The sequence below is a fragment of the Taurulus bubalis genome (assembly GCF_910589615.1).
Source record: "Taurulus bubalis genome assembly, chromosome: 11".
Classification (NCBI taxonomy): Eukaryota; Metazoa; Chordata; class Actinopteri; order Perciformes; family Cottidae; genus Taurulus; species Taurulus bubalis.
The window spans coordinates 7,787,512-7,859,600 of record NC_136599.1 but is presented as its reverse complement, the minus strand read 5'-3'; the positions used below and the strand labels follow the sequence as shown (position 1 = coordinate 7,859,600).

Below are 72,089 nucleotides of genomic sequence, written 5' to 3'. Positions count from 1 at the left end.
GCTTATTGCAAGGAGAGCCGTGGTGATAAAGCCGGATCGATATGCAGAGCTGGTAAAAACACAGCAAGTACAACAGCATGGCATAAAGACAAGAGAGGACAAGAGAGCGAGGGGAAGATGCCTGGTAAGCCGAGTTTAACGTCATCATCCTCAGCATAGTAATGAGAGGAGAGAAAGTGCGGTTTCGCCATCTTCTGGTATAGTTAAAGGAGGATGCATGAAATGTAGATATGACAAACAAATATATATATATATATAAATATATATATACACACACTCAATCATTGTGTAGCGTGTTTGCTTAACTTCTAAACCAGCTGTTTTCGAGGTACAAATATTCATTTTCAAGACAGCTTTAAAGCAAAACCTCCCTGCTTAAAATGCCAGAAGGCGTTTTGAAAAATACAGTTAACTCTTGAAGTACTGTATTTCTTTTTTTAATATCAACACAGAGCAAAAAGCTGTGATGCAGTTCATAGGTGCAAAGATTGTTTAACTGCAACAGCCTAGCTGTAATATAACTCGGGACACGTTGCCTTTAAACCTTTCTGACAGGTAAACCTGGGAAGGCATCAAAGATTGTCTCTTTGGCATATCTCAAAACTGCCACAGAGAATTGAGTGACAACTTTATTTCTCATCCGTTACATAAATCAAGAAAATGCTGTGAAAGTCAGCTCTACAAACTAAGAAATTCCCTGTGCTTTCTAAGCTTCGAAGGATTTCTTTAACAAAGTTCCACACAGAAGCGAGAGAAAAAGTAATTTCTTTGACAGGCAGACATTATGTGATAGAGGAGACTTTTCACTGCATTAAAGAATGGGGTTGCAAACAACAAAAAGAAGGTAGCTGTTTAAAAGGCCAATTTTCCAGTCCACATTGTCATTGTCACACTCTTAACTCCAAAGGCAGACATGCACTCTGGCATCAAAGGCCATTGATTTTTTAATCAAGAGCAAATGATGATTAAGGCATATCTGCCCCCTTATCTTTCCGTTTAAAATCCTCCTTTCTGGATTCAATTTGACTTTGGCTGTTTGCTGCTGAGGGGAATCAGGACAGTCAAAGACAAAGACACCTTGTAGAGACAACGGGCGGTGTCATGAATGATTACGGCGAGTGCAACAGAAAATGATCCCCTCCTCCTCCTCCCTCTCCCTGGGTCAGTGAGAGGCTCTGCATTGGTGCCGTGTCTTTCTATCAATAGACATGCAAGCCGACAATGTTATTCGATAAACTTCTCATTTCGACAAATACTAAACTGAAAGTTTATCGCGATTGATGGGTTAACGCGTAGTGCTGGTGGCGCGAGGCGCAGCTATTCCTCATTCCTGACTGGAGCGGCTTTACCAAAAATGTAAACATGGCGCTAAGCTAGTTCCCTCACTGGAGCTGTACAGCCTTCCACCTCAATACTCTCTTAAATTCCCAAGCTGGGTAGCAATAAACAATGTTTAAAAGGTTGGGCAATGAAACCATCTCTTTTACCTTGATAACATTAAGAAGTAATACCACAAAGCAGAGCCGACTCACCCTGAGGGTGCACACGATCATTTCTGAGCAGACTTCAATTATACAAACTTTCTCCCCTTGGTCTCCCTATGTATATGTTTAGCCTTTGTGATACACCTGCCTGAGGATGAGGGATTAACTTCCACCCTTCTCTCTGAGCTTGGTTCGGACTTTAGGTTTAACCGTCCTTCAGGACCAGCCTGGAGCTCAGCTTAACAATGACGGCCAAACATTTCATCTTTCATGCAGTCTCTCTTCTCACAAACCCTCCATTTCCTCATGCCAACTGACACCGTAAACATTTCTCCCGGGGGTGAGGGGGGATAAGAATCAAAAGACAGATGGACATCATCAGTCCCTGACCTTCAGGCGACGCCAATTCAACATGCAACGCAATGTGTCGCGTTGTTAAACGTATAGCACTGCCGGCGATGAAGTAAACAGATTCATACTAAACAGACAAATAGTATGGACAGATGGACGGATAGATACACATTAAAAAACATGCAGGTCCCAATATCTTTGATGAATACGGGTCATTGTGTTACAGCTGCTTGTGCTAATTATTCCAGTTTAAGGAGTTATTACTCCAGGTGCGATTCTCTCACACAGCCAAATAATAAGGAGGGCACTAATTGAAGATTCATTGTTTCCAACTAACAACTTCAAAGTGTTCATCAGAGCCACCATGTGTCCTTCAGGTGGATGTGGTTCAGAGCGCTCCAGTCCACCGTTAGCCCTCTTTCCACTACGTGACGTCACTTTACCTGAGCTGATTGAGAGCGCGGCATCGTGACGGAGGACAGAGAATTGTGGGGCATTTATTGTCGCACAGCAGGAGCCGACTTGGGAGAAAGAGAATCTAGCAGGCCGCTGCTGGGTGCACAAAGTCCTCTGCAGAGAGAGAGCTAGTTCTGTATCCCTACGCATTTCCCTCTCTTATGGATGTCGGCATATGCTCAATGAGTTATTTCCTCCCAGACACAGGAGGATCTCGCTGAGATTGCGTTTGCCATATTTGAATCCTGAGACCAGTAACTGGCAGTAAGACGCAGGTTGTACAGCCTTTCCAAAGCATTACAGCCGTCATCTGAATACACGGGGCACTCATTTTACAAGTATTCCGTGACTTAACGAACCGTCATTAAGTCAGACTCATGAGTCTTACATTTTGTCAGACAGCTTGAGCTTTAAGTTAGCCCAGTTAAATGATTCTGAAAGTATGTTCGGGCTGCTCGTCATGGTATTTAGCGAGAGAAAGGCAGAGATGTGTAGCTCTGTCATTCCCATCATCAGATTGCTGAGCTATTACCAGTCCCCCACGATTACCTCAACCTGTCCTTATCAGCCCAACGCTACGTAGCCATGTAACCTGCTATTTGCCGTGGCGAGATTTGTGTTTTCTTATGGAGAGGTTTCTGTAGATTTTAACCTTAATCCTATCAGCTAATGTGAAAGCACTGATCCACGTCTGACTTGAAGGTTATCTGTGCATGTTTCACACCCACAGGCGTTCATTATTTACATAGCTGCTCCCCCGAGGCATCCGCCGCCGCAGGAGGTGTAGATGGGAAATCTACCTCCCAATCTGCCAGCGACATATCCATATCTATACTGCATGGCTCACTGACTTAGGGAGGATGCAGTGTCAGGATTATCATCCGTTCCCTGGAAACTTCATCATCATCGGTACAAACAGCTGTGGCGGTGGCATCAGGCTGTTTGCCTTTTATATCAAGGGTTCCCCAACACTGGCGCCTTAAGGGAGCCACTTTCGGAGAACAACGAAGAAACTAATCGGAATGTGGCAATACTCATTAAAAAAAGGGCAGTTTTACGGCTAGCTACCAATCGGAAGGAGACTGTCCTCCAAAGAAAAACAGCATCACTTGTTTCAGCAAATCCCGAAAAATGACATAAGTGACAAAGCCCTCTAGCGGCAATAAGAGTTAAGCTTCTTGTCCATCAGGGAGCAAAGAAGGAAGTAGTGTGATGTTTTTATAGAGCCACAAATTCCGCAGAGAAAGGAGGTGGGGGTGGATGGATGGGTGGGACAACAAAACGCCACACAGGAGATCGCTGTTCATTCCCCATTTCTAACCAACCGGTTCCCTGACATTAACCAAGTGGTTAATACTGTAACCATGATTGACCTAAACCTTAATTATCATCCAAACCATGATCATTTCTAAAATATAAACAAACCTTAACCATAGTGTTGTCAGATCATAAAACAGTGATTTATAAGGGTTTTGTGCATTTATGAAATCAGTCCACTCACATGTGTTTTTACTTTATCACTTGGAGGTGGGCATTACTTAAAACTATTATTGAAGTAAAAAAAGGGAACAAAAAGTAAGCGTTATGTGTCGGCTCTAAATTCAAAACAGCATCATGCCTTTTATCTCCCGGAGAAAGGAACAGGATTTCAATGGCAGTGTTTTGAAAGGAATATGTGCTAATAGTGCTTGTTTGGTTAATCACTAAAATCAGTGATTCATCTCGCATCCACACAGCCATGTGGAGTATGATAAATGCAACAGCGATTGGATGCAGCAATTTCACAGCCTTATCCCATAACCCCCCTTGGATAATTAATTCTAATGATACTTTTTTTTTTATCTGCGACACCCATCACGATAAACATCAATGCGCAAACCTACTCATATGAATGTGCTATTGAGCGTAACACTGACCTTTTCAGACCCCCCGGACGTCTGAAGACGTGTGTGAAAAACACCCTGAACACTCACGCCAGCCCTTTAGTGTGCAGGGCTGATTTGATATAAGCGTGACAGGGGTATTTATAGAGCAGCATAAAGCCTCGCTCTCCCCTCCTTTCTTCACCAGGAGGCCATTCCAGCCCAGACACTATTGGCAGCCCTGCTCACTCACTGGAAAAGCTATCATGTCAGCACACTGACGGCAGATAGCATGTTGTGCTAACAGATTTGGGAGTCCACTAGCAGGAGCTTGATGTACTTCATTATGCAGTGACAATATACATCCCTTATTTGATGCCTTATTGCACAGCACCAAGACACAATCTGTATTAAATTGTCAGTGTTTTTTTGTTTTTTTAAATCAATGCAGGCATTAGATTTTGCCACTGTCTTAAGCTTCCATCAGCATGCCTGTGATTATTAGCGTATACAGAGTGATGCAATCTGGAGAAGGGATTTTATATTCATGCAGAATTTGTATTCAGACATATCTGTTTGGGCATTTATTATGGAGCTGGGCTTGATTTAAGAGGCTGTTCTGTGTTTTTATTATTAATCACAGCATGCAAGACTTTGAGACGCATAACATCACGACATTCAGATTAAGTTAGACTGATCTGAAAATGCACAGGGCCAAAATACAATAAAGATTCCTTTTTTTTACGACATACAAAGATTATATTGCACTGTATGCCAAAAAAATAATAATCAAAAGGACGTAAAAAGGATTTAATGTCCTCTAACATGTGGCAACCTGGTTAGAATTATTAATGGTTAGAGCCTTGGTATCATCTCAATGAGTAGAAATTAAGAATTTGACTGTCTCTCTCTAAAGAATGGTGACGCTGAGAGGGTCATTTATTACATTGCTTTTTAATAGACATATTTATCTAGCAAGCCTGAAGAAGAAGAAAAGAGTGGAAAAAGAATAGATAAGTTAGAGCCAAATTAATAAATGCAAATCATTGAATTTGTCTTCAATAATCCAGAAAACGATTAATAGAAAAACAGAATTTTTAGTGAGGAGGTGATCTAAGGCCATTTCAGCGCCCTCGACCATCAGTGATGTGGTTTATACAGCCACGCCCATCCAAATGCCGCATGTTTATTGTAACAAGCGTTCAAAAAGCCAAGGACAGCAGGAAACCAGTCTTCCCGTCTCTGGCCGTTAAGATCAGCACATTAACAGCCACCCCAGCAGGGAGAGAGCGAGGTAAATGAAATAAATAAGTTAAAACACCCCCGAGCAGATGTTTACATAAACATTGTATACAAATACATTATGTATTGCCCAGTACCCTCACCGCTACGACAGAATTCTCCATTAGGTTCCCAGGTGTTCCTTTATGGTACAGCGATACACCGCTTTGATCAGCCTATCAGAACAATTCCCTCTTTCATCTTGGGGAGTATGATTTGGTTAGAGGGAGATTTTGGATCAAGGTTCAGCCGGAGCTCGAGCATGTCCCTCCATCTTGTTTAGTATTCATGCGGAGTATGGTAATCTGGTGTGTTGCTTTACTAAAAGTCATCTGCAACATCAATTTCGTATTAATACAGAGGGCAAATATCCAAGAGGAGGGAGTTGAGCCAGAGCAAAATAGAAGTGTGTGTGTGGGGGGGCAAAGAAATAACACAGGGAGAAAAGGAAAATAGGAATTTAAACTTGATTGTCCTGCAATTTATAACAAAGTTTAGAGTTAATGCTATTTTATAATGCTCTTCTTTCCTTTGTGAAGGCACGTCTAATGATATTTTGCAAATTCATCTGAGAGTTTTGACAAACGAATGACTGCAGGGCTAACTTTAAGTATTACTCATAACATCGAAAGAAATTCAGCATTTCTAAAAACTGTCAGACACTGAAAGAGATTTTTTTATTTTTTCATAATTCAATTACTCCGATTTGAGATCTAAAGCAAGCTTTCGGGAGTTATACCTGCCACTTACAGTCTTATCAAAAATCCATAGCTTGCTCTTGTAAATGAAAGCAATCTCACTGTTGTTTTCTACCTCAGCCGGCAACAGTGGTTTCAGCTCCTATGTTGATTCAAGAGGCTACGACTGGAGGCCCTGTGGTACTACAAAAAGGTAAAGAACTGAGCAGGACAAACATAAATGTACAGTTTAGAAAAATCAGTCTAATATAAGACAAACTGCTGTCTGAGAGGGGTTCCTTATCTTCAAGCAGAGTGGGATATATTGTGTCTGTCTGAGAGCAGGAAGTTTGGTTCTGAGATAAGAAAAGGACAATCAGAAGCCAGAAGATGAAAGACTTGATTCTGGGTACAAGCAGGTTTTCCTGCTAGAAACTGCACAAGTGTTGTAACGTCTGCAGGTCGGACCACAAACATGCAAAGGGACTGACCTTGCAGTTGGACTTTTCCAATTAAATAAGGCCTGCGTGTGCATGCCGTTTGATTTTTTTGATTTTTATTTGCCGCGGGTGTTACGTGTAGAAAGGAGGTATGAAAAATTGAACTCTTCATAGTGTTAATAAAGTTATATTCCCCTCTGTTCTTTGCTTTCCGTGGAGCGCATCAATCTAACCTTGCAAGCCCAACTTGGTCTGGGCGCCACTGACTAAGTACGGTCTAAGCTCAAAAGCTAAATTATTTAGCCAGCAAGTCCAGTTGATAAATGTTGGCGGTGCAGGTCAATACATTACAGGGATGTGTGGACCAACTCTTTGGTAGGATTTATTATGCATTGGGGGAGATAAAGGCCATTGATCGTCTCCAACAAGGTCACTATAAGGTCTCTTTCTCCACTGAAAGGAGACTGTCTCTTGTGGCAACAACTTTAGGCCACCAATTGGCGATACCATGCAATAAGGTTAATCAAATCGGTTGGAAGAAACTATGAATTGTCTTACGTCTGCCAAGGATACTGAGCGATAATGGGCGGTATTTATTGAAGGGATATATAACTCTTGCATTATTCATGGGGTTGTGGAAAATGCAATGGCAGTGCTAATATAATATTGACCTAACCCCCAACACTACATGAATGGCAATAGAGGCACGGCTTCACACACACACACACACACACACACACACACACACACACACACACACACACACACACACACACACACACACACACGTGTATTACTGGAACATATCTCTTCCCCTTATGATCAATTCACATACTATACACGATACTTGGAAACTCAATACAGGAGATGGTCTTCTTAAAGGTCACAGGAGTGACTGGACACAAAGAGAGAGAGAGTTGTGTCCACAAAAAAACACACACATAAAAAACAACCTTTATCATCAGACATCAGAGCCGTATACGATGAGATTGTTTTCGGTCAAGAAATACTCAGGAGGGAGTTTTCTCTCTTTATTTGCTGTACTGTGTGGGCGGACAAGAATAGATGGAGATAAAACAACAGAGCCTGAATGGATTAACGGTTTATCAACCTGCGTTTAATGAAGATGTGTGTGCGGCTGACTTTATTGTAAAACACAATCATCTCTCAAAGTTTGCAGCAAAAGTGCGGAATTTAAAAAGAAAAGAAGCGATCGGATTTGCATTATAGGATTTTTTTTTCTTCAGTTTAAAGACATGTATAACGCATCAGGAGGGAGAAAAACAAACATAAACATCAATCACTCCACAGTCAACCAGCAGAGGAGACTGCCTTCCAATTTGAATAAGACCAATTTGTGGCAAAGGAAAAAACGCCTTTCAATGAAATATTGAAGTGATGAAAATGTGTTTTGTATCTTAGACAAATGCATTCAGCATTATACAACAGGCAAGTGAAAACATTCAGGCAATGACCACAAGCTGTGCGTCCTCATCCATCCATATCTCCTCTCTGCGACTTATTTTCTTTATTTTCTTTCTCTGTACAAGCCCTAAATCATACTGCAAAATAGTTACATGCAAACATCCTGCATTCGAGACACGCTTGCTCAAATAAACAACATCTTAGCTTTCTTTAACATTTGTTCCAGTGTGGTACGCATCATCCGTTACATATAATATAACCCCAGAGTCGCCACATGAAATGCACAAAAAAACAGTTGCTAGCATGTGACCATGTCATGGGGGTAAACACAGCCCAGCTGAAGCGTTCAAGCCTCCGGTCCAGAGGAGATCTCCAAGCGGTTTTATTGTTAGATACCATCAAAGGACTTCCACTCCCTTTCTACTTATACTATCTAAACATGACTTTGAAAAATATCCTGCAGTGGGAGAACAGCAGAGCCAACGAGGGTCCATGTTGCCTCATCAACAGAGATTTCAAAAGGCAGTGCTGAATTTCAATGGTATTTCAAGGTTCTGCTAAAGGACAGCTTAGGGGGGTGGAAGGAAGGGGAGGGAAGGAGGACAGGTATTTATGGACTCTGGAAAGAAACCGTGTTGACACCTCAACCTTTTAGGCTCAGGCTGGAGAGCAAACGCTGCCGTCTTCCACCCAAAAAAACAACGGCAACCAACATGAAGGCGTAAAAAGACGATCATCAATACGCCACTGTATGACGCTATTGATAGCAGGACATTCAATTATGCCAAATTAAATATTAAAAAGTAAATGTGGACGAAACAGACAACCCAAACTAATGTCACTGGTCCAAGAAGGTGCTAAAACCCAGAGCAAAGCGCATGGGAATCAGAAAGTGCTGTGTCGGACATATTGGCTATCTGTAATGTACATTCATTCAAGTAAGTTTCAGGTTCAGTGCTTTACAAGCTCTGAAATATAGGGGATTAAACAAGCGGCATATCTCGAGTTACTGCACTGGAAATATTTTTACGTAAAAATCATGTCAGAGTAATTCTTTAATTAAAAACTCTTTCATATCAATCGGGAAGTTTACGACATCTGTTTAATGCCGTTTCTGATTACGCGCCATTTTGCTCTCGGCGTAGCACAAGTAGCAGAGGAAACCAGACACGACAACTTGTACTGTTGCTCCACTTTGTGCTACCTGCTGCTGAGTAGCTCACAATCAGCTCCCCTGCAGCAACGCGCCTGTCAGAGATATTTTTCAAATAAGCTGCACAGATCACTCACTCAGAAAGAAAGAAATGCACTCGTACAAAATATAATCAAAAGGGGAGAGCTGGGCGAAAAAAAAATAAACACCTCAATCTGCCTATCATTTCAGTGTCCGCTTTCTTACAGGTTGAGTGTAATTCATTCTGCACAACTGTTTTGTCCTCAACCTTTTTTGTTCTGGAAATAATTTGGTTGACGGATTTGAGGGACTTCTGCAAAGGAGTTGACTTTTACACTTTCAGGAGACTAAAACAAAACACAGAACAGGAGCCAAAACGTAGATTCTGTCGTTTCTGTTCCGCGAATGACTTCAAGGAAGAAAGGAACAGAAAGAATGACCTCTCACTTTAAACAGCTATTAGAAGAGAAATCTACTGAGAGCTTCCTTATTCTGCAACTTTATCCGTACTAAAAAGGGTTTTAAGAACTTGCTCAGTCCCGGATCTGGGACCTGTGGGATGGATCACTATGTCCTTGTCAGCTTTATTTTTCAAATTCAGCCAGTTGTATTGATGTGTAAACATCTCGAAGAGAAAGGGGACTTCACATACCGCCCAGATGAACAAAGGGCTCAAGGACATCCAACCAAAAGGATGCCTGAATCCTGCCGGACCAGGAGCCTAGGAGCTGCCTGAATGGGCGGCTTTGATAAGAAAAAAAACAATGAACTTACGGGGAATAACCTTTGATACTGTGATTGAATGAAATACAACCCAAAAGGTCAGGCCGACCTACAGTGGATTATTGTTTCAAAGTAGCATATATATTGTAACCATACCATTGATACAATAAAATAGGTTATATTTACAAGGTTCAAATAGGAATTCTGTATTTGTAGCAGACACAAATATTTTATGAGCAGTTGTACATTTTTAAGGTTGTTGATTTTGCATTGCACTGTAAAAGAAAAGAACTGTGCTTTAAAATACTCTCCATTATGGTTCCTTGACTCATAAGCATATCTGATTTGATGCAAACACCTTGTTATTTAGTCACCCTTGCTTCTAGAGCGAACAGACGGGTGAAAAGAGAAAATGACAGCTCAGTCAGCTGTGCATCCACACAGTCATGTCAACCTGCCAAATGCTCCGGTTCTTCATCTGCAAATTGTATAAACTCTCTAACACAGGCAGCAGGAGAGCTAAAAATACTAAATATAAGAAGGACAGTAAGTGGCTCCATTACATACAGGTTTCCCAAAAACTGGGAGGAGCAGAGACTTTCATCTTAACAGCCTCTTTGGGTTAAGAAAAGATTCTTAAGACACTAAAGGATGCATAAATGCAAGAAAATACTATAGCCACCCCTGCTGCTTACAAACAAGGTCAATGATTGCCCTAGTTCTACCTCCCCGTCTTTGACAATGAGAGAGGGTTTAATCAGATGAAGGCCTAATGCAGCAGGGCTATAGAGGCACTACCATGCCTGGAGCTGTCCATCAGATAGAAAAGGGCATGATGGGCTGGGATCCAAACAGGCCCACAGAGGATCCCAGCCTGCTGTTGTTGCTGGCTCCTCATTCTCAAGGACCTTTAGAGATCAAAGACCAACACACAACAAGAGAGACAGCGAGCGAGAGATGATGATAGAGAGAGATGGACCAAAGAAAGGGAGTGGGGTATAAGCAGGAAGGATGCCGTGACTCAGAAGAACCCATGTGGCCCTCAGTGATTACCCAAACGCCAGGCCTCCTACTGAGTCAAAAGAACAATCAAAGGGATTTCCTAGAGAACGTCTGCGAATCATCCAGTCGGAGTCAGGGCTGCCTCCTCTATCCGGTGCCAGATGAAGTATCTTCCGACCTCAACTCCCTCCTAACACGATATAGCGTGGAAATGATGTGCTCCTTTGATACTCTACTTTCTTTTTATTTTTTAAGATCCCTCTGTCCTCTGAGGAATCGTTGAAGTAGCCTCTCTCCCTGCTTTCACTCTCGCAACAGAAATAAAAAGATACATGGTGTTCCTTCTGCTGGCCAGCGCTGTTGTTTAACCTTGGTGAAATACAAAATGGGACAAGCAGCAGAGCCGAACAAATACTGAGCTACATGAAGCGTTGCGAAACAACTTAGAACATCTAAAAATGGACAACAAAAACATAACTGAAAGGGCAGGCATCCCGAATATGAACTCAGCCCAAGCTCAGCCCGGCAGAGAAGCAATTTTAAGCGGAGATTTCCAAAAGGGGTTCAACTGAGATGGTGTTTATTATGACTCCAGAATCATCTGGATGTACAGGGGCTGGACACAATGCCAGGGACATCAAATATTATAGCTTTAAAATGAATACAGCCCAACCCAATGTAACCGGATAATGAAGTCAGGCAGCTTGATTCAAATCTTGCAATTTACAAAAACTGTGATATTGAGTCTGTTTATTCTCCAGGAAAAAGCAGGAACATTAATCATGCAAATATATATTCTTAACATCTATATAAGGTTAATAATGAGCTATCTTTTGCCACATCATAATATCAGGACAGTGACACCAGGGTTTGTATCCTGAGTCTCTTCCATTATTTCATAAATGAATGTGGAAACAGGCGTCACAGGTATTATGAAAAGGAAGAATTCAGGTGGATTGGCATTTAATCAGCCAACACACAATCCTTCCCGCTACACGGCACTATCTGTCGTTACTTTATTATCTATATTGTTGCCTCCTAACAATCTGGTGTTGGGGTATGACACTTTATTCCCTACAAAGGTTATTTTATCTGAGCTACAGAGCAGAGCATCAAACTGTGTCTTGCTCTTCTCTGGGTTTATTTTTAAGATGTGACGTCAACCTGAAAAACTCGATTGTACAGGCGGTGGTCCCAAAGCCTTAAGCACACTCGCTAAACAATATAGCACTGGTGATGAATAATAAGTTACCGAAAAAATATGCATAATTTAGAACAGAGTAATTTTATAGCTTACCAGTTGCAGCAGCAGCATTCTCGTGTGCCTCAATCTCCTGACACCCTTCTGACAGAATATCAAGCCACTTTTTTTTGTATTCTACAGGGTACATCGACAAGAGTAAAACTGGCATTAATTTTGTTTGCAATCTCTTTCCATGCATCTTTTTTTTCTACTCTTGTCAAAGTGGTACTACATTTCCCTTTTATTCGATGTTTTCTCCTCTGTGAGTAGCAGATTTCCCTCCAAGCTGTAATTTGGTTAGTTTTCTTTTTGTTTCCGTTTTGGTCAATTTCCAATAATTTATTCTCTTAGAAAGGGTTTGATGATGATTGTTGTTAATTTCATATCTGTTAATTGCTGCTCGAGACTTTTTTTTTTTAGCTAATTAAAATGATATTCTTTTCAAACAATTTTGTATCTTTTATCTAATATCATATTATCTGATAAATTGAAGGAACTCATTTTAAGAATGAACAGACTCTCCTAAAGAGTTTTACAAAGCAAATAAAAGGTACTCAAAGAATATGAGTCAGCATTATGTGCAAACCTCTGCCTGGTAAAGAGCTCAGACATGTTTATTAGCTCCAGTGCCGCCGGTGGAAAAACATGCAATTTATTGTATAGATTCAGTTTAAGAAAACAGATTAGCTTGCTTTTAAAAGTTCCAAGAGGCTACTTCGATTACAGAGTGGCTCATGGAAGTGAACACGATCATGTGGATTCCCGCCATTCAATCCCACTCATGGCTGGCAGAACAGAAGTCACTCGTACGAACGTCTACTCTATATGAAACAATATCACCGCTTATTGAAGCATAGACGCGCACATCAAAACGCAGAACTCATTTTCCTTTATCTAGTAAATAAAGTTAAACTCCATTACAAAAATGGTTCCGCACAGAGAAATCCTGACCCAGCAATTCGAAGGGGAAAAGGTAGAAATTGTTCCTGTCTACACCTGAACAGCTCTGCAGCTCAGTGAACACATGAGGATAGACGGGAAAGAGACAGAAGATAAGAGTAAGGGAGGGAGACCAAAGGAAGAGAGAGCTGGAACCAAATCAAAGGCACAAGCTGGGTTCAATTTAGAGGCTTCCCACAGGAGACAGAGTGACCTATATCTGCTACAATAGAGGTCATGCAATTTTGAGCGGATACCCCTGTCTTCAGAGAAATCTGAGGACCCCTGCCTTGATGTGCACATCCAGGGGAAAAAGCAAAGGGACCCCGTAGCCTGCAGGACCCCCGTCAACGACCCGAGCGGTGGGTTCCTATTACAACTGCCTGAGTACACCGGAGTCTCGCAATTGACACTTCACAGTAAGCTACAACACTAGCAATCAGTAAAGCTATCAAGCTCACGGGGAAGTTGCTATGAAGTCAGCCATCCAAAGAAACTCCACCCATTCCTTATCTTCCTGTCTCCTACTTTCACACAGCCAAATGATGTGAAAGAAGAAAAAAAAAAAAACACCACCAAATATATCTAGTAAACTGCAATTTGAGTGGAAACTACATTAGGATGAAAGTATATGATGACTACGAGCAACACGTAGACATAAATTAGCCCGGGCGCTCCCCATTAAAAAACCAGGATAAATCGCGCAGGCATTTTGCCATCGAAAACCTCAACCGAGCAGTTTGACGGAGAGCTGATGTGAAGACAGTTCTAACCTTCGTTAAGAAAAGACCCCGCGGAATCTGCTCCGACTCGCCCTCACTGCATTGTTCATGTACATCGCGTGCATTGGAGCCCGGAATATAAAGAAAGAGAAGCGACGGCAACAAAACGCACAGATAAACAAACTAACAAACAAACAGATGGATGGACAAACATGACCTTTCATTTCCGCTGATTGCCCCCGGAGAAGCTAATGAACATTTCTGTAAACATTTGCAATTGGTGGAGAGTCATTTTAATTACTCTCCACAGAGAAAGCCATGCATGGCAGCGAGCTCAAATAAACATTTAATCAAGGATGACCTTGTGTTCGATTAGGTGAACTCTCCGAGCGCCGACGTCCAGCAGTTCAGGTTTGGAAGCGTAATGACAGAAATGTATCAGAACTGGCAATGAAGAGTCCAAAACCTGGTAATTTGACCAAGGCAGCCAGATATTATTTATATATATCTATATATATAGATATATATATCTATATATATAGATATATATAAAAAATACGAGTCATTCTAAGCCGCAGAAGAAAGCTTTTATCCAGACAGCTTTAATGAGGTCAGGATACTCCATCAGGAATGATCCAGCTTTTTCACCAGGAGTGTCAAGCCAAAGTCTTAGGCCTGCAGTATACACAGCACACAAAATCAAATTTGTTTTGTTTGTGAAGGCTGAGCTGGTGTTGAATGCTGTGCTATTAATAAATGCAGGCATGCTCAGTACAACTTGAGGTCTGTCTATCTCTCCCCCCCACACACACACACACACTAACTGGAGGAGCTTGCACAGGGTTTCCCACAGTGTTTTGTAGTGGAGGCTCCCCGCCTTGCCTGAAATAAAGTGCATCCCAGCTAATGACAGAAGAAATTATATTTTAGGAAATATAACTTCAGGAAAACTTGGCAGCAAAAGGCCGTGTATTTAATGAGGGAGGCGATATTGACTGTCATCTAGCAACTCCACTTACAACAAGATTAGTCAGAATCGTACATTAATCAAAGCAGCTCTTTGCCGTTTAACTTAAAGTTCCTATTGACCAGCCGGACTCGTATCATTGGTGGATGTAATCAGACTGGGGGCAGCGCTTACCACCTCCTGTAATCAATTTCCTGGGCTGCACTCATTTGCCTGTCTCAGTTGGAGAAGACATGCTCAGAGAGGAGAACAAGTAGACCGGCGGCTCGAAGGACTCGCATTACATTTCGGTTCGAAATTCAACAAAGTCAAAAGTGAACTTTTTTTGCCACACTTTCCCGTGTACACACAAATGTTTTATTCAGTTTCATAGAATACAGCAGGACTAAGAAAAATCAGAAACCTGGATGTTTGTGGCATTACATTGAAACCACGGGGAACAGGAATTTCATACATAGTCCAGAATGGGCTTTTCACTGGGAGAAATCTCCACGTTATCCTTTCACGTTCTAAATTTAAATGTTTTAGCAAAAAAAAACAACCGTTGAAAAACAGATGAATGAATAAGTGTATTGAAGAGTGTGTGTTGTTGCATAAAACCCCCAACAGCCGGATCCAAGATAACGCCGTGGCATCCAGCGGGTTAACACAAACCATGTTTTCGTCAGAGATAAGGAGTGAATGATCGCGCCACACTGCATCCAATTGTGCTCGTCATTATAGCACCTATCTCATAATGGTGCCGACGGTCTCTCGGTGCTTACCCGATCTCGCCTTTAATTTTGTTTGTTGTGGTTTTTTGATCGTGTGGTACACCCTGACCCACTGCCCCCGCTAAGTGTTTCCCCCCTGCTCGGTCCTGAGCGCCGGCATATTGCACGGAGGGCACCGTGCTGTGCTGCTGCTGCTGCCGCTGCTGGTCGACGGCGTCAGGCAGAGAGGATTATTCCTGACGACAGGGGCATTAAATGTGTAGCAGGCCGGTGGAGGTCTTAGCTGATGCTCTCTTGTCTGCTTTGGTTCAGCACCAGTTCAGAAGCAGTGCCCTCTAAGCTGAGTGGGAGCTCACGGCACTCAGAGCGTTGTGGCGTTCATTAAAGGCGGAGGGGTGTCACACCAGCTTAGGCCCAGTGTCCTCCCTTAACCAAGGCTTCATGCTGTACTCCTTCTCTGCCTCTGCGTTTTAAGACTGAGTGACTGGGAGTCACTTCTCCAAAATTGTTTGTCAATGCTTTATAATGTCACAGATTTGAGCCACTTATTAAACGGCAGTAAGATGTACAGTACGTCTGCGAGGAGGCCAACGCCGAGGCGTTTAATCCAACGAGAAAATATTGCTCACTCATGTCCTCGGGACTTGCGTAGCAACTCATAAATGCTGTCATTCCAATGCTATGCCCATAAGAGCTGCTACAGAAGTACATAGTTAAGGGGCAAACTCAAACTAAAAAGCAGAAAAGTCGAAAAGAATCTGTTCCTTTCTTTGACTGGTGGTTTCCCCAATGTATGATACACTCGCATTGAATTCTATAATAATACGCAGCCGGCGTCAGAGCTTCGAAAGTGAACCAAAGAGCAAGAAGTCCATTTTGAAAACAGCACTGGTAAAATTGCAATTCTCCGGCACATCTCAAGTCCGGCAACCTTCATGCCAGCGTAGCCAAACATCAGGGCTGACACCGTTTGATCTTGAAAGGGATATAAGCCTAAAGCCGTTCCTGTTTGAGATGTCCTTCTTTAAAAAGATTCTAATCTCGAGCGAAATGTCTAGCAAAATAGAGGTCACAGGGCCAGAGCAGCCAGCAGACAATAGCAGACCTGAGAGGAATTCTGTGAGGATTTGTTATACGTGTCTCACCTGAGAGAGACACAGGGGGGACACCAATGGCTGAAAGAGCAGTGGCACAAACAAGGCAAATATAGACTTCCTGGAAAGTTTCTATTTTGCAACTGAACAAGTATAACTTGTCTCAATTCATCATCCGATGAGAAATCACAGAAAATGTCAGATCATTTGCAATTTGTTTTCATTTCAAAATCATGACCTCCTTTTGTCTTTCTTTCAATAAAAACCTTGTTTTTCCTCTGTAGATTCTCAAGCACTGCCAGGTACTTCTCCCCCATTGATAATTTGAAGGCTGATGGCACATCCGTATCTCGCACGCTGCTCGTGATTCAATGACGAAAGTACCGTTCAACCCTCTAAACTCACACCGCCCTCCCTTGAATTTTGATTCGATTGGTTTATCTAATTTTCCAGTAAATGCTTGAAATGTATTCCTGCACACCTTCTACTCATGAAACCACACAGTGGACTCATGTGAATGAGAGAGAAATGAATAGCTCTACATTAGCTTCACTTCACCTCACCAGTAACACCACAGCCGCCCCACTCACTCTCCGTCCAGATTAAAGTTTCCACGCAGGAACTTGTATCCTCAATCATTTCCAACAAAAGTAAAATGAATTGTGTGCCTCGTCTTGAATGAAACGGAAACCGAATTATCCCAGATTTGAACAAGGTGCAACTAATGTAAAACGGCAAAACGTGGGCGGTAGGGGGAAAGGAACAATAGACACTTTATGATTATTCCTTCATGCTGTACGTGTAAATTTAAAGTGGTTTTGCAGTCAGGAATACAAATAATCCATTCCTGGAGTTTTAGTGGATATGTAAATGTACAAAAATAAAGGATGGATACAATAAAGAGAGGTAGTTGTCAGAGTTAAGGGAATCGTTTGGATTGTTTGAAGTAAGGTTGTAGGAGGTATACTTATTAATTCACGTATCACCTACAGTAGATGTCAGTTGTCACAAGTATGAAGAAGCAGAAAGGAGTATGGAGATGGAGAAAAGAGAATGGAGAAGGAGAAAGGAGAATGAAGAAGGAGAAAGGAGTATGAAGAAGGAGAAAGAAGTATGGAGAAGGAGAAATGAGTATGGATAAGGTATGGATAAGGAGAAAGGAGAATGAAGAAGGAGAAAGGAGAATGGAGAAGGAGAAAGGAGTATGGAGAAGCAGAAAGGAGAATGAAGAAGCAGAAAGGAGAATGAAGAAGCAGAAAGGAGAATGAAGAAGGAGAAAGGAGTATGAAGAAGGAGAAATGAGTATGGATAAGGTATGGATAAGGAGAAAGGAGAATGGAGAAGCAGAAAGGAGAATGAGGCACAGGAGTTACGCAATGCACTGCTGTGAAGGAGGGCTGCAGCAAAACACATTTCGGGTTCCTAGGAAATAAAGGCCCGCCGAAAAGTCACACAAGCAGCGGTAGACCAACAACTCCTGTGTTCTGCGAGGTAAAAATTACAGTTTTTGTCAAAAATGAGTTTTATGTCCTTGAAGAGAGCATAGATAAATGCTTCAGTTCCCAGTCGCAAGGGGATGTCTGATCGCAAGTTAAAGCGATACAAATATTCAAAATAAAGCGTATACTTCAATTGATTTTACAGATTTTCATGTGGGTCTTTCTTTTAGGTGGCTAAAAACATTTTTTGCTGACGTCCGCGTACACAGCAGTACATTGCTTTGCTCCCGTAACAGTAGTCCTGCATGCTTCTTCAAACTGGGGGCGTGAAAGTAATTTACTATAAAGCCAATTTTCTTTTCTTTTTTCCCCATGTGGAAGTGTGCAAGTGTCCTTTCCAAAAGAGTTCAAGTTTTACTTGTAGAGAAGTCTCCCAAGTTTAAGATTTATTTGGGTTTGTTACCAAGCTACAGACAAAAGTTACCAAAGAAAAATGTCAATGAAGATATAAACGCACAGTCTAAGGTAGCGAAAACACAATGATTGATATGTTCAGGTAATCATACTAAAGAGACATTACTTAAGTATTGTATATTACATGTTTGCCAATAGAGGCCCCTAAATGCTCCACACTGTAAATTTTAATTTAACCAATTACTGGCTAATAAGATGATGAGTTATTATGCAAATAAAAATGGATGTCTGACATGTATGTTTTATTACCTGAAAGATCAACATACTCACACATTTTCAAACATAAAGCAGCCAAATTGAATGGGGGGGTCTGGGGGGGGGAATAGACGAGCAAATGAGCATTAGCAGCTCAAACCTACCAGACTACTGAGGTTCCTTCCACATAAAAAGTGTAAAATTTGTAAATTAAGCATGCTGAGCAAGTGCCAGAAATATGCACAGAATTGATGAGGTGTCACTTCCACTAAGAGTCACACAATTGCACCGACGAGGAGCCTCTCTGATCCCTCCCTACCTGCCCGTCTGCTACCAGGCACAAACACTCTGATTTGCATGGTCTGCACAAAAAAAGAAATGCCCTTGATTTTAGGAAAGGTCGCCTTGCTCTCTTCAACCCTGGAAAGCCCTACTGGCACGCATACCAACACGCCGCCGGGAACCGTCTTTTTTCCCCGCTAATTGTTTGCAATGTCATATCAGCCCACCGAGCGTCCGCAGCTGAATCGGCAGCCGAGTAACACAACAACACGGTGCGATTCCTGAAATACGTCTGTTCTGATTAAATTCGGTAATAAATGACAAGACATGCTAACAACCGTAGCCAACAGCATTTATCCCCAGCAAATGCTTAGACTTACATTTTGAGATCAATTTCAGAGCCGTGTTAATTAATTTAGACTGCTCGCAGCACAATGCAGGTCAGACAGGGCAAACAAGTTACAACATCAGCCAATTAGAAAACACACAAGCGTTATAAAAAAAATTTTTAGGGCAGGGCTTGTGAGCAAAGATATGACAGATGGAGACTTGGATGGAGACTGCAAGTGATATCTGTATTTCTGCTGCAGTAATCACCACTGTAATTCTGTTTAGTTCTACAGATCCACATCTTTACCACAGATTAATGGATTCCTTCATCTATTTTTTTTTTTAAATATACTGACGACACAAAGTCCGTGTAAAATAATATTTAACTGTACGTCAGTGACAGATTGTCCTTTTTAATATCCTGTTCCTAAGAAGCGAGCTTGTCTGGTGCCTTATCATCTGGTTGTTTTTCAGTCAATTAACTTTCATCACTGCAGATGACTATATTTATTTGGTTACAATGTGTTAATCAAAAGCATGGATGGTTGATTTTTGCATATTCGTTTTAAGATTTGTCATAGTGTGTATTTAGGGGTAATTACAACCAGTTATTCATATAAAAGAACAACGAGTTTCCCTGTTTATCAATCGAGGCGACAAAAAAGGTACAAACTCATCAACCTGTCCCCGGAGAAAAAGAGCAGCTTGGCAAATTAAGCAACATACAGAAAGTCCCCAACAGTAGGACGTGAATATATATATATATATATATATATATATATATATATATATATATATATATATATATATATATATATTGGTCCATGCAGTAAAATAATGCAAGAGCAAATCAGTTACTGTGCATGTGTATCATGGAGATTGTTTTGGGCTGTATTCCAACGTTTTTTTTTGTGTGTTTAGAAAATGACTACACAAAATACCAGATGACATGATGTATGTTCACCACACACCTGCAGTAGATTAAGATTTAAGCAGCAGTAACTATTCCCGCTGTTCACTGTCCAGAAGACTCCTATATTCCTATATAAAATATAGTTTTGAATGTGGAACACCACAAGGCCAAATGTGTTTTAAGTAAATGAAGAAAATGCTAAAAAAAATTAAATAAATTCAAAATGTCCTTTGGGCCTTAAAGGAGGAGAAAAAGTAAAACCATTCAAAGAGCATCTGTGACATCTTCTTATGAAAGCAAAGCATTTTCAGATTTGATTTGTAAAGTGATGCGTTATCTCCCTCACTGTTTATGTTCACGTCAATAGTCCTTCATAATACTCGCTAAATACAGCAGCAGTGACGTTCTATGAATAAAACTCAACATGCAATTGACTTTAACCTTCGATTTATGCCAAACAGTGTTTCCTTGGAGAACGAGCACGGGCAAATCCATAGTAAACATAAACTGCAAGATGAGATAGACATTTTGCAAGATAGAAGGGAGAGATTTGTTGTTTATTCTGTGGATAATTCTCATAAATCGAGCAAAGAACATACCGTATCGGAAATTTTAAAATCATTTCACTTCAGTTATTGCAAAAGGAAGTGGTTAGAAAAGTTGCACTTTAAATGTAATAAATATAAAATATGAGAAAAATAGTTGAAAACCTTTCATACAGTTAAAACAATCATGTTGATTCATCCAATCACTTATATGTATATATATATATATATATATATATATATATATATATATATATATATATATATATATACAAGACATATTTAAAAATGTAACCTATGCAAGCAGTTAAAATGAAGTTGTATTTTTTACCATATATTTTGGTGGATGGGGGCACTAAATGGAAAGATGTCATGTTGTTCAGAAGAGAGTTCACATGGCTTACAAATGCATCAGCAAAAGGCCTGAAAGAACAGCGTGTCTTATTGAAAGGTGCCGCTGTAAGGGGATGGATTGAGTACAACGTGCACGATAAGGAGCCGTGGCCTTACCTCATTTGTGTTCCACCGGTGTCTCTCCTTTGGAAGCGAGGTGCATTTTGGTAGACATTCAAGCAGCTTCTTGGGCAGGTATATTTTCAAATGTCCATGTTCATCTGGAACAAGATCGAGACAAAACAGAATATTTAACACAGGCGTCATAGCTTATTGATTTGCTCACGCCCCTCCTTATCAGTCTATCTGCAGCAAAAACGCTGACTGTAAAATAACTATCCCCAAACTGAATTAGGAAATTAATTCAAGTTGAGGAGAGTATCGCATACATTTTATTTTGTGCTCGGCTAAATTATTTTACTGTGAAATGCATTCTATCAGGGGAGTTCACCACAAATTTTTCACTGTCAACTTGTAAAGGCTGTGTCTATTCATTATTTAGACACAATAAACACCCTTGAGTGATTTTAAAGTGTGTGGGGATTTACTATGGGAAGCTGCGTGCTGCATGCCAGAATGTGGTATATTATTCAGGGAATTATTACAATTACCAGGCCCAATGCTTACATCGTAATGTATGTTGTTCAATCTATAATTTACATTTCACGACCAGTTCACGACCATTATAAACAGTAAGGTTTAAAGACGTCCCTCATGCATGGATGCATTCAAATGTTTATCTCATTCCGTTGTTTTTTTTTTCCTGTTGAAATATGCAGATGGCTTAAATGTGAACATATTATATTGTTTGGGGGGACAAAAACATATTGAATTTATAATATCGTGAACAATCCTATTATAGTGGTGTGGCGTTTTTCAGTTTTTTTTATCAAAACATGAGATATAGGATCGTGTGGAAATAATTTACATACAAAAGTAAGATATTCCAAGCAAGGATCTTATCATTAATAATGAGTTTAAATGGACAAAAAAAAGAGAAACAGAAGAACCTTTTAAAAGTTGAAGACAATGCAAAAGCACTAGAAAGAAATAAAGCAATATGGGCTGCATCAACATCTAAAAAGGACTGCGTGGAAAAGGTGTTTGGTTGATTTCAAAGGGTGGATATAGAGCTTTATATAAGACTCTATCTTTGAGGAAATATTTCACCATGCGTATGATCTAAAGCAGAGCAGGTCAACAATATGAGCTTCTCTTGTCTCTAGTTTCCACTAAAGTTTATATAAAGTTATTCCTGTCCCACATTCACTGTGAGCATCTAATCTTTTGAATACCACACTTCTAACGCATTTACAATGTGTAACACTGCAAATCTGGGATGCGGAGCAACTTAATCCGAGTAATGTTCAAGCAATGTGCAAATGAATGCATTATTCCATTTTAACGTGTGTGGATCGAATGTAAATGCATTCTTTAAAAGTTAAAAGTAACACAAAATACTGTTTGCAAAGCAATTTTGGTTGAAAATGCATCACAGCTAGAAAACAACATTCTTTCATATTTATAGAACTGTGGGTAAGGATACTAGCGTATGGGAAAGTAAGGGGAGAGACAGAGAGAAGCCTGCATACGAGTGCTGACTATGGATCCCTGAGGTAGCTCATATCAGTAGTTGACTGAAAAAGAAGGGAGGAAAAAACAGCAAAAAAAAAGTTCAATTGAAGCAAAATACCACTTTGAAGCCCCTACAAATAATCCTGCAGTGCACTTGATCATGAGGATACAACCAGAGTGCATGTAGCTTGCTGTACATCACAGCAAGAGCAGTGTGCTACTGCCCAGAAACCCCCATATGGAAAAGCCAATGGGACTGAACTCAGTAGGTGCACAGAGATGGCGCCGCTTGGAGCCTCCAAGTGTAATGCGTTAGGTGGAACCACATTGCTCCCAAAGGAACGCAGGAGTAGATATGGAGTATTTTCATTTGTACCCATAATTCTGCATGTACACTCTGTTTTATAGGAGATGCACAGGTATCTGTAATCACTTGCTTCGCCCAATTAGGAATCACACACAGCAGCTGCTGCTCGGTACCACCAGAGCGGTTTCACCGTCAGAACTGGAAAACACGCTGCAACCGAGTGATCAAGAGAGGTACCAAAGTAAAAGGGAGCTTGTTTTTCCGTGTACACGTGTTATTCCACGGCATCCACTTCAAATAAGATAGAAGATGTAGTCTAGCCTCAATGCGGCGTTAGATAATGTGTGTTATCTTTCACTAAAAAGGCTCAAGAAGAGCAAGGGCCTTCAATATGGAAGCCCACACAAATAGAGAATACACACTCAGGTTCAGCACGGGTCAGTGCAAAGGCTTGGCCATCTCCCATCTAACCAAATGTGCTCTGAAGATGCTTTTTTGCAACCGGCAGACAGCAGCAGCAGCAGCAGCAGATACATATGGCGAGTCTGTCTCCGCTCAGATTATTCAGGATTCAATGCTGCTCTCTGGCACTCCCTCCTATGACACCATTGAGACAGAGCTGAATTGGAATATGTCTCAAGTAGCCGATGTTGGGGATTTTCTCACTGAGCGAATCGAGATAGAAATCTACCGTAGGATGGGTCTGCTTCATCTGCCAGCGAGCTACTTGGGCCCCAAGATCTCGACAAAGGCAATACAATCGCTCACTTGTTTTTTTTTTTACAATTTCAGGATCATTACATGTTTTTGCTGAAAGTATTATTGGATCCACAACACTTCCTGCCACGGAAAGCAGGTTCAGTATGCTGTGCACATGGAGAGGAGACACAACATGCATTTTACTTTGAAATTCCAGCCTCGTTTTAAGCCTTGTTTGCTTACATTTTGGCAAATCTGACCGATTACACGGATGCCGAATTGGCTATCGACAGTTCCTTTTTGCGAATGTGCACAACAACTATCTAGCACTGGATTGCTTTTTTTTAACTCTTTTTTTTGCGAATTTCTGTATGTCTATACGATGGGTATAGAGCTCGGGACGTGTACACCTGCGTCTAAAACTACACGCACGTGCATCCCATCAATGTCTTAATTAAGACGTGACGTTTGGGTGACGAGTGTTTGACACTAACCTCCGCAGGACTTGAAATAACGTTATAACGTTACCTTCAAAGCCTCCACGAGCTGCCCTCTGCTAACTCCGCTGCTTTCAGAACAACTCACGTGCGCCTGACCGTTAGCCCCGCGCAGCCGCACTCGCGTCTCGCTCCTCACCCTCTCCCGCTTGTGGGCCGCATAGCCTTTTATATCTATAGGCTCTCATTAATAAGACAATGCTGCAGGACGGTGAGCCTCATCCCACAGACTGTATAGGAAACCAAGTGTTTTTTTTATGGCCAAACTGTGTAACGTTCCTGGCAGTCACCTGACCTCAACACTAATCCAACTGAGCATATGCTTCACTTGCTGAAGACAGGACTGAAGGCACAAAAAAGGCCCCAAAACAAGCAAGACGTGAATATGGCTGCAGCACAGGCCTGGCAGAGCATCACCAGGGAGCACGCCAAGTGTCTGTTGATGTCTTTGGATCATGCATTTCAGGCAGTGACTGAGTTCAAAGGATTTGCAACCAATATTCTCATATAATAGCAATACCGGCTTTTTAACATTACACCTGTGCAATGTAGTTCATACTATTATAATATACTATGCTTGTTTGCAGCATCGCCATTGAAATAGACAAAGCACTTATCAGATTTTTTTTTTTTTTGCTGTGACATAATCATTATTTATTTGGATGTGTGGATGTACATTTTCTCTGCTAAATTAAGACTAAAGCATCCAGAGGGGGGAAAAGCCAACCAGTGAGCTGACCAGCCTGTCGACTCATATGCACACGGTCCATATAGAGTGGAGGCATTTCAACAGCCGACAGTACATTAACATTCGATTACAGCGGGCCACCGTGCTGGAGCTTTTTATCCATCTCAGATATGGATGACTGTATTTCTTTGAAGAACAGGCAAACTGCTGTCATTGCTCAAACAGTGCACTGTGCTTTGTGCTGTTAAATAAAGCATGTGTTTGAGATGTGGCCCTTATTTTTCAGATGTTCACAGTTGGCCTTCTCTAATCTGAGAGTCATTGTCTAACTTGAGAGGGGCCTTGTTGTTACACAAGAACGTTTCTCACGAGGCTCTCAAAGAGCACAAAGGTTAACTCAACGTAACTGTTACTGAGTGCTGAGGTTTCTTTTCTGCAGCATTATACTCTCGTAACTCTAAACGGTTTTGTTCTTTCACCTGCTATTTATCTACACTAATAGTATTTCAGGTGCTGGATGTCTACTGTTCCCTCCACTGGCATTTCATCAGATGTGAGGGAGGAACTGTGAGCGTTCCAACAAAGTATTGCTTACTAATTAAAGATCTGTCCACGGTGGCATGAAAAGCCACATATACTGTGGTTCGTGCATCAGATGAAAACAACCGGCACAGGGGGAATAGCTTAGATGCCAGATTTGGAATAGGTTTACAGAATATAGTAGACAAGCTCTTCCTAATCAAATTGTCTGATTTGATCAGTGCATAAACAACAAATTACCCTCAGAAATCTGGCTTTGAAAACGTAAATGCATCTCTCTTTTTCTCAACCAGGAGGAGTTGATCAAAGCCCGGGAGGAACTCTGCGTCTTTTGCATTTCCTGTGGACTCCTCCTGTACGGTTTAATATGTATTTTGGAGTGGAAACGGCGAGCTTAATGACTGCTTGTACATTAGCCAAGATAGGGATACACGGAAAGCTACTATTTGGTTGTAAAACAGGAAAGTGCAAGACAGGCTGATACCAGAGATTGTTACGTGAGAGGATGTGCTGAGCAGAGCTGGCACACTGGAGCCAATTACACTCTGGATCTTGACGAGCGAGCTCACATACAAAGGGCTAAACGGGGAGAGGGGCTCTGTTCCAACACGGAGGCGTTCGCGTTGCCATCGCTGGCCGTTTGCGTTCTGAACATAAGTCACATCCCCATCCGCCGAATGGGTATGAAGATATATATTTCTGTCTGCTAATGTTTGGATTATCACTGATCCTGGCGGCTAAGCAAACACTTGGGCCAAATTTAAGGGTATCTGTCATGCTAGCTTGCTCCCAGCCCCACCCCAGAGACGAGAGCGAGGGTCATGAGACTGGAAAGGCTGACAAAAACAAATCTTTAATCAATATCCGAGCCCTGAACGCAAAACCCTCTCTCTTCCGTCTCTGTCTCAGAGCGCTCTGGGAGTGACAGTTTTTCTTTTTAATCTGTGCCCACATTGTGGAGAAATTGCAAGCTAATGTTTTGGCTATAGATCATGCAACCAATCGCTGCTGGCGGTGCATATCCAAAGTAACAGTTTGAATGCAAACATTGTCCACATCAGTTCAGTGGCAAATGTGGCTTAAGGATGTAAAGAGCTGTGGAACAGTATTTTGGAGCTATACCTGTAACAGTAGGGAGCTGAATCACAGAGGAATGAGCCGTCCTGTGGATAAACATTTGGCTTTCATCTCTGTCCAGAAAGAAGTGCTGTGAATCTGAATTAAGCCTATGGCAATGTCTGTTATCATTAGGTTGGATGACAGCCATCCACTGGGCCAGATCAAAAATACCCCAAAGAGTTTAGCTCCAAAATGAGCCCAGTCAGCCAAAAAAAGCTGCGCTCAGACATATTTCATCAACTGGGTTAAGAAATTTAAAGATATCAGAAACACACAAAAAAAACATAATGCTGCACATAATTTAAGTTATCAATGGTCGTGAACGATACTGTATTTAGATAGATTAAAATATGTCGCAAAATTAGATATATGCAAAATCCTACCCACTTTAACATCTTTAATTGCCCCCATTTCCTAAAATGAGGACTTTATTTTATCTGATGGGAACTTAACCCCAGTCCTTCTAAAGATCAAATGAGCCACATTGTTTCACCTCTGTTACACCCCCTGCAACTAACAATGGTGTTTGTTCCAAGAGCTTACTTTTGAAGAAGCAACGGATATTTTGATCACCTAATCCCTGCATTGCATTGACAGAATAACACTCACACAGTTATGCAGTCACAGTGAGAGGGACAGAAACAGTATAACATCACTTATTATATCAATCATTGTACAGTACTTGCATCACTAGCAGGGGATTTGACAACAACTGTTTCTAAAGCATGCAGTCTGTGAAATGCATGGACAGGGAGAGACATATGAGTATCTAAATTCATGCAGTCCACATCTTAAGTGTGTGGGATGTGACGTGCATTAAGTATTAACCAGATATATAGGAGGCAATTTGTCAAAACGGTCCATGGACTTGAAGCACCGACCAAAGGCAAAGGTGCAGTGACAGGTTAACATGGTGAGAGCAGTTACAAGACGACGGCTGAATGAAAAAAGAAAAAAAACCTCAACAAAAAAAAAAGAATGTGGTCAAATGTGAAGCAGAGATGAACTCAGGCGGCCATGAGTGGTCAACTGATGACAAGCTGTCAATTAAAAGCGATCAATCAGGTTGTGAGGCATGAAAGAAGAAAGAGGAAAGGTAAGGGAGGGAGGGGGAGGGAGGAAGGGGAGTTACCTGCAGGAGGCTATTGCGATGGCATTTACAGTAATGGGATATTACCCCTGCAGCCTTCAGATTAAGACACTTTCCTGTGATTCAGCTAAGCCCCAAAATGTGTCGCTAATCATTCGCAGCCAAACGTCATGACTCCGAGGCTCATTTAAAATGTTAAAGCAAACGTTAATCATTAAGAAAATGATTAACCATTAATATGTAATTAACTTTTAGTTTTTAAACATATGGAAAACTTAAAAAGAAAAAGAAAAAAGAAAAACGATTACCCTTTTGCACTGTGATGTATTGATGTACTGTATCCCATTTTGTGAAAAAAAAATTCTAGTTTACATTTGTAGTTGACACAAAATCCCTCATTTTAAGAGGTTTGAAATGTCAGGAGACATTGCAAAAACAATGTGTGCAGACCTTGAATTTCTATATCATCCATTTTATACTGTATCTGCCAGGAAGACTGGCGGTACTTGGAAACTATAGTGAAGAGAGCACTTGATTAGACCAAAGTCTGTCGCATACTACTTGTGGGAGATTCTGAGCTGAGTTTTACTACAACTCTGGACAATTTAGGTGGAGTCTGATTTCCCTGGCAGTAATAACAGTGATTGAACCGTAGTCCAGGAGCAGGTCTCCCAACAGCCTGATGGCTCTTGATGGGAACATAGAAAGGAGTGTGTGGACTTAAAACAGCCGTGCGTTAGTGTTGGACTGGGAAACCAATTATCTGTGTAATTTGCCCTATAGCCTGTTCGATAACGCTCTTACATACAGTGAGATCACTAACCGCCCACGACCAAAGTCTTCCTGGACTATAGCGTTGCTATGTTACAACAACACTACAACGAGATCACACACACACACACACACACACACACACACAGCTGTTCTAAAAGAAGCAAAAGGTGTTCTTCTCCTCCCGGTGCTCAATTATGAGCCTGAATGGCAGTAATAGATTTGAACTACACTAAATCTAGCTGGACACCATTTCTCATGCATTTATATGACCACGCGATATGCAACATGTGCAAGGCGGCAGAATTAATTGTTTCCGAATTACATCATTTAAATTCTCTAAGTGGCTGTACCCTGGGTGCGCGACGGCTCCGTGAGGTTATAACAGCGCGGTGTCATAAAGCATAATAAGGGAAGACTGTCAAAAAGTCAAACAGCTGAAAAAAAAAAAAAGAGCCTCGGCCGATTACTGGAAGTTCAGCAAACATGCACACACGGTTAACTGCCTGCAACAAACTGAAAATGACTCTTTATGTGTTCTCAGCCCTCACCATGCTCACCCATCCATAAAAATCCCATCTCAAGGAGAGCAGAGGTGAGGTCTCTCTCTCTCCCTCTCTCACTCCCTCTAGCTCTTGTTCTCTTTCGCTCTCTCCCTCCTGCTTACACATGCACACAAACAAAGCCCTTCTTTCTGTATCATAACTACTCCCACAATTACTCAGACGATTACTCAGATCAATGGTTTACCTAGCGGTTTCAGCTGCTATATTCTCCTACCGAGTGTCCTGGTGAGGCGGAAAAACCCTCAGGCTGAACGCATTAAACAGGGTGTCTAACATGGGTACAGGATACTGTAATACCACGCAATAACATGAGGGGAAATAGCAAGACCGGCAAAACGTATTGTCAGTCACAGCTGTCACACATGAGGGGGTAACGCAAAAGTCTTATCAACAATGTCCCTGTTACAGTCTGCGTCCCTGTTTCATAGATGTGCGCCAGCGGTCCCCTGCCATTAAATCTGTCCATTCTTTTAAAAGATACCCAAAAGGATTTGGTGCAGAAGAGCTCTCCCAGTGACAGTTCTCGAGTGAGGAGTCTAACAAGGGGTTGTGGGTGATTTCAGCCTCTCTATTTAGAAATGACAATACATGAGCCCACTTAATTACCCAGTCTGGAGTCTGGATCTAGTCTTCCAGCAGCGAGGAAACTGGTGTATTCATTAACAATGATGGGCTTCCTTTCTGCTGGGAAGCTATCTGCTTTACAGAGGACAGCTTTTTTTTTCCAATGGGCGAAGACAGAGGCGAAAATTCCGGCACAAAGAGGATTGAAGGGGAAATCATCCACAAATAAATACACGACTTTGGCCTATATTTGACAGATTTTTTTGGTTTGGTTATGACAGAAAATAGCACATGTACACAGACTTGTAAGTGCACTGAAGCAATTCCCACAGAAGCTAGTTTTTAAGTCAGAAAAACCTCAGCTGTGACGCCGGGTTGTCTTTGTTCTTTGCCCCTAGTCTACAGTTCTCATAGAGCACAAATAATGAAAGCGAGGCAAAGGCAAAGACCAATCCATTTGAAGAAAGCAAGTATCATAGGATATAGCGTTGCATACATATTTTTGTCATGCACAATTCAATTCTTAAAGATTTTAAAGTCGCACTACTGTTAACTTGGGTTCGATTCTCCCCCCATTAAATACCGGTTTAAGAAAAGCAGAGAAAAGGCAAGTACAGGGCCATAATTGATGGCTCATCGTGTAAGCTTTCTCTCTGAGGGTCTGCTCAGGTCCTGATCCCCTGGCCTCAACCTGAAACAATCACTCTTAGTTAACGACAACACTTCAGCTATTGACAGCGTGATCCCGTAAAGCAGACACTTCAATCAACAGAGCAGCCGGAGGAGGTGTTGTGTTGGAGGAGAATAAAAGGAGGAGGGGGTCGGGGGGGGGGGGTGGGGGCATGGGGACGGATGAAATCAAGAAGTAAATAAATGAATCAATGAATGAATAATAGATTGGCCAGCGAGTGGCCTCTCGGAGCAGCAATGCAGTATTAATAACTGACTCTTACTGTTCGTCTCTGTGTCATCACTGATACTCTTAGGTGGACCATGGCCAGCATAACACACTGCTGATCTGTACATTCGATCCGGATTACGAACTTTCTTCAGTCCTTCAGGAGGCAAAGAGAAAAGTAGAGAAAATGGAGGAAAAGAAGCATTCTCCCAGCCCCGTGATAACTGAGCAAAGTCCCCATGCAAGCAATGTCAACACAGGCTAGACAGTATATTGAAACACATTTTAAAACACACAAGAGCTGTTGGGCAAAACATGATGCTAATAATATGCACAGTCGTAATAACAAAATTGATAATTAATCACAGTGAATTAGTCGATTGTCGTGTGAAACCGTGAAGTTCTCCATTGTTTAAATTTGGTGTCTTTATAAGAAAAAGTGGACAGTACGAAAAGTCACTGTCGCTATGGCCTGCTTTGATACGGGTCAATAACACTCCCTATTGTATCAGTAGTAAACTGGATGAATCAATACAATCCATCAGCGGAGGCAACCACAGAGCGGCGCGCGGTCCCATCCATCCTCACCTCGCTGATTCAATTAAAAGGCAGGAGGGAAGAAAGAAAAAGAAAAAACGTAGCGCCTGATCCAACACAAAACTGCGAGAGCGAGTCGTCCGACATCACGAGGAGGTTGAATTCGTCCTTCTTCACAAAACGGCAGAGAAATATTTATACCATTGCTGCACAAGCACTTTTGTGAGTTAATGGCTGACTGCTTGCTTACTCGATGTTTCGCTGCTGCTTCACCCTGAACTTTGAGTGAAATGATAACATCAGGAAACTTTTTTTTGAAACTGTGCCCACTTGAAAATAAATGGGACGATATTACTTCCAGCGCGGCCGAGGCTACGAGCCTCATTCGCAATTTTGGAAAGGAACCTTCGCCGGATTGTTGCCGTCGTCACTGAAGTTCCAACTGCATTACTTGAGGATTTACTTGGTTCGTTTAACACACCTGTGTGAGTTTTATGTGTCAGTAAACGATCCCATCAGCGGCCTTGCTTATAGCTTTACATGAATTGTAAATACGCCACACTTAACTTTAAAACAGTGTTAGTTCTGTCGCTTGTGTTTGCAAAAAGTGCCTGTTTAATTTCTTTAAATTTGGCTCTTGAACAGCAACATGTTTATGATTATCTACTCTGGTAGAGTCGTGAAACCATTGGTGTAGTTTTATCCAGAGCAGTCTCACTGTAAGACGTATCCAGCTTGACTTTTCAGTGCCCTCCAGGCCTTGTACTTAAAGTTACGGACACACAGTGCTTTTTAAGAGTGTGAAGAGGGAGAAAAAAAATACCCCCAAGGGCCTTGACAATCAGTTAGGCTGGAGAGAAATACCCCAGGATGTAAACATTACATTACTGAGTGAGACTGGGTCGTGGCCCCTGGGTTTAACACAAGATGTAACCCTCAGTTGTTATGGGCCATCATAAGAGCTGCCAAACAAGCAGGAGAGATCAGCACTGGCTGCATACCACAAGGACAAAAGGTTAAGGAAACACTGCTCAGCTCTCTCGGTGGCATCCCAACATCCAGGGATGTGTCATATAAAAAATAAAAAAATAGTGATGCACATTTGACACGCATGTTCTACATTAATGAACATGCTAAAACTGGAGGAGGGAGTTAAGATTCAGCATGACAGCGCTATGTAAAAGCTGTGAAGGCCGGTTTTGCATGAGAGACAACGTTGTATTCATGTGAAGGTATGAAGCACTTTCTCTCCCCTTGCTCCTCCTCCTCCTTTTTCCACTGACCGGCCTCACAGGAACACTGAAAATAACTTAACCTGCTCAGCAATGGGACTTTCAAGGCAGGGTTTTCAGTGAGAGCTCCCTGTGTCGGAGACGCATCCAGATTAACAACTGCAGCCCATTTGTTAAGTTCAGCTATGTAGATGAATACATTAGGACTACACGCCACAGTGAAGTCATTACTATCATAACCAGATGTCTTTATTTTTTTGTCATAACCACAGACAGATCCCTCATATAGTAAGTGGGCTTTTGTAGCTCAATAGCACCCCCTGGTGGGGCTCTGTTTGGTGGTTGGCACACTGACATGCAAACAACTGAGTCTTTTATCGTCTCCCCTCATATGGACAGCGGCAATTTGTTTACTCCCATTTGAAACATTAAAGTAATTCTACATCAAAAAGAATTTGTGTTTGAGGTTACTCACAGCAAACTCTGAGGGAGGTCTTTTACATTTTGGAAGCCCGCAACAATGTGTTGTGAACAGCTCAGAAACAGCTGCAGCTAATGCATTTTTTTTTTTTTGTTCCTCTCATATTCAAATTACGCAGACGCTTTTAAAGTCTTGGACGACTCTTTTGTTCCACCCAAAGGTGCAACACAAATCAATGAAGCATAAAAGAATACTGCAGGTTTAGGCAAAAAAGTAAGAACCAATTATGTATTAGTGACCTATTGTTCGCATGACTAATTCTACAAATCAAAAAACTAGAGTTAAAGTTAAAGAGTTCAAAGTTTTACATAACTGAGACCAATACAAAAGCAATAACACCAACATTGAATTAGACATGCACATGAGGTTAACAAGCCCAACATTTGTTTCCATGAAATTCTACAAATTACATTTTTAAGTTGCTTTATGATGTCATCATCTAAGAATGCCGGCTCTCGTGAGCACGTCAATCATTCCATGATCTTAGCAGTAAAAAAAAAAAAAGCTCTTCTTATATACATCTTATCCATATTTTCAAATGAGGTGCTTAATTACTCACCTAAAAAGTCCATGGGCATCTTTGAACGAGAACCGATCTCGTATGCATATGTTTTTGCAATAAAATAGCCCACTTAGGAGAAAATAAGTACGTCTATTGCATTTAATTTTAAGTTAGTGAGCCGTATGAAATAAGCTGAGGGGGATAAAAGTCATCATTTCGTCCGATGTGTAAAGTAGTGTAATGAGCAGGCTGCTGGAAACCCTACTCTCCATCCTCCCTGTTTCCTCTCGTGTGATGGCATTTCATTTCAAGTGCGATAAGGGCATCGCAAGCGGAGCGGGCATTACAACGTTTTCATACCCGTGTCTCAAACACGAATATAGGCCAAGTACTAGGCTATAATTGGCATTTGGAGAAGAAGAAAAAAGAAAAACATAATATCCGCTCATTTAAAAAAAAGCATCACTTCTTACTCGCAAACATTCGCTGAATGCCAGAGGAAATGCTCGCGCTTCGAGGGGGTGGGAACTGAAACAACCGCCTCCTAGACGGGGAAATAAAATATATATTTCTAAATAAAAACAAGACTAATGCATTTTGAAAACAGATGTTTGAGTCATTATCGCAATGCCTGCGAAACAAGCCCGCAAATAGGCGGCTGCGGAGAGAGCGCCGCGTTGACAGATAAACTTACACAACCGAGCCGCTTTCTGAAGCTGGGTAATAAGGGAAGAAGTTAGTCGATGCCAATGACATGTTGTCATTAACTTAGCCTTGTTGTTAACTACTTGGACTGCTCGTCGTTTGACGCGAACCCTGCAGCGAAATAAACGGCGACCGCGTTACTTTGGCCACGCGGAGTGTTTGTCCCCGTGGCGTGCTTTAAATGTGGGCTACGATGGGAATAGTAGCTGGCTAGAATGCAAGCTAATATTAGCTGGCTAGGTGATGTCTCCACGTTTTAGCTGCCTATTCGGAGGAAAATAGCGGAGCCGTTTTCCACCCAAAAATCCCCCCGCTTGTCCTCACGCGCGTGTCATCTCCGCGCAGAGTTGTGCCTGTTCCGAAAAAATCACGCGGCGGTCATACTAGTAAATTAATCCCATTATATTTCTCTTACCTTCCGGCTTGTTTTCGGCAGCCATTTCCCCTTCACGCGCAACATCCTCCTCCTCCTCACGACCGTGGGTACCACGCGCGTGCACGGCGAGGACAGCACGAGGAGGGACCGGAGGAGCAAGCGGCGAGTCGGTCCGACCGAGGAGAACTTACTATTGGCTGTGAGGCGGTGACTGACAGAGAGGCTCCGGGATGGAAAACACATCTCCCCTCACCTTGACACCGCCAGCCGTGTTTTTTTTTGTATTATTTATTTATTTTACAGTGAATGTAAAACAGCTCAGAGGCGCTGCGGGTCTGGCGTGACGCTTTTGTTAAAAGCTGGTGACGCGTTATTGTATTAAAACAAGAAAGATTAATGCTCGGTGGGGGAGGCTTCGTGTTGTGTCCCTAATTTAGACTAATTAGATGTTAAATGTTTGACTTTGAGCCCGCTAAAGTTGTTTTAGAATAAACAATGTGCCTTTCCCCGAGTGGCAAAAACTCGGTTGGTGCCTTGGTATTAAGCGAAATTACTGTTTAATGGCCTTCATTAAGTTTTTTTTTTTGTATTAACATATCTTCAGAGATAACTCTGCTGATGTAAAATGGTAATTGAGGGTTTTACCTGTTTCATACAGGAGATAACAGGAGAAACAAGGTGTCATTTTTAGATAACCCTCCATAAAAGCCTTAATTATTTCGCTTGTCTTGTTTTAATTGTATGGTTCCTTTAAACTATGTTTAATCCACTATGTAGACGGCTGCATTGAGTCCTGGCAACATATAGTCTATTAAAAACAAACAATAAAACACTGCACACATATAAATTTAAAAAACAGCAGTATAGCCTGCACAGTCTATCAATCAAGTGTCCGGATGTCAGTTTACATTTGAAAGCCTGCGGACTAGTTTGTTCCCTTTAGACGTGGCGAACTGATCTCAGATAGGAGATGTAGATCCAATCAGGAAGCTGCTGCAGGGTCCACCTCAACATTTCTGTCAATGTGATGCACAGTTCCGAAGACCGCTGCTAACACAGTTGCTTTAATTCATACTATCACTATATGCTGTCAAGGTTCTCAACTTGCATCATTGTGTCGCAGTTGGGCCATCATGGGCTTGACGATAGTATGGCTATACGTTAAATGACTATACGGGCGATCTAATTACACATCATTGTGCTTAATAGACAGTGCTTTTGGCACTCGCGTCAACTACTACAGCACTTAAGGACTGCCTTCGTCCTACATTAACAGCATGGTGGCCGCCAGTGCTGAAACGCAATGTATAGTTTGAGGTGGGGGTGCTGAAAGGACAGCTCCTCTGCTGCATGCTGTTCGGCGCGCCTTATATAGTCAACGGTTTGTTGTTATTGCAAAGAGAGTAATAATGAACTAATGAAAGAGCTAATGCAGTGAAGCAATTTTCTCAGCCTCTGCCTGAATGGTCCCTCAGTGGATAGGATGCAGATATTATCCTTTTAGAGTAAAGCATATGCACCTATCTGCAATATTTATTGTATTGAATTGGAAATGTAACACTATATTCAAATGAGTCACAAATCAAGTGACCTATAGCTATATTGTTATTTACAAAATTATATCAATAATATAACAAATGTAATTAATTTAAGATGAAACACTCTTTGACTGTAGGTTATGAAAACCCACTCTACTTTTTTTTTTTACTGTGGAGACAGACCGTCCTCATATCTTCTCACCATCCCTCATAAAATCTACACTAACATGAACAACTGTACGTTTTAAACTTCCAAATGAAAAAAGCCCGTTCAGGGCAGCACGAGCACGCCTGTGAAGCGTGTGAACACAGCCGCTGTCTCTGGCGTTCGTCCCCGCCACCAGGGGGCGACAGAGAACGTGGAGTCGCCTTCGAGCTGAGTAAAGGACGCGAGGAAGAGATGACCGGTTGTAAACATGGCGTCTGCCTTGGATGATGATGAGATCCATAATGATGATTATTATTCCCTTCTTAATGTCAGACGAGAGGTACAATATGCAGTCGTTATCTGAGTAGACGTGTGTGCAGGTGCACGTGACAGTCGTTCCGTGAACGTCCTCCGGTTGATAAGTAGCGGTTACCCGTCCAATCACATGTAACGGGAGCTAGGTAGCTAGCTTGTGACCCTCGACATTGCTTTCTGTGCTGTGACTCCTCGGCTGGAAACTTCACAGGAACAGGTTGCGGGGTCACGACTTTAAAAAAGCAGTTGTCAGTTGACGAAGTAAGATAGTTAACCGCGTGTGCATGTGGTAATATGGGTGGTAATGTCAACTAACTGACACGTTTTTTCAATTTAATCGTGCATCCAATGGACTGGATAGTGCTAACTAAGTTAGCTAATGCTATAACTTTACCCAACGGTTAAATCGTGTAACATGGTGACCAGTGACAGCTGACAGGACGCGTGTGTTCTCCGGTGCCTGGGGGATCGGACACTTTCGGTCTTCATGCCCGTGTTTGTAAAGCAGAGAACATTATGTTCTCGTGCAAGGGGCATTTTGTAACACTAAAATAACTTGTGTCTCAGGGGTCATGCTGTTCCACAGCGACTCAGTATGCCACTATATACACGTTCATATCTTTGCTTGTGTTCAAGCGTCAGGGATTTTAAAAACAATATTAACAATAGCGTAGATTGCATGTGTGTACATACTCTCAACTGTGGTCAATACCTTTTATACTGCAAGCTATTTCTCAACATTATTACCTGATTTTTAAGCTCAGACTGTTCCGCTATCCAACTTTATGAAGATCAAATCGGTGTTTGAGGATTCAGTAAATTAAGTTGTGGCAACAGCTACAAACAGACTTGACGTCTCGATGGCTGTGTGTTTTGTTGATCGAGTCACCCCACAAGTCTCCTCTCTCACATGACCTCCATTTCAATGTTTCACTTCAGGCAACACAGGATGAGCTGAAGGTGGCATACAGGCGATTGTGTATGCTGTATCACCCGGACAAACACCGGGACCCTGAACTGAAGAGTCAAGCAGAGCAGCTTTTTAACCTCGTACATGAAGCTTATCAAGGTAAGTTTAGTCAGCTACACATGAAGCTGATGTGGACTTCTATGTGTTATGGCCGACCCGATCAAATGATGTTATGTTATTAATGTTATTTGGTGGGTACCTATGTCTTTCTAGTGCTTCGGGAGCCGCAGTCACGAGCTATCTATGATATCTATGGCAAGAGTGGACTTGATGTTGATGGATGGGAGGTAAGTTTGTAAGTGATTGACTGTAGGGGCCAATAATACCATAAAACTAGCCACATTATGCAGCCCGAAACAATAGGTACTGTGTGGATTGACACTCCATGAAGCCCAATATACAATAACTTGGTGTTACACAGGCAAGAGGGTTGTAGCCTTATGTGGGAAGGAAGTTGCATCTGTAGTATTCCAATAGAAATGTATAAAGCACCTGAATTAAGTAAGTGCAACATTTTGTGATCGACCCCTTCAGGGTCTTGACTTGAGAATAACTTAATACAAAGTTAATCTTTAAGAATTAACCATACTGTACATGAGCGTAATATTTCGGTTTTGCAATCTCATGGCATGAAGCCTGCTTTCTTACCACAAGACCATCCTGTCCTACACGACATCAGCCTCATTTAACCTGCGAGAAATAGTTCCTGTTTTCCTTCATCTTTGCCCTGCTTGACAGTACAACATGTACTGTAGCTCTATCGGCCACCTGTGAATCAGCCAAACCACTGGTTGCTTTGCTCTCAAGTCACATCTTTGTACTCCAGGTGGTGGAGAGAAAAAGAACCCCTGCAGAGATTCGGGAAGAGTATGAGCGTCTTCAGAAAGAGCGAGAGGAGAGAAGGCTTCAGCAAAGGACCAACCCAAAGGTATGTCCAGGGGAAGTAACAAGTCGCACATTGAACCGAATGTTACTTCAAGAGTCATTAGGCATCTTGTGCATATTATTTACATAATAATTAACACAGTATTCTTTCCCAAACATGTTATTTGCAGGGGACTATTAGTGTGGGTGTTGATGCCACGGACCTCTTTGACCAGTATGAGGAGGACTATGAGGATATGGCTGGAGGAGGAGTCCCACATGTGGAAATCAACAAGATGCACATATCACAATCCATAGAGGTAAGGGGTTGCTCCAGATTCTACATTAGGTTATGAGTGGCCTTTTTATGATGTGTTTTGGATTGAACGAGCTGGAGCCACAATTGAATTTGTGATAGTTTTAGCTCATTCTCATCAAAGGACTTGTTGTTTTATGTGTTCTACTGCAGGCTCCTCTTACCACAAAAGACACTGCCATTTTGTCTGGCTCTTTGTCAACCCACAATGGAAACGGAGGTGGTACAATTAACTTGGCCTTCAGGAGAGTCACCTCAGCCAGTGGGTGGGGAGAGGTATGCTGCATTGTGTCTAGGGTTGGGTACCGAGAACCGGTGCGGTTACAACACGTCCGGTACCTACCGGACCGAAAAGCAACGCAGATTTCGGTGCTTCCTTCCGGTGCCTGAGCCGATTTAAATACTTTTTTTTTTACACTACTCTGTAAAGTTGCACGGTATATAGATACTAAAAAGGTAGCGCGGTGCCCGCACGCTAAAAACGATTATTAAAATAGCGCGGATCAGAGCACACTCGCTGCCTTGCTCTCTGTCCGCCTGCATGCAGAGCGGGGCTCGAGGGGGCGGGGCTTCCAGCGCTCACACACACAGTGCGCGCACACAGAGATCGCTGGAGACACGAGCACGAGCTTTTGAATGTCCGTCCTCGGCTTGATGGAACAAATCTCTCCAGTTGATATTAATGATGACGTGTAGTCCAGTAAAGCAGCAGTTTTAGGATCCAACAGTGTCTGAGTTTTGTTGCACACGGTCCCATCAGGCCACCTGATTGGACTGGTGTCTGTTCTTTTTTTAAATATATATTTTTATAGTTTGAAGTTAAAAGCTTTGAAGCTGTAGTTTGAAGTGTGTTTTGTATGTACTTATTTATTTATATCTATAGTATACTTTAAACAGTTAATAATATTGTTCAATTTGAAGAAAAAAAATTGCCTTGGCAATGAAAAGTATCGGTTCAGGCACCGTTTAGGCACCGGTATCGTTTTAAAAGTATCGGTTTAGCACCGGTTTCGGAAAAAGCCCAAACGATACCCATCCCTAATTGTGTCACACACACACACACATGTACACTTCCTTTCTTTCTGTCAGTCCGGTCCTTTGTGGTACAACATGCAGCGGCATTTTAAAATGTGAATGAATATCTGTGGTTGGTTTGTGCACGCAGGTAGAGGTCGGCGCTGGAGACACCCAAGGACCTCTCTTTGGAATGAAAATTTTCCGGAACTTGACATCTCGATGGTATGTGTTGAAATGCAAGACTACTCAATTTTTACTTCAATATGAACAATTCAGTGTTTTTTTTATTTGTATTAATTGATTTATTTTGTGTCTCAGCTTCGCCACCGCTCAGTGCGGCCTTCAGTTTTCATCCCGAGGCGTGCGTCCCGGGGTTACCACGATGCTGGCCCGCCACCTAGACCAGAACACAATGGGCTATCTACAGTGGCGCTGGGGCATCCAGTCCTCTATGAACAGCAGCATCGTCAGGGACACCAAGAGCAGCCATTTCACCTTTGCAATGCAGGTCAGAAGCCAACAGTTGTATTTCACTTCAATGTTAAAGACACCATAAACAGTTCCTTGTCAATGATTTTGCCAAAATGTTTCACTTTTTGTCTCTGCAGGTTGGCATTCCTCACACTTTTGCGATGATCAGCTACCAGTACAAGTTCCAGGATGATGACCAGACGAAGATTAAGGGCTCAATAAAGTATGTTTTCAAAGTGCAATATGTATTATTTAGAGAATGTAATCATACATCCACATTGAGAACCCTGTTGTAGGTCATAATTTGATTTATTTAGTGTCAATCTGTTTGTTCAGTACCTCAAGTTCCTATCAATTTAAATGTACATAGTTGGTAGTTTTTGTGCAAGAACTGACAGCTCAAATTCCAGTAAACTTTTGAGTACACGGAGTGCAGAAGGAGAGAAAGTGACTGTCTTTATGTTCCAGATCAGGTTTCTTTGGGACTGTGGTGGAGTATGGTGCTGAGAGGAAGATCAGTCGACACAGTGTCCTGGGGGCCACCGTCAGCGTGGGAGTGCCCCAAGGTATCTCCCTCAAGATCAAGTAAGTGCACCTCTTTGCTCCCGTTTGCAGTTTGATGCGGGTTCCCGAGGGTCCTCCTCGCAGCGCTGTTGCCATGGCACCCATAGGAATCGCGACGTGACATCATGCCAAGCCAGTCCAATGAATTTTCGACATGTCGTGTTTGTGCTGCATCTTTGAGGGTGCAAACGAAGGATTGGACCCATTACGATGCTAGTTGGTTCCTGGGATATGAGTTTAAAATGAGATCAAATAATCTAATCCTTTATTAGTCCCACAGCGGGGAGATTTGCAAAAAGCTTGAGCATGTTGAGCACGTCTTTGTTATTTTTTTGACACAATTTTCTCACATCTTTGGAACAATTTGCACATGATTCTCACTATCCTGTCTAACCTAAAGAACTTTATATATCTGCAGACTAAACAGAGCCAGCCAGACGTATTTCTTCCCTATTCACCTGACTGACCAACTCCTGCCAAGTGCTGTATTTTATGCCACAGTTGGACCACTGGTTTTCTACCTCGCCATCCAGCAGCTCATTATTCGGCCCTACGTGCGGTCCCAGAAGGAAGAGTAAGAACCCCTCACTTTAAGTTCTTTCATGCAAGAAACGTTATTGGAAATAGCACCACGTGTATTGTGAGCGCCAGATTTTACGAGCTCATTTCATTCCTCCGTTTATCTTTCAACTCGCCAGAGACTTGGAGAAGCAGCGGGAAAGCTCGGCCTCAAATATAGCCAAGAAGAAACAGGAGGCGGAGAGTGCTGTGAGTATTTTTACAGGCTCACGTGTGACTGTGGTACCAATCCTACACTGTGGTTCGCCCTCTGATAAGAGATGCAGGTCTTGTCCCGAAATATTACAAGTCCCACACCAGTCAGATGAATGGGCTGAGATGGGATTAGATAGGATGCAAAGACTTACTGAAAATCATTAGTTTAATCCATATGATTTTGAAATCTCATTGTTTGTGTCTGTCTCCTTCCTTTCTTTCCACCGCCTGCCTCTTTCCTCTCTGAAGGTCTTGCTCATGCAGGAGTCTGTGCGCAGGATTATTGAAACGGAGGAGTCTAGAATGGGTAAGATCTGTATGAGCTCATCCCAGGAATGATGTTTTGAAGCAGGTTGTGATTTTGAAACAAATACGCTTTAGGTGAAATAATTTGATGCCTGGTTGAAGTGTATCTTCTGAGATACGCTGCCTGTTTTCATCATGTGAAACGAGACTTGGTCATTTAGTGCAATAATGTCAGTGCTGGTACATTTTTTGATTCAGTTCACACGTGAAAAAAGCAGAATACTTGCTTTTAGTTATCTTCTTGAGCAGTTCACTGAAATCTAAAAGGGCTGTAAAAGGCGAGATGAGTGTGTGGGCCTTTCCACTGTAGTATGAGGAGACTTGCTCAGTGGAAACTGATAGTATCTAGTTTGATTTTGTGGAGTCTTTTAAAATAGGAATACATTAGCAAAAAAAAAAGGAAATAGAGTTTAGTGGATTTTTTTGAATGACCCTGCTGCTTTTGTGATGAGTGATAATTGGCTTTTTTTAGTTCACTTTTGTTAAGTACACTAACAAAAAGCCCCCGGTAGTAATTTTCACCTTGGGTAGTGTTGCAAGTGGTAATTGGCTTGTGACACCTGTCACTGTAGAGGTTACTTTAATTTTAGTATCATCAGAGGTCCCTTAGACTTTGCACTTGTAAAGTAATGTTAATAGCAGGGTGGCTGTGTGTGTCCATGTGTAATGACAGACACACACACTTTATTATTCAATGGACCACTCTGTGAAATCGTTATGGTATTGTTTATGCAGCCTGCAATTAAAATTAATTGTCCTGTCTTTTTGTTATATACTTGCAAAAAATCAAATCAAGTCTCTCAAAATGACATTTGTTCTGCTATTAAATATGTGGCTAATATGTCTGGCATGCATGACTGAAAGGATTATTCTGTGGACGCTGACTAACCTTTTGACACGCGTTAAAATAACACATTAATACATCACATCTCCAGTTGACTCACACTATCTTTGATGCTGCTTCATCAAACCAGGCCTCATCATCCTCAACGCCTGGTACGGCAAGTTTGTGACCGACAACAGTCGAAAACACGAGAGGGCAAAGGTCATTGACGTGACCGTGCCGCTGCAGTGTCTGGTGAAGGACTCTAAACTCATCCTCACTGAGGCGACAAAGGTAAGAATGTGTCCCAGACCCGATACTGTAAAGTATATTTTACACGTGTAACGTTACTGTATCCATTGACGCAGCAGAATGTATTTTCCTGGTGTGTAAAACATCTAAATATATATAGTACACCTACTGGTTTTAACTGTACTGCAGTGTTACAAACTGATGTCCTCAACTTGATTAAAGACGATTTAGTCTGCTGCTGCTGCTGCCGCCTCATGACCTTCTGTTGGCTTTCCAGTCAGGGCTCCCTGGTTTCTATGACCCCTGTGTGGGGGAGGAGAAGAGCCTGAAGGTGCTGTATCAGTTCCGCGGAGTCATGCATCAAGTCCTGTCAGGAGACGCCGAACCACTCAGGATACCAAAGCAATGTAAGTACAATGTAAAATGCAGCACAGCGACTGTGTGTCAACAGTTTTTTGCCCCCATTAAGACCAGACGACGCGGGCAAAAACATTTAGTCTATTTACATTTGTAGATTTCTCCCAACAGCTGGTGTCTAGAAATGCACATCTGTTAAATTGTGCTAAAATGAAGCGTTTCAGACAGAGGGTGCATGCAGGAGTGTTCAGATGGACCATTTGTAAGCAGTAAAGCATGTAAACATGTTCTAGAAAGACAAAATACGGGTATGAACCTGGAAATGAGCATAATGTGTATCCTTTAAAGTTACAATTTCAGAAAACTCATAATGCAAAATTTCATAACAAACATAAGTAATTATGCAATAATTGTATGTTCATATTCAACTGGGGAAGTTTCATGATGATATCTAGAAGTACATTTTCTTTATCATTTTCCCCTGTAGTGTCTTCCAAGATGTAGAACTTTACAACACGTATCTTTAAAGGCTGTTTTCTCAAAATTAGTTTTTTCTTATTTGAACACTTTGAACCCTTATGTACAACACACTTTCCAGTTTAGTTTCTGTCTATATTATGAAAGAGGGTTCTCATCCGCAGCCGGATTTATAGAACTTTTATTTTTATTGCTGTTGACAGTACTTTCTTTGAGATATCCAAAATTCCTTCAGTAGAAATCTTTGACATCGACATGTCAACAAAAATGAGACAAGGATTTTGATCCTGGCTTCATCCAATGTTTAGATTGGCAAGATAGCAGAACTTTATGACATAATACCTAATTTGCATATGTCAACACAAGTGTCAGAGAACTGGTAATACAAAAAGAAAAATTGCCTAAATGTAAATAATCAACTGGGGCAGTTCCCTGGTGATATCTATCGGTTAAAAGAGTGTTTGTTTTTTTTTTCACTGAAATGTGTGAATTTGAAGGAGAATGTGAAAGGTCATCACCCTATTCACCTGGGGTGCCTCCGCTTAATGTAATATTTAGCTTCTTCAGTGCAGGTTTAATGATTTGCCAGATCGTCTTGAACTGTTTCAGATCTCACTGACAGCAGGGGGAGTTGACTTGAACCCTGAGTCATTGTGTGTGTGTGTGTGTGTGTGTGTGTGTGTGTGTGTGTGTGTGTGTGTGTGTGTGTGTGTGTGTGTGTGTGTGTGTGTGTGTGATGCAACTTTTCTCCAAATATTGTATCGCCGCTCAGAGAGTCTCCTAAAACCCACTGAGCTATTCTGCCAGCAGCGTTATTTCTGACTTCTTTGTAACTGTTTCCCCCCGTACAGCTCACAGGATCGACGCAGACACATAGGAGCTCCTCCGCTGACCAAAAAAAAGACTCCTCTCTCGGCTGGTTGACAGAAGATGGATACACCTGTTTTAGATACGACACGGATTGAAGTCCTCGTTACTCAGAAAATCATTGCATTTACCCTTTTGTCTTTATATTCATTTAAATATGCAGCGCGGAGTGGAAGCATCACAGACTGAATTGATCATAATTCAGGGTCCATGGACAGGGTTGCGGGCTGCTTGAAATTCTAATGAGACACCAAAATCGATGGCTACCATCTTATGTGCCGGGTCTTTTAGCCTCCTTGGTATCCATTTATTTTTGGTATATGGCTTGTAATTTAGGATTGGGGTCTATGTACTGTATCGTACACAAACTGCAGTGCCTACGTGATTGAATACATGAATGCACCTTTGTTTATTTGCCATATTATTAAAATCAGTCTCTCATGTTGCGCAACCATTTTTGGTACTTTTTATTTATTGTATAGATGAATTGTTTTTGATTATGTTGGTTTAATTGAAGCATTGCTGATGAATGTGTGCATTTGAAGGATAATCTGAAAGTTAAAGGTGAAACGTCACAGCTTTTAGAAGTAATTCAGCATATCGTGATTATATAGTTGAGAGAAAAAGTTAATCGAGTCACCGTGTCCGTTACACTGCAGGTCTTCTGCCCTGTGATCCCGTCCTTGATCTGGGAGAAATGTTAATGAATCTTCCCTGTCTTCACTTGTTTGTGTGCCATAAATGGAAAGGAGAGGATTAACGGAAAAACCACGAAAAGACCAAAGCTTGCTTAACTCCCTGTGAAAAGGTGCAATCCTGCCATTCCAGGAATAATAATGAGGGGATGATGCAAAGAGGGCTGAGATACTGGCCAAAAGCTTTCTGAAAGCCAAAACGACGGCTGTGTCTCTACAGTGATGATTCTCTTGAAAGGAAATTGAGTTTGACAAGTTCTTCATCAGGACAATCTATTTTTGAATCTGTATTTTCTCCAGGATAACTGAAGGATTAGGTTTGACCAGAAGAACTGAAAGGTTTTTGAGGCTTGAGACATTAGTCACAGTGATGAAAAGTGTACATGATGACACAAGATGAAAGATTGCATCAAGAAATCACTTTGTTTTTTTGCAAGTAAGATTTATTTTTAAATTCCACCTATTTTTATTTGTTTTGCCCGTTTTATTTTGAATAAGCTGAATCCGTATATGTGAAATAGCCTAATTGTTTGTTGTTTTTCAGTTCAACAACACACTTTATTGTACTTTTTAAGAAGCAGGATATCGGACACAATGTCAATGCAGAGTAGCGTGTTTATTTTTACAAAATAGTACAGAACCGACTAATGCAGCTTATTGATTAGACACACCTCACACTGAACGGTAAATCCCAGAGAGAACTTTGTGATAACTTTATTATCTTGAAGACATCTCTACCTTGAGCTGAATGGTTGAAGACATTATGTATCTAATCTGTCGGAGTTGAGTTGTTTTCACAAGTGCTCTTTGTCCAATCATTATGCTTTCGTGTTAAGTTTTCCCAATAGTTAGAATAATTCTACTTATTTGGTCACTATTATTCAATGATCAGGAACACACTAAACTGGAGACACTCAATTGGTAATGGTGATGCCGCATGACAGATTTCATCAATAAATATGATCAGCAGCAAAAAAAAAAGTAAATCAATATTTGACCCGCTTTCAGCTGCTGAGATGTCACTGAGTAAGTAAATGCATGAATAGCATTTTAAATATCCGCTTGTTTAACCGTAAACAGTAGCAATGTGTGACGGGAAGCAGAAGTGCTATTCCTCCAACTAAAATGAACAACAGGCTCGTCAGATGCAACAGTCCTTGCAGTGTGTGTGTGTGCCATGAGTGTGTCTAACGTACCCCGAGCTGCTCGACACGTGAACAGAACGAGGAATAAGAACTTTATTATGTTGAATTATGGAGTTAAGTTACAGAAAATTGAAGATATAAAAAAAAGTTTGATGAATCTCTCTTTCAACGGCTTTGCTTATTAGGCCTAATAATCAGAAATATGAATGAGCTAAACAAAACACAACATGTTGGTGGGTTGTGCTTATTTTGTATTTATTTTATCTCAAAGTAAAAAAAAAAAAGTACATATGTAAGAGATGCAAATATACATTATAGTGTACATGCTCGAGTTCAAAGGATGCACAAAGGGCTTGTGCTTGATGTACAGCAGTCAGATGACAGCGTTCACCATTCCGACGGCCTGAGGACAGAACATTATTCATGGTGCGGCGCTTCCTCTTAAGTGGAGGATTTGAATACGCCCGCCCATTTGTTACAGCTAAACCAATCAAATCACGGTGGGCGGAATTAAGGTTCTGACGCGAACACCTTGCGCCGCCGCCGACGTCCGAGTTTTCCGTCCAGCTCGAGGGTCCGGGGCTGGTTAACGAGCGCTACTCCCGTCGCCCGACAGGAATAGCAGCCGAATGTCTGTCAGGAATTAAAGTAAGACACAGAAGAACGCGGTGTAACCGAAAGTGATAGTCATGTTGAATGTAACGGTAGATGTAACGGTAGTCATTTGTTCAATTTAGATTCATAGGACAACATTGGAGCGGCTTTTACCTCACTTTCCCTCGAAGCGCACTTCCGTGTTGTGCGTTATTGTATTTAAATGTACGTGTTACTGTAGCATACAAACGTTAAAAGGGCGATAGCTATTCGGTATATTTGGCTGTATTGTCAAAACCCGTCCGACAGCCTGGGTCTGTCCCAGAGGCATGAAGAGGAAGGCTAAAGCTATGGGTGCAACTCAGAGCTCGGCTTTAGCCTCCAGCCAGGACGCGTCTTCAGCTGCAGGACCGTCATGGCTTTCTCAAGAAGACGTAAGTGTTTACAGAGTAGCTGCCGTTATTAAGAGCGTCACGTGACTGAAATAAGTGACAATTTGATTACAAGTTTAAATGACAAGTGTCATTTAAAACTGGTGACACTTTGAATTCAGAGCAAATGGTTTAAATGTTGCATACGCGCCTATAAAGGTGCTCTGTTGCATAAAACACTGAATACAATCTGAGGTCATAATAATAATAATAACTTTATTTATATAGCACCTTTTTTAAAAACAAAGTTTTACAAAGTGCTCTACAGAGAAGCAAAGTATAGTTATACATAACTTAAATACCAGTAAACAAAAAAAGGACCATACCATAAAGGCAATGAATACATTGAAATAAATTAAATAAACAAAAATAACTGCATATAACTGCATACAAACATCATAAATCAACATAAAAGAACTTGTTTTCCTAACTTTCCGGCTATTTTGAGGGCGGAGGCGCAGATAGGCTTCAGCCTGAAGGATCCACTGTCATTTAAGAACAAATAAGCTACACATGAGAGGATTTTATGTATGCAATGGGGGTCCATTGGTCCAAACTAGACTGACTATCCAGAGTTTGAGCTTATCTGTGTCCTGTCTGTTTCCAGCTGTTCCAGGTTCCTCTGGAGATCCTGGAGGAGATCTTCCAGAATCTCTCTCCCCAGCAGGTGGTTTGTGTTTGCCGGTTAGTGTGCCATCAGTGGGGGGAGGTGGCCGACAGTGAGTCTCTGTGGAGAGAGAGATGCCGAAGAGAGGGATACCGCCTCCGCGATGCTTCCAAAACCCCCAAAGACTGGAGGTTGTTTTACTTCTTGTGCAAGAAGAGAAGGAACCTTCTCAAGAATCCTAAAGGAGAAGGTACGGAAGCCACATAACTGATTTTACTCTCCATCCGTTGGCGTTGAGCCCATTCTTTTCCTGCTCGATAACAAATCAATAATTGATCGGACAGCCTTCCTCTTGTTGTTGTAGATAAAATGAAGAACTGGCAGATACTGGAGAGCGGTGGCGACAAATGGAAAGTGGAGGACGTCATGGTGCCACATCCGAATGAGACGGTCCAGCAAAACTTTGTGACCTCTTACCAGTGAGTGTTCAGCAGCACTGATCCAGAAAGCAAATGACAATTATGCGCTTTGCTACATTGTGATTTGTGTGGCAGCTCAAATCCTCTCTGTTGTCTTGCAGGATGTGCAGGAAGTCGCAGCTGATCCATTTGGAGGCAGAAGGTTACAACCCATCGTTTATGGATCACTTCCAGCCAGACATCAAAATATCTGATTGGTGAGAAGAACTCACACACAAAAAAACACAAACCTGATCCAGAATTCAATTCTTCTACTCCTTCTTTTTGATAGATGACAATACAACTTTTACACGCTTTTCATACATCCACATAACATTGTGATTGCGAGGGTCAAGTAAAAGACTCAATACATACGACCGTGTTGCATATAATACAGCTCCCATTCATTTAATTAATTTAACTTAGAGGAAGGAGGCAATGTTTTGCCATGTGTGGGCAAAATCTACACATCTTTCTTATTTGTACTGTGTATTGAGACGGGATGTGTATTAAGCTTCCTCGTCTCATAGTACAACACAGAACGTATGTTTACCTGTGAGTCGTTTTTGCCAAACGAGGATTCTAAAGTCATAAAAAGCAATAAACAAAACGGATGAAATGCATACGGGAATGTGTTTCTGCTGAGGCTGTAGAATGGTTGAACCGAGTTGCAGACCCCTGATCTTTGTTATATATTAGGTACGCCCCGCGACAGGATTGTGGCAGCAAATATGAGATCCGCGTAGAGTTGCTGAATCACAGAAAGAAGCCGGTGCAGACGTTTGCTCCTGACACGGTTTTCTTCGAGCAGTGGAACGATCAAACATGGAATCAGGTGAGTAAAAAAAAGCGTGAGGCTTTATTTAGGATGATGAAGTTCAGAGGAGGGACTCGAGGACAACAATAGACTTACCGATGTGTATTTTTCAGATGACCCATGTATTCCAGGACTACGGACCAGGAGTGAGGTTCATCCGTTTTACCCACGGAGGCCAGGACACGCAGTTCTGGGCCGGATGGTATGGAATACGTGTCACCGACAGCTGTGTTGAGATATGTCCAGCAATGGCAACATAGATTTATGGTATTCACCGACTGCCTGCTTCCTGCCTCTGCATAAAGATTGCACCTTTTCGATGGAAATTGCACCAATTATTATGTTCCTTATATTATCTGCAGTCATTTTACATGTTGAAGTACGTTTTTTTTCTTTCTTTCCTTCTTGTGAAAATTACCATTATTACTATATCTGCATCAGATTCTTTATGAAATGTCATTTATATTACACCCCCAATGCCACACCTGAACATGTAGATGTATAGTAGCGTAGCAGGCTTGTGTGTTTTACAGTTAAAGCAGTGCTGTGCAGCAGAACTGAAACATATTTTCTTCAAGAACGAAGTCAAATTGAAAGTGTTAAAAAGTAATACTATTATCGATTGTGCAAATCTTAGTTTATAACAATCACTGAAAGAACATTAAAATACCTTCCATGGCCTCTGGTTTAAAATGTTGAGGCTAAAAATTTGTATCCAATTTTCCCAAAGAGCCTCACACTCATATTTCAGTCTCAGTCAGTCGTGAAGGCACCTGTGGGTGATGTGCAACATTATTTGAGACAAGTTGCAACATCAGTGATTAAGGCCAGAATGAATGTCACAGGGCAAAAATTTTAAAAAAAAACAATCTCAAAGATCGGAAGGGACTCTGTCTATACATATTAACATGCAGCACTATAACAAACCAGCCTTCATGTAAATTTCATTCATCTTTGCATTGACCTGTAAATGCGTAACTTATGATGCTGAGAAGTTGTATTGGACAACTATAACCTGTGGAAAATTTATAGTTTCACAACCTTTAATAAAGCCAGACAACATGTATTTGAAGTTAGGTTTATTCATAATACTGGTTTGTGGTGCTTTATCACAAGCAAGATACAATACAACTTTGATGTCAAATCGAATAAAAACCAAAGAGTAACTCGTTCTCTCAACATGTTTTTTGATTTCAGTGTCACCTCAATTCCTCCAAATCTCTATTTGTAATGCACACATTGTATTCAGTCAATAAGTTATGAGTTATTCTCACTATATTTACAAATCAAATTCAAGCCCGTCACAATTCAGGCATGGTTATAGTAAAAGACAAATGCAAATAGTGCTAGTTCAGTCAGTCAAAAATCTTCACAGGGTTTCAAACTATGTATAGCATTTTGTAAGAACAATGCATTACCGCCCTCAGCAGCAAAGTCTGTTCACTTTACAAAATAGTTCATTAGCCGGGGGTTACGGGCTGGAGTTCTTACAAAGTTCATCTACTGCTACTTTTCAGAAGCATTCAAGACACACATCATATTCTTGTTAACTCACTTCTGTCACAAAAAGTAAACAACTGGGAAATTGTTGTGCTCCAACTTCTTGCATATAGTTCGTTAAATTGACAATTATAACTCCATACATTTCCCACGTCTGCATATGCAGATCTCTACTTTGACAAGTGTCAATTTATAAAGTTATAGTTTGGCACAACGATAACTACAATGGAGCCTAGCCTAGAAATGTCATGTCGTCAAATATTTCTTGGATCCGCCCAGAGGCGATGTTGACATTGAACATAAAATGATGTATTTAAAAAAAAAAAAAATCACTGGTAAACTACGGCAACTTTAAACACTCGAAGAAATTAATCCGTAAAGAATATTTGTCTGTTTTTCTATAACGATGCCGTGTCAACCACATGCAGTCTTGTGCTACGGGGTTGAATATATAGTATAAACGATAAACTTTAAGGGAATTACTTGAAAGGTAAATATAGAATAGATGTAGCACATACTAATACATACTTGGAGCAGCTCACTGCCAACATCCTCAGCTTGTTTGCCTTTTACAGGGCCGTCAATAAAACAGGAGTTCTATTAAAAAAAACATTTCATCGTGTTTTCTTTTGGAATCGCACTTCTGCTAAATTAACTCTAAACGGGTCAAACTGAAACAGCATTTCATTATTTGATGTATTTTAAGTATTCAGTGTTCCCATCATGTAAGACCTTTTCAATGGCATCAAATCATCACAAACAGCATCAGATGTTACTCCATCAAAAAAAAGAAGCACTTTCAACACATTGAATATGTATTTAGGTTAGGCTAAATCAGTCGGAAGGCAAACATTTCATAATATCCTCACTCATGTTGGAATGTGCTTGTGCAACAAACCTCTTCAGTACTGTTAACCTAGATTTGGAAACCAGTGTGTAGAAGGCTGCGACGAAACTTAGAGCAGAACACATTTACGCCTTTTCTTAGGTTCAGGAGGCTCCAGGGCAGCCAGTATTGCCTCATCAAACACATTCTTTAATCCTTTCTGTGGAAATAAAATATTAATATTCAAAACAGGGCTGTGCTCCAAATACATATTAGCATCTTCGGGGAACTAATTGCAAAAGAAGGCTGGGTAGAAATGGAGCAGGGCAATCAAAAGTTTCCTTTATTCAAATAACATTATACAAGACTCCTTCATGATCAAGTTGTCCGAGTAAAGACAAAAGCCCATGGGAAATGTTTGATGATGCAGTAGGAAAAAAAAGAGGTTATTACTGTCTAAGACAGATTGTGGCATAAATGCTTTTGTAGGTAAAACTGATGCCGAATAACAAACAAATGCAGTCATGTCCAGTTTCACAGAATTGCACCACGGTGCTGACAACCGAATGAAGAACTAAAGATTGGCACTCTTGTTACATCAGGCAGCATGGATAATCGTGATTAGGCCAAGTTGAAAAGAAATCACGCATGAACGGAAGGAAAAAAAAAAAAAGTTAATGGGCACAAAGTTTTTAAGTTTAAAAGAGCGTTGTGGTTATTTTAGTGACAGACATCTCTTTACAATGAGTAAGCAGCAGACAATTGAGAGGCAACGTTAGATGCAAGAAGACATCAGAACAAACAGCATTTTCTCTTTCTCTGAGTTTCAGGGGGCTCTAAAGCAGCTAGGATAGCCTCATCAAATACGTTCTTCAGTCCCCGCTACAGAAGAGGAAGAGAAAGGAGAAAGACAGGCACACAACACAGAGTTAGATGAAGTTTTTAGCCAAATGCTGTTAGCAAAAGACAAGGCAATGTATGTCCACCCCTGCTAGGAAACCGACATTCAAGCACATGCTCGCCACACTGACTACAAGCTTAGTTTAATGGAAGATCTTACCTGTGTTAGGGCTGAGCACTCGACATATTTGACTGCCTTAAGGTCACGAGCCAACTTTTCTGCGGTCTCAGGGGTGATTGGCTTCTGTTTGTTCTTGGCTAGCTTCTCCACTGTAGAGGGGTCATCACGCAGATCGATCTGAGTGCCTACCAACAGGAACGGGGTCTTGGGACAGTGGTGAGTTATTTCAGGAACCCACTGGAGAGGAGAAGAAGAAAAAAAAACACACATACAAACTCATCACCAAAAGGCTCATTTACAAGTGGAGGTTATGCACGGCAATGCGATTAACTAGACTCTGATCAATAAAACCGTTCTAAACATGCGATTGTTGTAGTTTGATGACAGCGGTTATTGGTCGATAAGGTGACAGGGTTACAGATTTTTGGATGAAAAAAAAGGAAGGAGGATGTTTTACAATATTAGAACCTTTATTTTCATGGTGCCAACCGTGTTAAGGAAATATCTATTTCTTATTTGTTGTAAATGTGTACATTTCCACACTGGAATAATAATAATCATGTTGTATTCGTTACTTCATAGACTTTTCTCCTTTGTTATGTAGTTACCAAAAATGTATATTTAAAAACATTTCTTACCACCATTACCAGAACTTCCTATGATTACAAAAAATCCTCTGGCAAGAGTAGAGATTGGTCGATACCGATATCTGTCCATTGCCGTCTCAAATAGCTAGGTGTGGTATTGTTGACAACAAGCTGGTCTGGTATCAGATACCATTATTTCAATAAATAACAATTTAGTACATTTATATGCATGTATTTATTTCATACATTTTGTGTAATAAAGTTAAGAAAGCAATTTTAAGTCAAGCCTGATGTTGCATTATACATACAAGAATGATCCCAGTCACTTCCACACAGTGAGCCATACATCTTATTGATTGAACACTGGAATCATATTCATAAACATTCATGTTTTACAAACTTAAATAGTATCACAAACTACCGTCTCACAGTTTTCACGTGTTTTGGATTTCTGAAACAACCCCTACTTTACACTATGACCATTATCTGTGATGATAGGATGCAGTGTGATCTCCTGTATACAAAAATACATAAAAACACCTTCCGGTGTTTTATGACAGGTAGCAAGGAGGAGAAATACTGAACAGCACAATGTGCCGCATTTAGAGTCTACAACTACATTTGTTATTAACTTTTGGTACTTTGTCTGCTCAAGTCAAGTGTATCAGATAAACCACTATATATACACACACAGAATACAGCGTATCAATGTCTACGATGTTATTTAAAAAGCAAGTTGTTGTTTCATTTATACCTTCCCTTGGTATCGGTCTATCTATACTATTTAACTCCTTGCATTACAATCTTCCAATCACTTAGTAACATAGAGCAGCGTTTGATTACATGGAGTCTGCCGTGCAAGCAGTTTAATGTCAAATATTTTGAAAGACGATGTTGTTGGATTTAGATTTTTGGGTGTGCAACCTCACTGCATGTGATAAACATTTTGTACTCACCTTTTCTTTAACATTCTCAAACGAGGAAGGTGAAACAACTGAGAAACAGACTAAGAAGACATCTGTCTGTGGGTAGCTTAGTGGTCGTAACCTGTCGTAATCCTCCTGACCTATAAAGAGACCACACCACAATTTAGCTTATTATGCTTCAGACAAACAATTGTACTTAATGCCATTAGGGATGTTATATACTTAAAAAGAGTAAACACAAATAATCTTACCTGCTGTATCAAATAAACCAAGGGTGTATGGTTCACCCCCGATCATTACAGTTACTGCATAGTTGTCAAAAACCTGTGAAGAAAAAAAAGAGTGAACAGCATGTTATGGTTTTACTTTCTTAACCAAAAAGGTGTCCGCCTGTCAGCATGCATCTGACTCTGAAACACATCCAAACGTACTTACTGTTGGTACATATTCAGAGGGGAACTTGTTTGTGGTGTATGAAATCAAAAGGCAGGTTTTTCCCACCGCTCCATCGCCCACCACCACACATTTGATAGTCTGCATATCTGTGCCGTTTGATTCTGCAGTGAGCTGTGGGGAGAGACGGTGACTCGTTAGGACATTTCATGCGTTAGTTCTGCTATAACATTGGTCCCGATTAAGCAAAAGGGGGGTTTCAGGGGAAAGGCTTTGTAGCCTAGCTTCAGCTAACGTTTGTTAAATGGCACACCCCATCACCACAGATGTCTAGAGCCTAACGTTAGCTATTGACAACGTCAACTCACTTGTATGCACATTTTAATACTAGTATTTTTTTAAATTAGGCAGTAGACCAATCACACAATATAACGCTGCCCGCCTTATTTTACGCGTATTGATGTCGAACACGTATTTGTTATCGGTAAGCAAGCTAAGCTAACACAGCGCTAGCAATAACTAGACAATGCTAACTAGCTAGCTTAGCTTAGCTTAACGTTAGCTCGTACAGTACCGCTAGTTTACTTGCTGCATCTCAGTCCCAGCTAACAACACGAGCCGTGAACAAAATATCCGAACTTCTATTCACGCTCGAGCATCAGTCACATCATATTTTCGTTACGTACCAATGTCCCTCCGCTGGCTGACGTTAGATGTCTCTTTCGCCGGGCGTTGGCACCAGCGATCAGCGGCAACTTGCTACTTACGAGAAGCTAAGTGAGACCGAGTCCGTCAAGCTAGCGAGAATAACCCCGGACGTCACCTTCACATTAAAACATTTACCAAATATTAGACTCCGTATGATTACATAAAGATAGGAACCAAACTAACTACAACGTGTTTTTACTACGTATTGGATGCCAATACATTACTTTTTGTTTTCCGATAATAATATTCGACAGCATGGAATGAAGTCAATTGTATTTATATAGCCCAATATCCCAAATCACAAATTGACATCAAGGGGATTTACAAACTCTAGACTACGACATTCATCTCCCTCTGACTTTTAGTTGTTTGGTTTTATTTTATTCCATTTTTCCCATTCCAATTATAATGTCTGAATAACTTTAAGACATACAAGTGCATTGCTCTGCAAATTTCTACTTTTATATTTTTGCTAATTGTTTCCATTATATCAGGGGCATAACGTGGTCTTCAAATGACAGTAATATACATTTGAAATGATTTTGTTCAACAAGTAATTATCGCAGCCCGAACCGTTAATTCATACAAGCCTTCGCTTGTTTTCCTTGTGCTTTTATTTTGAAAGATGACTTTCTTTGGTTATGGTGGCTTTCTTGACACGAGTTCATGCCAGAGTTTCCTGCAGCAGAAGTGGTGACATCACCTCCTAAATCTCTCACACCTTGCATCCTCATCTGAATTTGAGCTCCATCTCCTCCACCCTACATCTACAGGCTGCATACCATTATGTATCTTAACAAGACGATTGATAGATTTAGATTTGACAAAGACATTTAACATACATTTAGTAATTTGAGTAGCAAACATGTTTTTTGCTAATTTTATGTATTTCGCTGACTGGGTAAATACCTCTAGAAGAATATTAAAACATGAAGAATATAATACAATTAGCGTGACATGAATGTTGCATTACTTTAATGATCTTTTGTTGTTTTTGTCATTTATAAGTTGACAGAATCCTGTGAGGGCACAGCTACTTTAATTAACATAGGCCTCTTTGTGGAAGACTTTTGAATGTCACCGTAGGAAATGAACAGGTGCAACAATAGAATGGCTGAATTCCTTTATTGCTTGCTGGCTCGCTGTTACACTGATGGCTTTACTGGGGCACATGAATAGAATAGTCATTGTTAATAAAACTGTGAATATATGCGGTTCTATATGCTGTTCTCTGAAAGCACAGACCAGCAGACACAATTATCCAATATATTGCCGCTCCAACCAGCAGGATAATGAAGTCTGCTTGACAAGGTTCACAAATCACCACTGCCTCTTTGAGAGAATACGTCAATTTTTTTTATTTTTAATATCACTTTGATTTGTGACGGTCCCTCCTTATGTTGGTGGCTGCAGCACTATTAAAGGGTATCAGTGACACAGGACCCACCTGGGCCAGGTAAACCCCTGTGCCTTTAAACCAGAGCAGCAGCCAGTTGTTTGGGCAGATCTACACACACCACACATCTCTGCATTGTGGCTTTTCGTGGCTTTTCCTTTTTTTTACAGTGCAAACATCCATGCAGCACATTTTACAGATCAAATCCCATCTATTTGTTACACTTATGAATACATTACATACATGTTAGTATACCCGTTTGTCTCCTGTTTTAGAACCAGTCTAGGACCTGGGCTGAGACCGATTGTAACTCACCACTTTGCATGAAGAGAGAAACGCTCCATCTCAGCTGTTGGTATCCCATAAGGTCTTCTAAGAACAATCTAATCTACCGCTGTGATCCTCTCTTAGGAGTGTAGCAGGACATAGCCACCATTCAACTTTAATGTTGGTCAATATATTCCAACAGTCAGGCCTTCATTTTTTGTGTTTTTATTCAGCAACATTTCAGATCTTTGGAGTACTAAACCACTGACAGATTGTATATAATTCAGAGAAACTGGTGGTTAAAAATTAAAACATCAACCTCTATGAAAACCTGCAAATATGTTAAATAAAAGCCAAGAGCCTCACTTCTCCAGAGGCGCCAATTTTAAGATGATTGGATATTCAAAAGTGAGGCCCAAAGTTATCTTTAGGCCCTGGCACCAAAATTGATTTAGGTTTTAATCATTTATACAAAGAAAAAAAGAAGCCTCAGTTTAATTCCCACACTGATAGAATGTCCACTGGAAGAATAGTTTTGTAGCCTCAGTATAAATGATAATATAAATTACCCAGGACTTTCAACCATAGATGTTATTTTCCTGCAGCCGTTATCCTCCACACCGCAATGTGTGTTGATACCAAACAACACAACATGAGAACAAAGAGGATCCAACGCAGAGTCGCCCACCAACTAGTTTAAACAAACAAACAAAATAAGGGTTTAAAATCATTTTGCTTGTGGCACATCATTTCATATATTTATACATTTTATTATATCAACTGCTTTTAATGTTTTTTCAATATTCCACTAAATGACAATTGGGAAAGTTCAGTATATTTTCCCTGTAGACTCCTCTTACCTTATTTCATCTGGTTCCAGAATAGTTGTTGTTGTGGTTATTGTTGTTGTCACTGTGGGAAAAAAATTATATATTTAATTTGTATTTAACGTCAACAAATTACATTTACTTACTGATCCATCTTGTCTACAACACACTATGTTTAACCATCATATGAGGCCAATATTCCTTGACTGAATATACAGTACATGATGGCCTGCCATATCACCACGTGAACAATACATTAAACTGTTTGCACATTTTTATTAATAATAATGTTTTTGTGTTTTTGGTCAATTATGTAGGTCCCTGTAGGACTGCTGGAATACAATTTTTTTTTGTGTGGAATATATTATCTAAATACTGTTGCAAATGTTTTTACACCCTGCAAAAAGAAATAATGGGTGTAATAATTCACATTTTAGTTTTCTTGGAGTGAAAAATGTGGTGTTCCCAAAATGTTAAAATCCTTTTTCTTAATTAGTTGTTGTACAATTGTCTTTGACTTCACAACACATTAAAACAACACAGGGCATACTGTATATTTGAGAGGACAGACATTAAGTTAGCGTCATCTTATGAGTTTCTGTATTTCTGGGACAGTAAAACATGATGAAGTGTCTGAGCTAACTAGTCTACCTGTGTGGGAGACGCAGAGCTTGACACCAGCGTAGACGTTCCTTCCAGACCTGGCGATGACACACCAGTACTTGTCCGTATCACTCTCTCTGAGAGAAGTCATAGTTACAGTGAAGACTCCTGCCTCCTTATCATCTGCAATGGAGCTCCTGTTTTTTGGTCGCCTCCTGGGTGATTTCACCAGTATTTCACACAGCTCATATATCTGTCCTTTGCACCAGTACTTTGTGTAATCACTGAACTGACGGTCGTACTGACAAGCGACCGTCACAGATCCTCCGTATGCGCCTGTCACCACGTCTGGAGCGGTCATAAGGGCTGAGTCCACAGCATGCTCCGTTAGCCAGAAGAGACAGAGAACTGGAGCTGTGAAATGCAAAAAAAAACACAGATAAATCAAGTGTCTCTAACATTACACATGGATTGTATTTTTAAAAAGCTGCTCTTACCATTGAAGAGGCCAAGAGATAACCCTGAGGTCTTCATGATGAAATTGCAAAGGACAATGGGAAGCAGAAGCAAAATTTGCAACATGGTCCGGCTTCCTCTTATGGCTCCTATGTGGCAAGCTTGTGCAATAAGGTGATTCATGTGCTTTCTGTAATGTTTATTTGAGTGGGCTTTTGTTTGTATGGTCATTACTATGCTGAGATCCCATAAATATGTCTGTAGTGTCCTTCTGTGTGGGATACGTTGGAGTGGGAACTGTAAGGCCAGTTTATTTACTTAAACAGTAGATGGCACTAAAGACCATTAGAGGTGATATTATGTTTAGTACAGTCTCTATAACACGCTTACTTTTTCTTTTGTGTATTTGAGGAAGAAAGAAGATGAATTGAGACATATGAAGAAAATCAAAAGAATGTTCCCGTTTTTCACAAACATGCATTTCGGCAGTCTTCCTGTTGCTGAACCAAAATCGTTCTCGAGAAAGCTACACAGTCTGTCTAGCTGTCTGTCTTTTTATGTGGCAGTATGATTTATTATGGGACAAACAGAATCATATGTTGCCCCATTGCTTCACAAACATTGCATTTGTCTAAGTATTTCCTCAGGCTTTAGTTCAACTAATTTAAATCTTTCACATTTTGAGCCACTCTACATTTTTAATGGCTTAATAATGATGTAACTGATGCCATGTATTATCATAAAAGATTATGCTTTCAGATTTATTAACACAGGCTTTGATATTTGATGTGCATATCACATCCACAACGTTTTACTTCATTGTCTTCTGACGTGCAGTTCCGTCCTGTGTTTAATTAAGCCACAGTTCCAGACAGTTATATTTTGTATTTGTGTCATGTCATCTCTCTCAGTGACAGCTATAGATCTCATTACACAAAATAGTCAAAAAATATAAAAAAATATTTTTGACTATTTTGTGTAAATGCCAATTCAATTTGGACTGAAACCATTTAAAATCTGTGTTGGTTGTTCAAACAAATATTACAAGACATATTATCATTGTGTACTCGGAACTGATTCTGTCCGAGCGCAGAGGAAAACACAGTTCACATTAAGGTCGCCTGACATGTCTTTTTCAAACAAAACTATACAGAACTTCATGCTGCATATTTTAAAGCAATATGTTTTATTACAGTCTGTGAAATGTACAGTATATATATATATATATACATTATATACATACATCTTTACTATTTTATAGCAACAAAGATAAATAGATTCTCTGCGTTTCGGAGGAAGCTGGAATGACGTTAATGTGTCCTTAAGGTCAAGCTGCATTGGAAAACACCCTCAACATTATGAGGGTGACGCATGCACTGGTGCTGAATAACTATGAAGGTTACGACACCCACAGGCACAAGTCTGTCTTGGAAAACGTCTTTTTATAACTTCAGCTTATAAAAACTTTTTAAAAAACTATCTGCATAGGATAGTTTTATCTGAAACAAATAACCTCTACCCCTTATTCTGACACCCATTTGAAGTTGTTTGACTTTTCAGGCTGCTATTTGATGAGGTCACAGTGATAGCATTCTTTTCATTTCAACTGAGCAGATGTATAATTCAAGTACATTCATGATATGTGACAGATTAGCCTTTGATTTGCACCTCAGGGAAAATAATCTTTTGCGCTAAACTTTCCTGAGATGATTAAAATGACCTTGGTTAAAACTGAAATTGGATTGCTTTTCACTTTAAACGAGAGAATCAGTCAGTAAATGAACTACTTTCAGTCCGCACATTTGCCTTTTTTTAATTTTTGACACGCCATGAAAAGCAAATTGTTTTTTGGAAAAGCAAATGGCATTGCTCGAGGCTTCGGCTCAGCCAAGGTGTTTTGCTGCTGACACCAGCATATCTTTTTTAAATATTACATAAACTGTTCAAGATAAAGAAGGCTGCATTATAATGGAAGTGAAACGATTAGATAAGTTCTCCATTTGCTGTGTGAATGCTTTTGATTATAATGCAAATCCCTCTTCATGATATATCACGATCTTCTTTTCAGCGTGATTAGAGTTGTCAAACACATTTATCGTCACGTATCTGCAGTCTAAGTAGTTTCTCAAAAGCAATTTTGCCCTGTTGTTTAAACGAGTTGACTTCTAATGCCTTGTGTCACCGCTGAACAGAGACGGTAAATATGCTGCGTGACATGAAAGGCATATTTGATAAGATATAATAGCTTCATGCGCTATAGTCAAATTACTAAACATCTGTCTTTCCTCTGGTTTAGCTGTGCATGCATAGATAATCCACTTAAAACATTTAAATGTTTTTCTTCCTGATAGTCAAGAATATGTCATGTCAAGTCAGGCATAATTGGTGAAAATACCATCTTCTACAGCCCAACCAAACATTTATGACATGTTTCATGTTCTTTTGGTGTTTATGCAACTTTTAAAACACGCGGTAACTCTATTTTCTGCATTGCATTTGCTTTTTTTGGGATTATGCTCGGTTTGGATAAATTAGTCCTTCACACAAGGAGAAAGTGGGCCTGTGGAGAACATGTCTGGAGATGTGATAAGTAATCACATATTACTCCTTAAGTGAGCACATTTGATAACCTTCTCTGGAACAATCTTTTGCAAATAAACACCTTTTTGGCAGATGTCCCAATTTGGTTTAAGTTTGAGCAAACTGAGAGTGTATAAAAGTGAGTACACCTGTTAGATGACCTCCTTGTACAAGGCAATCATGGGCAAAGTACTGTTTGTGACGGGTAAGGCAGTGCTGCTGCATTTCAAAATGTTTTTCTTTGAGATGTGCACAGTCTCCTGGTAATTGGTAGTTCCAGGATTTGGATATATAGTATATGTCAGCTGTTTTTAGAGAGCAATTTTGAGCACTATTATGAAGTGTCTTTTTACTCAAAGATAACGTGTGATTCTTTTAATCTTACAGCTCTGGCCCTGCTGCTGAACGCGCAGCTTGGTAAGCCATCTATGAATATATGGATACAGTGTGCATGTTTAATTTTCTTTTGTTGGACATAAATTGCGTTACAATAGGTGTTTGGTCATTTTTAATAACCTTCTTTTGAACCATAGGCTCATCCTTCATCCTGTCATGCTACTTCACCAACTGGGCACAGTACAGACCACCTCCAACCATATACATGCCCAATGACATCGACCCATGCCTGTGTACCCATCTTCTGTATGCCTTCGCCACCATAAAGAACAACCAACTGGCCACCTATGAGTGGAATGATGTGGAGCTGTACGGACAGTTCAACGCCCTGAAGAACAAGTGAGTTACTGAAAAAAATGTCTCTTTCCTCTTGTAGAAAAGGGTAAAAAAAACTATTAAGCTTCACTGATGAAGCAGAGTTGAGAATGAAGGTGCGTTTTTAGTTGTTCTTGCATTGTAAAACGTCTGATTCCTTGGCAGGAATGGCAACCTGAAGACTCTTCTGTCTGTCGGAGGATGGAACTTTGGCTCTGCCGGGTGAGATAATCTACAGATATCGGCAGACTTGGACTCTCTAAATAGTGAAAATGTTCTGATTTAATGCATTTATTTCTGTTCCCACATTAGATTCTCACAAATGGTTTTGAGCCCTGCCAACCGTCAGACTTTCATCAAGTCAGTCATTTCATTCCTGAGGAAGTATGAGTTTGATGGACTTGACATCGACTGGGAATATCCGGCCAACAGAGGAGGCCCCCCTCAGGACAAGCAGTACTACTCTGTTTTCCTGGAGGTTGGTTACTGCATAGTGTCGGGTTTATTTCTTCCCCCAATGCCATTTGAATTATTCCATTCGAATCTAACTGCTCAAGTTTGTCTCAAATGTGTTGGGCCACAATAAATCACTGTGGGGTTTCCACTGTGCTGAATAAAATATACATAAAAGCAAATAACTGACAACCTGACCATGTTACAAATCCTGGATTCTGAATCCTGGAGTTCAGTTGATACTAAATATTTGATATCTGTTGACATTCAACAGGAGATGAGAGCCGCCTTTGAGAGTGAGGCCAAGCAGAGCAGCAAAGCTCGTCTCCTGATGTCTGCTGCTGTGGCGGCTGGAAAGAGCAACATCGATTCTGCTTATCAGATTCCCAAGCTTGGCCAGTAAGCACTTAAAGCAATATATGTGATGGGTGGGTCCAATCTGATCCACGGCAACATTAATGGGTCACAGTGGAACGGAACAACTCTGAAATTCTCAGCCTATTTAGTTAAAATCCTCAATGTAAGCTTGCTAACGTTGCCTCTGTGTTTTCCACACCCAGGGCCCTGGACATGATAAACGTCATGACATATGACTTCCACGGCTCCTGGGACACCATAACTGGCGAGTGCAGTCCCCTGTTTAGAGGCCCAGAGGACCAGGGCGGTATGATCTATTTCAATGTGGTATGTACTTGAACATCCTCACAACTAAATTCACCAAACACTGGGCTTGTGTAAAGAAAGAATCCACCCGCAGTCTGCCATCTTTGTCTGCAACTACATTTTCCAGTTCCAGAGCCACGTATATTTCACTTTTCTTTGTTCCAGGACTATGCCATGAACTACTATAAGAGCCAGGGAGCACCTGCTGAGAAGCTGATTGTTGGTTTCCCTACATATGGCAACACATTCACTCTGAGGAACCCTGCTAACCATGGTGTTGGAGCATCCATTGCCGGAGCTGGAACTCCAGGAAAATACACACAAGAGGCTGGAGAGCTTGCTTACTTTGAGGTACACTTTCTTATTATTGCAATAAAGTCACAGAGAATTTGATGGTGGTTCAGTGTTAGTTCACAGAGTATAGGTTGCTTTTTCACGGTGTTAAACACTCAAGGCTGCCATTAATGCACTGCTTTGTGAAATTACAGATCTGCGGCTTTTTGAAAGAGGGAGGAACTGAGGTTTGGAACCAGGCCCAGGATGTGCCATATGCCTATAAGGGAAACCAGTGGGTGGGCTATGACAACATGAAGAGCTTCCAGATCAAGGTAAAAGAACTGTAGAGAATACTTGTTTTACTGTTTGACAGGCCAATCTATCTGCTGCTGTAAATGAGCTCTGAGCTAAAAAAATTCCCCAATCTGCATAAACTGTCGAGATTAAATATTATAGAATGTGAACGTTTTCCCTCTGTGCTACAGCAAAATGTGACATCTGCAAATGTGTTGACATGTTACTATTTAATCCCCAGTTTTCTGTATGGTGGGTCCTGCTGCAGTTATCACAAGTGCTTCTATGTTTTTGACCTCAAGATGCTTCTTTTTTTTTACAACGCCCCCCTCTGGCTGTCTGTAGGTCGACTGGCTGACAAAGAGTAACTTTGGCGGCGCCATGGTGTGGACCCTTGACATGGATGACTACATGGGCACTTTCTGTAACCAAGGAAAATACCCACTGATCAATGTTCTCAAGAAGGGCCTCAATCTGGAGCAAGCATGTACGACTTTTAATATATGTATCATTGGCGATCAATGTCAAACATGATGAGAAATGTATTTTATTAAGTCATTCATTTGTTGTGTTCTCCAGCCTGCACCCCTTCTGCCACTCCCCTCCCTCCAATTGTAGGCATGAGCACGACATCCGGAGGCAGCTCCGGTGGCAGCTCCGGTGGCAGCTCCGGTGGCAGCTCCGGTGGCAGCTCTGGAGGCGGCTCCCGTGGCGGTGGCTCCTCTGGTGGGGACTCCGGCACCACTGGCATGGACCCCGGATTCTGCGCTGGAAAGACCAGTGGCATGTACCCCGACCCAAAAAACAAGAACCAATTCTACAACTGCAGCAACGGCAGGAGCTACTTTGAGCACTGTGCTGCTGGTCTGGTCTTTGACGCCTCATGTTCTTGTTGCAACTGGGCCTAAAGCTGAAGTTATAGATTGACTAGTTAACCGTTCAAAGGCTGGATGACTCTTTTTTTTACACTTGTTCTTCATTCTTTTAGTACAAAGTCCTTCCTTCTACATTGGATGTTTAACAGTGTAAAACCTGAGGCTGTCCTCTTGTTAATTCTAAAAGCAAATAAAATAAACATTTGAATCGCTGCATGCGTGTATGTTTCCACAATGTTTTCTTTGTTGTTAATTATGCGGTGTCAGAATTGAATTGTATCGATCAAACCCACACTATGTTCACCATATCAGTATAATTGTTTAATACACATACTATAGTAATCCATGTACATATGCCAAAAGACATGCAAAAACCCATAAAACAATATGAAAACGACAAACAGAAAACAATTGAAGCAGGTTAAAAAAGTATTGAAGAGTATGCTATAGGTAATCATAATCCTTGTATCGAAGATTTCAAACCCTGATGAAATAAAAAACAAAACAACAATCCCCAATTTGATGAATAAATCTTTGATTTACAGAAGAAAGAAAAATCAAAGAGTTTAAACTATAACCGCCATAAAACCATCTACTTGGCATCTATTTGTCATTTCCAGCACAATAACAATAACGCAGCACAATGTTTTTTTTGGTAGGCTTTGGTAAAAGATCTCTGAAGATAAAATGTTGTAATACTTCATCTCCTACAGTAGCCACGAAAGGACAAAACGCAGCTGCTTCCCCTCTCAGCTGCTCCCTGGCTCCTCTTTCTGCTCCGTTTGGGCGGATCCATTCTGCTCTGTTGCTGGTTCCTCCACCATGGCGGACTTTTTCTTCGTTCCTGTTGGGATGCAGAGGGAGTACGAGTGGGGGATGATGAGTGTGAAATTAATATAAACAAACCATAAGGCAGTGGTGTGTGAGGGTGCTGGCTGATACTGCACCTGTGAGGTAATTTCTGTGCATTCGATGGAAGAACAGGAGACCAATGAAGAGGATGAAACCAAGGCAGGCGATTATCATTCCGCACAGCAGGAAGCTGTAGCTGCCTTCAGTCTGGATGATCTGGGGATGAGATAGCGACAAGAAACTACTCAACACAAATCCAAAATCTCTCCTGGTTTTTTTTTTTTTCAACTTCTGCACACAATTCTGCAATGATGGAGATACTCATCAGACTTACTGAGCCAACCAGAACCTGCATTACCATCTCTCCCATCCCTGCACTTGTCACCAGCACTGACGTTGCACATCCTGCAAAAAGAAATGCATGGTTTATTCCCTCTCCTTGCATTGTATTCATTATTGTGTTATACTTATTGTGCTGTAAACATATCCGTATACCCTGATAATCAAGGATGTCTTCAGTATAGGCGAGCATACAGGGGAATATGCTACTGAGGAAAAGCCCACATAAACAGGTCCCGACAAAAAGAAAGATGTTGCTGGTGTAGAAAATAAGCAGCATCAAGACAGTAACAATAGCACCTGCCTGAAAAGAAGAGAGAGAAATATCAATGAGGTGTTTTACTTGTAAGTTTCTCTGTGCATGACCCACTCTAAATGTTTTCTAGGCCTTACCAGGTTAAACATGAGCAATCTCACAGGCTGGAAACGGTAGGAAAGTGGAATGGACAAAAGTCGTCCGGCAGTGATCGCTGCCCAAAAGATACTGGCCAGGTAACCGGCTGTCTTATTTGGCAATGACATAGGCGGTGACACACCGTAAGTGTAGACAAAGCCGGCATATGCACCCTGGAAAGAAAAGGCAGATTCTGTCTTTTTATGAGTTTTATGTGGACCAGATTTGATATGCATTCATAACATTATATTTTGAACATAGTAAGTGAAATGCACGTCATATTTTTTATCTGCACCCCCTCACCACAATGCCGTCGGTCATGAAGAGCACCATCCCACCGAGGATGTGAATCATAAAGAAGGATACTGGCAGCCCGCGCAGGTTATCATTCCGACAGCAGCTAAAGATATCCCCATGACCTGTAACAGAGCGTGAGGGTCACAAGTAACAGATTGTGGCACCCAGAATGGCATTTATAGTGTTTTTTTCAGTCTAAGCCGAAAATGTAGGAGTCCTGCATATAACGCACTTCTCCCAAGTCTTTACCTCCAGCTTCATGTTCCTTCTGCTCCACTTCCGAGCCCTCGGCCCCCTGCTGGTTCTCCATAGCTAGTTCATCTTTGTCCAGAAGACGAGGAGTGCCGCTGGGGCAAAATGGGATCAGTTGCTCCCGATACATCAGGAACAGGACTGCAATGGGCACGGGCAGCTAAAGGGCGCACAATTCATAGTTTTGCTTTTATAATTTTCAACCATTAACTAAACATAGCAGATTAATAAAAAAAAAAGAGTAACTCTTCTCCTGCTCATCGACCACTGTATATCTGACCAACGTCTCACATTGATTAGCGCCATGATCCAGAAAGCGTAGTGCACACTTGACTCCTCTGCCCCTCCCTCGTGGGGCAGGAGGCTCTGAGTTATGTTGTGCTCTGCAATCGGACTGTTTCTCAGCATGTTCCTGAAATGATGCATGCTCTGAGTCTCATTCTCGGTGTGATTCCCACAGCCCGTCTCGGAGAGGAAAGGATCTGCAATCAGTGGGCTCACCAGGGCGCCGAACCCAATGAAGAAATGGAGAGCCTGTGGAAATGTTAAGTGAATTGAAAGACAAAAGCCAGAAACGGGACATACTTTTTTCTTTTTTTGACTCATAACTTAAAATAAATAAACCAATGGAAACCTACCCATTGAAAAACTCTTTAAATTCTACTTTATATTATTTCTGAATCTTCTATTAATTATTCACCAAATTCAAATGCTATAATGTCAGATTCCTACAGGTACCACAGGATTTCTCACCTGTAAGAAAACAGCCGAATCCCTCTGATAGATGGTCACCAGTTGGATGTTAGCGATGGTGTCAATGATGCCCATCGCAAACCCAGACACGGCCATGGCGATGGCAAGCAGGAGAACATTATTGCACAGAGGGATGATGGCAAATATGACAGAGATGGTGAGAGCAGAGACAAATAAGGCGGCTAGAGCACTGAACAACCTTTAAACAAGAAGAGAAGACCATAAGGTTAGAATGGCAGTGAATTGTTTGTCCAGATTAATCATGAATACCGAAAGTGCGGGGGAGTCATACTTACGTCTTCTTGAAAACACCTCCAATAGAGCTGCCGATCAACAAGCAGAACTGCTGGGAAAAGAATACCCAGGTAATCTGACTAAGTGTGGAGTTTGTTTGACATTGCAAGTCCAAAATTGTGGGTCCGAGGAAAGCAATGCAGAGTCCAAAGCTGAAGAAAACACTCCAATAGGTCAGTGTGTGATGGGCATTCCTTTTGAATAGAGTCACGATCCGCTCATCCACAAACATCTTGGCCACAGTAAAGATAGATGTACCTCAGGAAATCGGACTGCCAGGGATGTTCTTACTACCAAGTGTTACGCTCTCAAAATTGTATGTTTTTGTAGTAAAATGAGCTTCTGGATCCCTTTTAAACCTTTTAGCGCCCTCCTCTTTGGGTTTCTTAACCGAAAAGGATGTCCTTTTCAGTTAATGGGTGAAGTGGAGATTCTTCCAACAATAATATGAATTATGTCAATGATTAGCAATGAAGAAGTCTGTGTTGAAATGCGAGCAGAAAATGAGCATTTATATGTCAGGGCACTTCCAACCCTATCAATGGAGAATGTATCATCAAGGAAGCAATGACAGACAGCTGGTCTTTTCTCCACCTTGACAACCTTGTGGTACTTATTGCAAAAGGAGCTTGGGACGCTAAATATTACTTCACATGTTCATCTGTGACTGAGACATAATTTAATTATTCATTGTTATGCAATCTAAACCCTTGACACACAACAAGCAATCCTGTCTATGTTTTCACTCTTTTCATAGACCTTTGTTCAGTATGACACTGAATAGATAGATAGATAAATAGATAGATAGATAGATAGATAGATAGATAGATAGATAGATAGATAGATAGATAGATAGATAGATAGATAGATAGATAGATATTTTATTAATCCCCAAGGGAAAATTTGTTGTCGTAGTAGCGCCTTACAACTTGAAGATACAATCCAGTATGTTACATGTACCCACAACGTTTCTAATGATTTATCCTCTCTTTACAGTCGCTGTGGCGATGTAGTCGGTCAATGCAATTATTTGGTCCAGATAACAACTATTGGATGGATTACCATGAAAATGGTATAGATATCCATGGTACCCACATGATTAATTTGAGTGACTTTAGTAATTCCCAGACTTTTAATCTAATGCCACAATCACGTCAACATTTTAATTTGTCCCAAACTTTAATTTGACCAAATACTTATAAACTATAAAAGCATCCCTGTCAGTATCAGCAATAGTTTGTGCTGCGCTAATTAGCAAATGTTAGCATGCAAACGTACTAAACTAAGGCGCTGGACTTGGTAAACGATATACATGCTAAACATCAGCGGTTTACCATTGCCATCATGGTGTTGGCATCGTGTCTTTATTTATGGTATTTGGTGATGTATTGTAGACTGATGTCTGAACTGAAGTAAAACAAAAAGTTTGAAGTTTCAATAATAATTGCATCTTCTTCTTGTTCTTGATTTTTTTACCAGCATGTGTGTGTGTGGGTCCGTCTAAAGTTCAGGAAGGCCACTCAGGGTGGACAATATGTACAATATGACACTACAATGTTTAGCTTGACCCCATTTCAGAACGGATGTCAACCTAAGAAGAAACTGGCAGATACTGTGCATCTCGAGGCTATCGCATGATTTTGATATTTTTAATTCTTGCACTTAACTGTTCCATGTTCAAAAAGAAATTTGTATTTGATATGCGTTGTATTACTTGGCCCTCAGTGGGATGAATAAAAGAAAGGACTTAATACCTAATCCCTTGAATGATTGCATAACTCTACTGGCTATGGCCAAACATGGGCTTCCGGCAAGGTTGAAACAAGGAAAACTAAAGAAATCAGTCGTATTATTAAAACTGCAAATGTAGGCCTCTTTAAACATTTTGAGGAATGCACTGACACCATTAAAGGCACTCTGATGTATATGTATTATTATGTATTGTACATTTCCATATGATGATGACACTAATCTTTATGCGTTTGCTTTTTTTTAAGCATGCAAGTTTTTGCTCTCAGATTATCTTGAATATATGTTACTTTCTTGGTAGAAACATGTGCTACTTTGTCAGTTAATTTGTCTCATACAGAAGTATGATTCATACCCATGTTCTCCGTCTTATTTACGTTACCTGTGACACATTTCCCTGTGACTGTATCTGTCGACACAGTGGAGAGCATAAACCAGGATCCCACAGTCTACCAAAGCTCCGCTGTGTAACTGATTTGCCAACATGCCCTGCAAGGTGGAGATGCTGGTGAAGTACTGAAACCTGAGAAATATGTGTGTTTATACAAAAGGCATTCATTAACATCCGCTTCCTCTTCTGGAGATATAGCAACACCAGATGACTTCTCCAGGTAATTGTCAACTAACACGATCTCAGCGGCGTGCAGGTGTTAAAAATCAACAGCAACCTCAAGTTACAGAAGTAGGACATCTGTTTTTGAATTAACATATCATTTACACAGGTTAGATTAAGAAGCGTTACTGTGTGCGCTTGCTAATTAAAGAACACCAAATTATCAAAAATCTGTATACTTGAGGAAGGGCGTGTGCGAATAAGAGTTACTGCTGCTCCTCATTTTATAAAAGTAAATGTATCACCTGGATTTCTTTATTGTATTTTTGTTGAACACTTTCACACACCTCTCCATGGGTCTGTTGAGCTCAATGCAGAGACACGATGCATGGAATAATCATTTGTGCTGCTCCACACCGAAAATTCTTTATGTCCAGTCCTTCACTCTGAAGAATATGAAAATATTATTATTCTCGAAAGTTTAACGTCTGGTCACAGGATGTTTCCCATTTCACAGATCCTGGTGAACTTCTACCGCTGCACCATCGAGAGCATCCTTACTAACTGCATCACAGTCTGGTATGGCAACTGCTCTGCCTCAGACTGGAAAGCTCTGCAGAGGGTGGTGAAAACCGCCCAACACATCACCATCATCCACTCCCTGCAATTGAGTCCATCCACCTCAAACGCTGCCTGCGCAGAGCGCACAGCATTGTCAGGGACACCACTCACCCCAGCCATGGACTGTTTGCCCTCCTCCCCTCTGGGAGGCGCTATAGAAAACTCTGTTCCAGGACAAGCAGGCTCAGGAACAGTTTCTTCCACTCGGCTGTCAACACCCTTAAGCCCCATCACCACCACCAATCAACAGACATATATATATATATATATATATGTCTATACTGTTTATATTGTCGTCTTCATATTATCCATGACATTACACTTCACCTTAACTGCTTCTTTTGCACTCTGGATAGATGCTAACTACATTTCGTTGTCACAGTACTTGTACTATGTGCAATGACAATAAAGTTGAATCTGAATCTGGATATGCATCAGAAGCTTCAGCTTTCCACACTTTTCATCAATACTACTCAGATTTCCAGTGAGTACAGATAATGTTTTCCCCTTCGGCAGACGAATGATAAAACAGCCTTCTGGTGTCAAACTCTGCACACTCATCAGTCCACACAGTGACGTTGAAACACTGAAGTGAAATAACAAAGTAACAGAAGACGTATTTTTAGTAGAGCAGTTTCAACACTAGATGGGGTAAACGTATTGCATTCATCCACAATATAAGACCAAATAAATCAGGGTTGCCTCTATGGAAGGAGATTGTCGCTCTCTCTATCTCTTAAACACAATGAGCACAATACATCTCTGACACATTATGGTTTGCTGACAGCAGCCACATGCAGCGATAAGACACCAGACAGGCTTTAAAGTGGACGAAAGTGGCATTGCCGTGCGCCGCTCTGTCTCATCTCCATAGGCTGACATTTAGCCAACTCTTGATGAGAAGCCTGAGACAGTTCCAGGACAATGTGACAGGAATCCTAATGGCATTTTTCTCTCTGCTCTTACCCCAGCACATCGTTCTCTCTTGTATCAAACATGTATTCAACCAGGTGACTCTCATTGAGATTAGGAAATCTCTTCTCCAGGAGAGCCCTGGCCAAGAAGGCAGCAAAGTGTTTCAAGTGAGACATTCACAAACCTTTAAAAACACATAAAAACAAAGATGCAGTATCAAGTCTCAGTTCACTATTTCAAACAACATACAACTAAAACAAAACACACAGTGATAACTACAGAGTCACATGCCCAGACTGGAGGAAACAGAAGTAGCTGTGGAAGTAATTACAAACTCTTATTAAATTAGCCTCCAAACCCTTCGTAAAGTTTTTTAAAGTTCTAACTGGGATCAACCTGTCTATCAGCAGGTCTATCTGCAGGTCTATCTGCAGGTCTATCAGCAGGTCTATCTGCAGGTCTATCTGCAGGTCTAGCTGCAGGTCTAGCTGCAGGTGCATTTGCAGGTCTATCTGCAGGTCTATCTGCAGGTCTATCAGCAGGTCTATCTGCAGGTCTATCTGCAGGTCTAGCTGCAGGTCTAGCTGCAGGTCCATTTGCAGGTCTATCTGCAGGTCTAGCTGCAGGTCCA

General features: G+C 41.1%; 6 protein-coding genes across 7 annotated transcripts; 3 read left to right on the top strand and 3 right to left on the bottom strand.

The window, feature by feature from the left end:
• Positions 1-36,225: 36,225 nt before the first annotated feature.
• On the top strand, positions 36,226-44,775 carry dnajc11a (DnaJ (Hsp40) homolog, subfamily C, member 11a; the record flags this gene model as incomplete). Its single annotated transcript, XM_079225628.1, has 16 exons — positions 36,226-36,297; positions 37,212-37,341; positions 37,456-37,529; positions 38,069-38,170; positions 38,298-38,426; positions 38,576-38,698; positions 39,588-39,661; positions 39,758-39,947; positions 40,048-40,133; positions 40,379-40,495; positions 40,893-41,048; positions 41,173-41,242; positions 41,498-41,555; positions 42,529-42,671; positions 42,907-43,036; positions 44,315-44,775. 16 exons carry the CDS (start codon positions 36,226-36,228, stop codon positions 44,338-44,340), a joined length of 1,680 nt encoding a protein of 559 aa, XP_079081754.1. The 3' UTR covers positions 44,341-44,775.
• A 2,331-nt stretch (positions 44,776-47,106) lies between these two features.
• On the top strand, positions 47,107-49,929 carry LOC306743564 (F-box only protein 6-like). Its single transcript, XM_079226089.1, has 6 exons — positions 47,107-47,198; positions 47,803-48,052; positions 48,167-48,281; positions 48,383-48,478; positions 48,960-49,095; positions 49,191-49,929. The coding sequence occupies exons 1-6, from the start codon at positions 47,115-47,117 to the stop codon at positions 49,335-49,337; spliced, it is 828 nt and encodes a 275-aa protein (XP_079082215.1). The 5' UTR covers positions 47,107-47,114; the 3' UTR covers positions 49,338-49,929.
• A 212-nt stretch (positions 49,930-50,141) lies between these two features.
• LOC306743566 (cell division control protein 42 homolog) lies at positions 50,142-54,477 on the bottom strand (the record flags this gene model as incomplete). Of its 2 annotated transcripts, none has more annotated exons than XM_079226091.1 (5): positions 50,142-51,623; positions 52,464-52,661; positions 53,968-54,077; positions 54,189-54,261; positions 54,373-54,477. In XM_079226091.1, the coding sequence occupies 5 exons, from the start codon at positions 54,475-54,477 to the stop codon at positions 51,534-51,536; spliced, it is 576 nt and encodes a 191-aa protein (XP_079082217.1). In that variant the 3' UTR covers positions 50,142-51,533. The 2 variants fall into 2 exon arrangements, with proteins under 2 accessions (XP_079082217.1, XP_079082218.1); XM_079226092.1 differs by lacking the exon at positions 50,142-51,623 and adding an exon at positions 51,726-52,285.
• Positions 54,478-57,292: 2,815 nt separating this feature from the next.
• On the bottom strand, positions 57,293-58,492 carry LOC306743934 (CMRF35-like molecule 3; the record flags this gene model as incomplete). Its single annotated transcript, XM_079226497.1, has 3 exons — positions 57,293-57,392; positions 57,562-57,613; positions 58,180-58,492. 3 exons carry the CDS (start codon positions 58,490-58,492, stop codon positions 57,293-57,295), a joined length of 465 nt encoding a protein of 154 aa, XP_079082623.1.
• Positions 58,493-61,323: 2,831 nt separating this feature from the next.
• LOC306743483 (acidic mammalian chitinase-like) lies at positions 61,324-64,472 on the top strand (the record flags this gene model as incomplete). The annotated part of the gene is made up of 11 exons (XM_079225996.1): positions 61,324-61,372; positions 61,555-61,584; positions 61,701-61,902; positions 62,044-62,100; positions 62,191-62,356; positions 62,606-62,730; positions 62,892-63,015; positions 63,160-63,345; positions 63,483-63,602; positions 63,910-64,051; positions 64,144-64,472. The coding sequence occupies 11 exons, from the start codon at positions 61,324-61,326 to the stop codon at positions 64,470-64,472; spliced, it is 1,530 nt and encodes a 509-aa protein (XP_079082122.1).
• Positions 64,473-65,188: 716 nt separating this feature from the next.
• mfsd4ab (major facilitator superfamily domain containing 4Ab) lies at positions 65,189-67,852 on the bottom strand (the record flags this gene model as incomplete). The annotated part of the gene is made up of 10 exons (XM_079226745.1): positions 65,189-65,283; positions 65,387-65,507; positions 65,626-65,696; positions 65,787-65,934; positions 66,024-66,197; positions 66,328-66,443; positions 66,571-66,733; positions 66,865-67,107; positions 67,327-67,525; positions 67,623-67,852. 10 exons carry the CDS (start codon positions 67,850-67,852, stop codon positions 65,189-65,191), a joined length of 1,560 nt encoding a protein of 519 aa, XP_079082871.1.
• Positions 67,853-72,089: the final 4,237 nt, after the last annotated feature.

Excerpts from the sequence above, each read along its gene's own strand:
- LOC306743564 (XM_079226089.1), top strand. The coding sequence starts at position 47,115 with ATGGGTGCAACTCAGAGCTCGGCTTTAGCCTCCAGCCAGGACGCGTCT. Across the intron at positions 48,282-48,382 it reads AACTTTGTGACCTCTTACCA|GATGTGCAGGAAGTCGCAGC; the intron begins GTGAGTGTTCAG and ends GTTGTCTTGCAG. Across the intron at positions 48,479-48,959 it reads GACATCAAAATATCTGATTG|GTACGCCCCGCGACAGGATT; the intron begins GTGAGAAGAACT and ends GTTATATATTAG.